Source organism: Taudactylus pleione, unplaced genomic scaffold, assembly GCF_031769625.1.
Source record: "Taudactylus pleione unplaced genomic scaffold, aTauple2 ptg000086l, whole genome shotgun sequence".
NCBI lineage: Eukaryota > Metazoa > Chordata > Amphibia > Anura > Myobatrachidae > Taudactylus > Taudactylus pleione.
This window is the reverse complement of record NW_028284488.1, coordinates 1,211,195-1,272,142: the sequence shown is the minus strand read 5'-3', so window position 1 is coordinate 1,272,142 and position 60,948 is coordinate 1,211,195. Positions and strand designations below refer to the sequence as shown.

The 60,948-nt window shown below is 43.7% G+C and overlaps 1 protein-coding gene across 2 annotated transcripts; it reads right to left on the bottom strand.

Moving 5' to 3' along the window:
* Positions 1-382: 382 nt before the first annotated feature.
* Positions 383-41,605, bottom strand: PRRT4 (proline rich transmembrane protein 4). 2 transcript variants are annotated; one of them, XM_088468861.1, is made up of 3 exons: positions 41,482-41,605; positions 32,327-33,285; positions 383-2,551 (listed from the first exon to the last, which is right to left on the bottom strand). In XM_088468861.1, exons 2-3 carry the CDS (start codon positions 33,207-33,209, stop codon positions 633-635), a joined length of 2,802 nt encoding a protein of 933 aa, XP_088324987.1. In that variant the 5' UTR covers positions 33,210-33,285; positions 41,482-41,605; the 3' UTR covers positions 383-632. The 2 variants fall into 2 exon arrangements, with proteins under 2 accessions (XP_088324987.1, XP_088324989.1); XM_088468863.1 differs by lacking the exon at positions 41,482-41,605 and adding an exon at positions 40,821-40,862.
* Positions 41,606-60,948: the final 19,343 nt, after the last annotated feature.

The following is a 60,948-nucleotide window of genomic DNA, read 5'->3' as shown; positions in this document are numbered from 1 at the left end:
ATTTTGTCAACTCATAACTCCAGCCCTTTGGAATCTATCTTGACATACAGGTACTAAATTTACCTTATTCTGTGACTGCAGTACCTTTGATATCGTAAGAAATTGTTGCACAGAGTGTTAAAATCAAAGCTTTTGAGAATTGTGTTCTGTGAAAATAATATGATGACAATGTCTCATAATTCTTTGGTATAAATACACCTGTATCCTTGGTTTGATGGATTTGGGAAGACATTTTAATCTTTCCTTTTTACTTATAATCCACTTTAAGAACCGGCGGTGTAATCCACTTTAAGAAACTAAACAAATATTTTTAAATCTTCACTTTGGAGAGTAAGAAATTATGAAACATTACAATAAGTTTAGTACGATATAAAAAAAAAAAAAAGTCTTCTATAAAGTAAAGATGTAAGGTTTTAATGATTAAATATATAAAATATGTAGGGTGCAATCTAAATACATTTTCTATTCCTTTACTAGCATCAATAAAACTCCCATAGTTAAATGAACAATAGCCACATCTGCCCAATATATGTGCATCATATGTGAGATATCTCTTTGACAGTTCCCAGCAAGCAGCAACAAGGTCCTTAAGTTATTCATGTCTTTGTAATTCCCCCTCTCTTAAATGTAATTTACAAGTCAATTGTGTCACTGCAAACACTCAGAGCATCTATTGGTCCAAAAACATCTATCAAGTCATCTCTCAAACTACTTCCTGGTTGTGCAGTAACATCCAATGACTCCTGAGATGGTGGAGTCAGTGTGTGATATGCTGCCTTTGATTTCCATCCAGGCTCCTGCTTTCCTTCATTGCATGATGTATTATGTTCAGGACTGGAACAAAGCACCAGGGATGATCCATCCAGTGAAATTTTACACATAGAACTAGCTGTACTCTGTTCTTCCCTCCATATCCCAGGAGAAGAGGAGGTTGGTGTGTCATGCCTGCTAGTACTCGGTATAGGTTGAATTGTTGGTAGACCTGTTTCAATCTCCATGCAGGAAGAAGTTCGGTAAAGCCCCCTGTCAGCTGCCTTTTCTATAAATACACAGTCTTCCAACTGTGTGGCACTTTTGACGGTGAGGGACAGGCTACTGGACAAGGTAGTGCCATGGAAAAGACTCTTGGGTATCAGAGCTTCACTGAAGAGTGCTTCATCAATGCTGCGGCGCAGGTTGATTGGAGATGGAGGCCGAAAATCAACAGTAGAGTCACTGTCCATTTGGACACTGATAAATGATGGTGTTTTGGAAACAGGGTGAAGGCTTAAACCTTGAACCTCGAGGCTTTTGCTGCTGTGGTAAATTAAGCTCAGGTCTTCTTCATGACTTAAGTGTTTTTCTACTAGGGTGTACAATGGAAAGAACTCTGAATCACTCCTAGCAATGGTGTCACAAATAAGCAACTTCTCATGCTGGGAGGAAGCCCACTGGGAATTGGTCTGTAAAATAGGTGCCTTCATTGTAACATGGCCAGGGGAAAGGCGGAATAGCTGTGTCCAGCAGTTTGTCCTCCCAATTTCATTGGCACAAAATATTGGGTAGGCACCTATAAGTGCAAGGGGTAGACAGATGCCCACTTCACAAAGACTTGAGCTTAACTGGAATGCCCACCAGGGCCAAGGCCCAAACACAATGGACCCACCATAGCCCATGGCATAGAGCACTGCATACAACTGAAGACCAGCATTCAGAAGACCAAAGCAGGCAGACAACAGAACAACATAAGTTGCTCGGCTCCAATCTTTTAAATTGGCGAAAGGGCATCCACTGGTATATTCTGCAGGAGGAGCAGAGCTCTTCAGGTCATAAATTTGAGTGTTTTGTGTTCTTGCTATGCAACAAAAGATGAAAAAACAAAAAGAAAGGAGAATAGTTAATACCACATAGGCTCCTCGGGACACCAGAAGAAGAAAGGGAAACTGGTGTAAAAGGTCAACAACTACAACTGCTCCTCCAGTGGTGATAAAGTGAAGAAAAGCTGCTGAAGCGAAGATGCAGATCCGTGGAAAGCTTGGTGTTGAATGCTGAAGGCGGCATGTTGAATACATCAATAGGAAGACAACACTGAAACTTGAGGTCATACAAGGGAAGGCCAGGTCGTGCAGTAGCAAAGCAGTGAAAACTGGGAGACGTTCTCGGTGGCCATATGCATCATAAAAAAGGGTAAAGGCTCGACTGCTGCCTAAAGATATTAATAGTAGATGTAATATTGAAAAATAGAAACCACCTGATGGGCATCTGAACACAAGACAAAAAACAGACAGTAGAGCCAGCAGAGCCACTGATCCATAGAGGCCCACAGAGCCATATACCAAGGCCTCCCAGGCCACACCCCAGTCAGCTACAGATGTATTCCAGTCAGCATGCAGGGTAATAAATAATGGAGGAGAAGAAAGAAGAGGCGCATATCCATTAAGAGTGGGGTCTACTTCATGAGTAGTTGGCCTCTCTGTCATGCTGAAGTCACATTTCTCAGAAGTAGACTGGTGGCAGCCCCATGAAGAGAAATCTGTTGGCAAGGTTGAGCCATGTGAAATAAAATCAGGATCTGAAAAAAAAAAAAGTGAGATAAGATACAGGATTATTATAAAAAGAATAGAGACCAAAAGTTAAAGTTGCCATACATTAACCTTTCAACATATTTACAGTAATGTTCTCAATACAGGTTGAGTCTCCCATATACAAATATTCCGAAATACGGAATATTCCGAAATACAGAATTTTTTGAACATGACTGAGGAAGTAAAACTTTTGTTTTTTGATGGTTCAATACACACAAACTTTGTTTAAAGCACAAAAGTATTAAAACTATTGTATAAAATTACTTTCAGGCTGTGTGTATAAGGTGTATATGAAACAAATTAATTTCATGTATGTATACAAACTTTGAGCCACAAAATTATTGAAAATATTGTATAAAATTACCTGCAGGCTGTGTGTATAAGGTGTATATAAGACATAAATGCATTCTGTGTTTAGATTTGGGTCCCATTCCCAAGATATCTCATTATGGAATGCCAATATTCCAAAATACGGAATATTCCAATATGCACAATGCCCCTGGTCCCAAGCATTTTGGATATGGGAGACTCGACCTGTACAACTATCCAGGGGTGTTTTACCTATAATAATGAAATTCCTGGTCTGAAGAATTATGCCCACAAAAGTGTTTTCGCAAGAGGTTCATGGATAAAGGGGCCCTTCTTCGTTTTGCTTTTTTTGTTATTAATTTAGTGAGGATTAGGTAGAGAACATTTACTTAGGGCTTTCTAAGAAAATAGACTATATACAGCTAAAGGTCTAACCACACCACGGCTATGTGTGATCTGTAAAGTTAAAGGCTTCTAGATAAGTAAAAGGTAGCCACATAAAAAAATTCAGCATGCAAAATTAATGCACATAAAAATGCTAGACTACAGAATATTCCTTCCTATATTAGACAAATCATTTAAAAATAATTCCCCAGAGCATCGATGACATACAATATGTTGGACAATCCCGATTCACCTATTCCGACCAAAAAATGGTCGGAATCGGCGTGACAGGGATTAACAACATGTTGTATTTTGCCGATTCCCATACTATAGATGTATGGACTGCATTAGTGAGTGCTTGGAATGGTTACAGGTGTGGTGGAGACCTGCCAGCAGTATCTGATTTTGAAGCATTTTATTGCAGCATCTGCTGTCACATACAGTGCCATTTTGCTGAGCAAATGTTTTTAGCGTTCAGTCTACTGCCCTTCCTAGCAGAAAGACTTGCAAGATACATCGTGAACATGTCCCTTCGGAGAAGCCAAGAAATTACAGAAGAAATGGTACACATTTTAATGTGGGTAAAGATTTACTCTGTAACTAATGGTGCCCATACACGGTACGATTTTTTTACCTGAAATGGACAGTTTCGACAGATTGTACAGACCAATCGTATGAAAATAGGTGTTTTTTGTGTGTTCTGTGACCCTGATGCGCGTCCCCACCGTCCTCTAGTTGGATCGCAGATTAGATGGTTTTGCAGAGAGATCTACGATCTTTTCAGTACAATGTGATACACTTCTATGCATCTTATACTATGATCGTAATGATCAATCGTACACCATTTGACCACATCGTATGAAGAATCGTACAACACATCTTACCAACTTTGAATCGCACTGTGTATGGGGGCCATTAGGCAGACTCCAAATTGAATGTATTGTGGAAGATTAAGATACATTTTTTGTGGAGCTGGGTAATCACGGCATCTATAAAAGGTTTCTAGTTTGCTGCTGTGAAACAGGTTTGGGATATTTGCCACAGATTCACCACATATTCTGTATTGTATCTTATAGATACAGTAGGGCATATAGGAATACAATTAATATTAACAGATGCATTGCCAATACTAAATCAGATATATGGAACTCAATTGCACCGGCTGTTGTCAGTGATGGGCACCCAATGGAGCAATACAATTATTACTCCGTTTGGGCGCAAGCCACTGGCATATCTGCTTGCAGCCTTCTGAAGTGGAGAGCAAAAATGTGCATGGATAGTCATTACATACCAACACAGATAGCATGGAGACATGCAAGAATCTGTACATGTGAGTGAGCAGATAATGAAGGATTAAGCTTGACAACAGAGTCATCACAAAGGAGAGATATGGTGCAGATGGGAAGAAGCTTAGGATATAGAATTACAACTGAATGAAAGTGGTCTTTGGGTTTAGTGGAAGGGTGGAGTGGTTAGGAGTTGAAGTTCCAGACATCAGCCTTTTTGATGGCAATGGGTAAGGAAAAATTACAGAGACACAGAATTAGTTAATTATTTTGACTTTTTTTTTTTTACTTAAGGCAACTCCCTTTTGTGCCTTTATAATCAGGACACCATTGATAGCCTGATTTCGCTCTCTTTTAGGAGCACATTTTAAAAATTCACACACCAATGCTTACATTTAGGTCCCATGTAATGTAAAACATGGTTAGGAACTTCTTGCCACTTATCCTGTTATTTTATATGATCTGCCTAATGGGAAGATAAATATTGTCAGTTCTAAATTTGAACATGACCGTCCTACTTTAAATTGTTACTGACAGATTAGTTGCCCTGTGGTGGACAATGTAAAGCCATCACACCGTCAGAACTCATATCTAGAAGGGGTAACAGTATTTAAGTGCAATACAATTTTTTACAGTTTTTACTGTTTTATAAAGTTTTAATCTTTCCTCCTAGCTCCCTAACGTTAATGTCTTCACATCTGCTATCTCTTATCACTGCTGCAGCTCTCAATAACAAATGAAAGATTGTGTTGTTTAGCTCTGGAGATAAAGCCCCATTTTCCTGAGCAAACATTCTGACTAATGAAGACTACAGGGAAAACCCAATTCAGGAAAGGTTCTAACAAATATTAATAAAATCCCAGAGGGTCTTCCTGACAATCCTTCTTCTCTGACACATTTTATTTGAAACTGCTGTGTTTGTGCTGAAGAATAGGGCTGAATTGTCTGGATTCCCCATGCGAAAAACCTGTATTTTCTACTAAAAGTCCTGTCGGCTCTTTTTTTTATACGGTAAAATAAAGATGTTTCTTCCCCAAGTAGACAAAATTTGCAACAAAAATCCATTTAATACATTATTTATCAAACAGAGAAATAAAATGACAAAGAAAAAAAAATGTTCCTTAGTTTTTAATGTGTTCAGATGAATTATTTCTGTGTGGTAGCATCTGTGACAAAAGGTACTGGTACCAGATGGTTAGTTTGTCATACCAGTGTATTTTTACACTGTACCCGAATCCACCGCCCTATTTCTTCTAACTGAAGAGACTAAAATGTAACAGATTGCATTGCTGTTATCCATCTCCAGGAATATGCATCAACATAAAAGAGAAATGCACTAATTCAATTGTTTTTCCAGCAAGCCTGAGAAAACCTTTGTTAACGAACAAACAAACAAACAGGACAACTCCCATTTCCTGGCTCAGTAGAAATCTTCTACATTATAGATAGTGGCTGGTCCTAAATACCAGATAGACAATGTAAAGTTAGGCTCCTTTCCTGTACAAATTATCATCACACTCTTTTGTGGTAACTCTCTAAAATACTTTCCCCAGTGTGTCACATTATGATTGTGGACAGATGGAATGTGGTGTTAAATTCCATTTTCTTTAATTGACCTGGAATCACAGATAAACTACATGTTGTTACTATGGAATCAATGTTTTACTATTTGCTTTTGTGATAAAAGCAATTAAGAGGTTTCTCAATTCTTAAATAGATTGTCCTCCTTCAAGCCATCCTTCTTCTGACCTGCCTTCACTATATAGCAAATACTGTAAACCCACATATGGTCACTGACAACCAGCAGAGAGTAAAATCACTGCCATGAAGCGCCCATATCTGCTGCATGTTTAACCACATTGAATATATTGAGCAAGGGAGCAAGGCCATTGATGACACTGGCAGACTGAAACGATTGGACGATTACGACATTGTAATTGTGCAGTCGTTTCACAGTCTGTGCTGTGCCTACACTGAACGATCAGTCGTTCAGTGTAGGCACCCTCCCTCATCCCCAAACACGGCGCAATCTGTCGTTATCGGCAGATTGACCGGCATGTTCGGGCGATGATTGATATAGGAAACGACCAGCGGGAGCGCGCATCGCTGGTCGTATCAGACATTATTTTGCCCGATTTGTGCCCGATTAATGAGCGATTGCACGATTATGATGTCATAATCGTGCAATCGCTCAGTAATATTGCGTAGTGGATACGCGGCATAAGAGTGGCCATGTCTACAGTTATAGGGAGAAGCACTTTTTAGGGCAAGACATAGCAAGTACTGCATCTTCTATTCAGAGGGGTGTGGTATAAAAGTCAACATTCACAATATCGACAGGTTCTGAATGCAGACAGCTAGAATGACTAAATGGACTTTAGGTCAACAACAATTAGTCAACATTCAAATGTTGACACCAGAATGTCGACATATCTCTTTGCTTATTTTATCCTAAACCTAACCCCCCCAAAAAAAATCAACAAAAAATTTAAACGATGAAATTATGAACATGTCGACCTTTTTAAATGCTGACATATTGGTTGTCAACCTAAAGTCCATGTCCACATTCTGACTGCTGACATTCAGAACCTGACGACATTCTGAATTTCAACCTTCTGACCGGATACCTTCAGAGAGAGCATGGTTGTTAAGGTGCCCATCCACATAGCGATATTTGCAAGCGTTTGCACGATAACAACGTAGTTATCACGCAATCGTTTGCAAATCGTGCACATTTATGTCGGAAACGAGCAGCGATGCGCGCGCGCTGGTCGTTTCTGACATCTATCATCGTGCAAACAAGCTGGTCAACCTGACGATAACGTCAGGTTGAGCATGTTTGCAGATGACTGATGAGCCATCACTGAACGACTATATGTTCAGTGCAGGCTCATCACAGACTGACAAACGACTGCACGATTACAATGTCGTAATCGTGCAGTCGTTTTCAGCTCGTCTAGTGAATGTGCAGCATTAGTCTGATTGTGAGAAACCTGTACAAATATTTATGAAAGGCTAATAGCAAAGTTAACACATTTTTCTCCAACCATTCTGTCCATTGCAAAGGTCTAGTTATATGGAAGGCACATGGCAGAATATTGTAAGTTTGAAAAATGTGTAACTGCAAGCTTGTGTTGTCTGTGGAATTATCTAGGAGGATAGTAAATGTCTTGCTAAAGCCATTTAAGCTTTTTTCGGCAGAGTTATGCCGGGAACACACTTGAGCGACCAGTAATCACGTTGATGTCCAGGGACTACATGGACAATGCATGGTTGCTAGTACACACTACAGCAATGTAATGAAGGATGGAACGATCACTCATTCCATCCTTCATCAATATACACGGTGCCGCATGCGATATAGTCAGGTTGGCCATGCAGCACGGTCGACCGTATGATATATCGCATGCGACCGCAGGAGCATATAAATCGGGCATACACACCGAGCGATATGCCCAATTTGGCCAAATTGGAACAACATTGCTCCAGTGTGTACCCAGCTTCAGAATACACTGATACACGGTCTGATCCAGCATTCAAACTCTGATTAGGTTGTGGTGTTTTATATACACACACTACATGTCCTTACCAGAAAAATTTTAAAAGTACAGACATTTGGCCAGATTCAGAGTTGTATGCAAACCCACCGAGTCTCCCCCAAGCCACAACATGATTGACATGCTGCAGTCGTTTTCAGGGATGCGGTAGGACGCAGATTGAGCGGCGGTTAGGAGACTCACTATGATTTGTAAACTTGCGAACAGGGCCATCTTACCTTTTATCTCTGTCTGTTACTACCTGTAGCGGGTGAGTTCAGACAACCAATGGGAGACTGAGGTGTTGCAAACAAGTAAGCTTTTTACTCCAGAGTTGAAAAGGCAGAGCAAGTGTAATGGCTTCTTACATAAGGCAAATAGTTCAGGATCAATAAATCAGCTTACATGAGACAGCAGTTCAAATGAGCATAGTATTCACAGCAGTCAGATTGTCCTGCATAGAGAGAGATGCTGAAGGTACAACCTCTCCCTCACATTTCCACTGACTAAAGCTGGGTACACACTGACAGATACTTTGGCTGATCAATTGATCGGCCAATGTATCTGCTGCCCGTCGGGCAGCGTGTACCAACGATATATTGGTGAACGTCAGCGTTCACCGACATATCGCATTGGCTGTGCTGCAAAGCCGATGGACAGATATGTCTGCAGACATATAGACTGCCCGTACACACACAGTGGCAGCTGAGAGGAGGGGGGCGGGACATGCCCCTTGCCTGCCGGGACACGACCCCTGGTCGCCGGGATGCCGCAGCAAGACACATGATGGCCGTTCAGTGTGTATGAACGACCATCATCTGCAGATCATTCGATCTGCAGATATCTGTCAGGTGTGTACCCACCTTAACTCATCTAACTAGGTTTTTATACCTTAGGTGGTCTTAATTAAGGTAAAGGTTCCTTCCTGGCTACACTGTCACACTACCCAGTGTTGTTCTATTAATGTTTCCATTTGTAAAGCACAATGGAATGCTGCGCTATATAAGAAACGGTTAATATATAATTATATAGAGACAGGCAGGAGATGGTGAATCACAAGGAGCGGTAGGCAGTTCAACTCTCAATGAGACTCTGCTCAATTAAGGACAAGCAGGACAATTAAGGAGTTGCTAAAGGGGACAAAGAGCACTGGAAGCAAGGATAGTGTGGTAGATGAACAAGAGGATGAAGGACCAAGCCCGTAGAACTTACATGCTAAGGGGATTGGTGAACGAGAGGAGGGTGAAATGGGGAGTAGAAAAGGTCATGGGAAGAGAGAAGAGTGGATATTTAGGGAGGGATGGTAGGCTAGTGGTGAAAATAGGTGTTCTGAAGATGGGCAGAAAGTCTCACTTGGTGTGGAATTGAGTTCCAGAGTAAGGGGGGCAGATTGGGAGAAATCTTGGAGATGGACATGAGATGAGGTGGCCAGGGTGGAGTAGAGGCGACAGAGAGAGGAAAAGCAGAGTGGATGGGCAGGAGTGTGGACAGAGATGTAGGAGGACGCAGAGATATTAAGAGCTCTGTATATGAGGGTTAGGAGTTTAAACTGAATGTGGATAGGGAAACAGAGCCTGTGGAGAAGGTTGCAGAGAGGGCAGGCAGACATAGAGCAGTTAAACAGGAAAATGAGATGTGCATCAGGGTTCATGATGGATTGTAGTGGGGATGGATGTGGATTGAAAGATCTATAGTAAAGAGGTAGACGAGGTCTAGATAGACACCAGATGTTAGACAGGGACAAAAAGTCGACAGGTACAAATGGTCGACATGCATATCGTCGACATGAAAACGGTTGACTTTTTTTTATGACCCTAATATTCACCTTAACCCTCCCCTTGGTGCCTAACCCCAACTGTCGAGGTAGGTGTCGGGCCCTAACTGTCCCTTCTAGTGCCTAACCTTCCCTCCTGATGCCTAAACGTTTGGGTAAGTGCCTAACCCTCCGGTAAGTGCCTTTTGACCCTGTTGACTATTTGTACAGATCGACCTTCTTACAGGTCCACCTTTAGTGTTTTGACCTTTTGTCCCTGTCGACCTCTTGCCTGTCTAACATCTGGTGTCTATCTAGACATTGTCTACCTTTTTACTGTAGATCTTTAGACCGGATCCCGTGGGGATCAGAGTGTTAGTGGCATCATGGGTGAGAGAGGTACTAATCTTAGAGATGTTGTGGAGGTGGATGGATAGACAGAGCAGGGTGAAGTACACAGATGAGTCAAAAATGACACCCAGGCAGTGAACTTTGACAACCAGGAGGGAGAGGTTATCAATTGTTAAAGAGAGGGAGAGGAGGGGGCCCTGGTAGAAATAAAGACGATAAGTTCAGTGTTGGATAGGTTAAACTTGAGCAAATGCTGCAACATTTTGAGATAGTCGACAGGCAAGTAGATAACCGAGTGAGGACTGAGGAGCTCATTCAGACCCGCTTGCAAGTTGCGGCCGCTCACTGGCAATAAGGGGCCGGATATTTAAATGAAGTGCTCGCACTGCGTCGCGTAAGGACACCCACTATGTTGTAGCGAGCTATGGCAAAGTGTCTAATGACGCCCCCTTGCCACTCTCAACACACGTCATCTCCGGGAAATGTATGATTAATCGGGACCATCGTGAGCCAGCGGAGCTGCTCGCAGCCCTTGAGGTTGTCTTAACCCGCCGCAAGCACAGCGATCAGTGCTGGCTGAAATACATGCAGGTGACGTGTACAATGACACTACTTTGCTAATTATGAACGCTCTTTAAACAGCGTTTTGGCGGCCTGACACACCTGCGTGCGGACATCCACTCCCCCGTTCAAATGCACCTTCCAATTACCACCCACACACGGCACTGTCACTCAAAGTAGCGACCTGAAAGCGGCTTACGAGCAACCAAAACCAGATCATGACTGGCTTGCGCACGGGCACTGAGAATTATACGCATGCGCAGATGGGCGAAAATCGCTCCGAGCGAGCGCAACTTAGCGACCGGGTCTGAATCAGGTCCTGAGTGAGAGATCAGTGGAAGAGAAGTCAATTTGAGCATTGTTAACGTAAAGGTGGTATTGGAGACTAAAGGAACTGATGAGTTTACCAAAAGGAGTAGGTGTAAAGAGAAAAGAGGAGGATACCAAGAACAAAGTCTTGGGGAGAGCCAACAGGTAGTAGAAGTGAGTAGCAGGTGGTGTTAGAGGTAGAGACAGAAAAGGAATGGCCAGCAAGGTGAACCATGAGAGGACAGAGCAGTGGCGTAACTAGGGTATTTGGAGCCCAGGGCCAGTTGAAAAATGGAGTCCCCCTCCCGCTATGTGCGCATGCCAAAGGCGTGGTCACATACCACAAGGGGCGTGGTCACTGGCAGCGATGTGTGTGTAACTGTGTAGTGCAGACGCACAGTCACTGCAGTCTGCACTACACTGGCTGACTAGGGTGGGCCTATACTGTGGCCGGCGGCTGTCCCATGGCACCCAGGGCACGAGCCCTGGCTGCCATGCCCTAGTTACGCCACTGGGACAGAGTCATGGAGACCAATAAAGTGAAGACATTGAAGGGGGAGCGGGCAATTCACAGTGTCAAAGGCAGCAGATAGATCAAGGAGGATGAGAAAAGAGAAGTGAACATTAACTTTGGCAGTAAGAAGGTACTTGGAGACCTTAGTGAGGGCGGTTTATGTAGAGTGGAGGGGGAACGGAAACCAATCTGAATTAGAAAGAAAGTCACTCTGGATGGTGCACACGAAATGTCAACAGGGCTACTGGATTTCCCGGGGCTATTGCAAACTAAAAAAAATATAAAATAGTTGCTAACAGAAAAGTGTTGAGTTTTAGGAGAATGTAATGTAACCGTTCGGAGACAATAAATACTTATCTTCTTGCATACAATCCAAAACACGCGAGATCCGGTTTTTAGATCCAAGTTGCAAACTTTCGAGAAGACCCGAGTCAGGACTCTGTTCTACTCGAAACCCAAAAGTAATTCCGAACCAGGACTCATTTTGACTCGGAACCCAAAAGTTTGGGTGCTTTCAGTGGAACCAAACCATTCATCCCTAGTTTATTATTTAATTTAGTATAGTAAAGAATAATGAATATGCTAGATATAGCTTTTATTAAAGCTCTGGCGATAAGCAATTTATTAATATCTAATATATATCTAATATATAGCGCCATCATATATGTTGTGCTTAAGAAATCTTATGAGTGTGAAACTTGTCCCGACTTTACTGTGCTTTGTCTTGTTTTCTAGCCTTGGCAACACCCCAGTTACCCCCCCCCTCCCAACTTATTGTACCGGCTGAATGCCTAAAAGAAGTGTTGTCTCCTTTTAATTCAGCAGCCATATGGTTCCAGTAGGGGTGAATTCCACCATCTGACTTTTACCCCCATGGAACACTCTTCCATACACTCCATTCTCCACATCAGCACTTGGGAAAGGCCCTTCTAGGTAACCGCGCACCTAAAACACCCAGCCAGTCTGTTTCAACTCAGCAGAGGTTCCGAATTTATAATTAGAAGAGACCACTACTGGTTGGCCTCCATATTTATATCTCAGGCATGTAGTAACCAATATTGGTATATTATATATGGCCACAGCACTTGCAATACGATGCTGGCTATCTAATCATGGAGCATTCAATATGCTCCCACTGCCCTCCCAAAAGGTACCCCATACCAACACTACCTGATCCTGGAGCGGTATTGCATGGTTAGCGCTGTATAGAAGGGCTGAATAGAAAGCTCGCAGGGTGAATCAGCTACTAATTGTAATTTCAATGTTATTGCAGGATAACAACATTCAATAAAAACTCTTACATTTTTTAAGTAATATTACTTAGCGCAGTTAGGAATAAGACTTTATGGGGTCAATTAATCTAAGAGTGAGACACAGGAGACACCAGCGCTGTTGTGAAGGCGTTTGAACGCTGGCAATGGTGCTCTACAAGGTTAGTTTGCAGCCCCATAGGTGTATGTACTAAAATGTACAAATTGAGCAATGTGTACTGTATGTATGGGATTACAATGCACATCGCAATGGAGCAGAGCGATTTTGCATTGCTCCTATATAAAATGATCTCTATATATACTGTAAATCTGGGTTGGCCGATACTCTAAAATTACCATTAGCAGAACATTATTTCCTGGGTGAAATGGGCCATGTTGGAATATATGCATTAACCACTAAACAGACTTTTTTTCTTCTAAAAACGCTCAGAAATTGTTGTTTTTTTATGAGTGAATTAGGTGAAGAACATGTATTTCAAATTATCCAAAATGATTTCATTAAAACAGTTTATTATTAGGTTTATAAAACAGTTGGCTTATCAAACATCGGGTCGCCACCATCGGAACATAGAGACATTCCTTTTCCAGAGGCTTCAGCCACCAGGTACACACTAAGTGGATGGGGAGGGAAGGGGGGGGGTGTAAATTAACTTTTTCTCAGCGGTTATTAATCTCTGCAGCCGCTGAGCAGCTGCTGACCAATCGGCAGCAGCATGGTAGACACTGGGGGAGGGTGCGGCAAGCAGGGGGACCTGGAAAGTCCCTCTGAGAGCAGCAGCTGTGGTTAGATTCTCTTCCTGCAGCCACCCAGACTTTATCTGACTGGTCACATTGTTGGCGACCAGATCAGATAACGGACAGCCTAGTGTGGTCTCAAAGGGTGCGGCCATGCCAGGCAAGTGGCTAAATTATATTTATTTATACATGAAATGTGGTTTCTGATTGAACAAAAGACTATGGGCCTGATTCAGAGTTGTACAGAATGCTGATGTTTTCACAACTGGAATGTTTTTTGTTTTTTTTCCACTGCACGGGTCTGAGTCGCACTGCGCATGTGTCGAGGTACATTACTGTAGTCACATGTTGTAAGTCTATTTTCGCAGTGTGATTGACAGGCAAGGAGTGTTTGGGAGTGGTAAAAACGCAGTAGTGTATAGACCATTTTGGGAGCGTGTCACATCCTGCATCTGAGATCATGTACGCAGGTAACAGGATCAGCCATTCTGAGTGACCACAGATTCACTCAAGTAGACAATGTTTGTATGATCTGTGTCCTATGCTGCAAATAATTGGACAGCTGCGATGACTCAGGTGGGCGTCTTGGTACAAGTCCCTGCTACTGCTGCATTAGCATATATTCGCACATCCACAGCTACGAAAATCGCATCTGTGGAAGCATTAGCGTACAACTCCGAATCAGGCCCTATGTGCAACGTATTGGGTGTGGATTGAAAAGATCTACAGTAAAAAGGTAGACAATGGGCTCGATTCAATTCAACGCAAATTGAATAGCGCCGGGAGGGAGCTCCCAGAGCTATTCAATTCAGTGCGCCGTTAACCCTGACTAAGGATTTCTTCTCGCATCCCTCCTGGGGTGCGAGCAGAAATCCGACAAAACTCCTGGCGCGATGCTGTCTTCTACCCTTAGCGCCACGGAAACAAGTTTAAGGCTAAACACCATGTTTAAGGCTCCCTCCCGGCGCTATTCAATTCATGTTGAATTGAATTGGGCCCAATGTCTAGATCAGTGATTCCCAACCTCGGTCCTCAAGTCACACTAACAGTCCTGGTTTTGGTGATATCCATGCTAAAGCACAGATGGTTTAATCAAAATAACAGATGTACAAATTAAGTTGCTTGTGCTCAAGTATGGCTATCCTTAAAACCTGGACTGTTAGTGTGCCTTGAGGACCGTGGTTGGGAACCCCTGGTCTAGATAGTCACCAGATGTTAGACAGTCAATAGGTCGACAGAGAAATGGTCGACACACTAAATGTGGACATGTAAGAAGGTCGACAGGTACAAATGGTCAACCTGATTTTTTTGTACCCTAATCTTCACCCTAAGCCTCCCCTTGGTGCCTAATCCTAACCATTGGGGTAGTTGCCTGATCCGAACAGTCTCTTCATGCCTAACCCTCCGGTAAGTGCCTAACGTTCCCCTCCTGGTGCCTAACCCTAACTGTTGGGGTAAGCGCCTAACCTTAAAAAAAATAAAATAAAGTCCTGTATCAACCATTTGTACATGTCAACCTTTTGTCCCTTTTGACCTTTGACTGTCTAACATTCTGGTGTATATCTAGACATTGTCTACCTTTTTACTGTGGATCTTTAGAACGGATCCCCAATGCATTCATAATATGCTTATTACCCATTGTTATAGTGCAGCAGTTTACATAAATACATTATTAGTACTTATCTCCTTCTGTTTCCTTTCAAAAAAATTATATATTTATTTATTGTGATTTTCAAACGTTTTGAACAATGAGAAAGCATTAAAAACAGCAGGGAACAAAAATAATGGGGTCAAATATTGGATGTATCAAATAAACCTCATAGTGGTGTCTTATAGTTATTGGTCTCTATAAGTATTATGAGAGGTTGTTCTCCTCCAAAACTTGTGAGCTCAGTGTATTTGATAGAGAAATTATTGCCTCTATGGGATATGGAAAAGATTCACACGTAAGCTTAAACAAGCACACATATCCTGCTACTCTGCACAGTTGGCTGGATACAGAAAATAATAAAATAACCTTGATTTAATCAGACAGCCTGTTTTCTTTCCAGACCACCCTGTCAGCTAACAGCATCAAATGACAAGTGACAATAAATATTCATCTCCTCTCTACCATAGAGAGCTGAGTGATCAGCCAGACACAAAATAAAAGCTTTGTGATTAACTGATCTTCCTCCCACCTACTAACCTACTTCCCAATACTGAGCTCCATTTTACTTGATTTTAACCACATGCTCCCCTCATTATAGTGAATATATGACAGAGCGAAGTCTAATGGCTGACTCCTAAATCAGACCCCCTAGTTTGACAATTTAACCACACATGCAGTATGTTGGCTAGAACTAAAATAGAACTATTCTCTGGTAGCTGACCAGGGCAAATTTAAGACAGGAGGAGGCACTGTGTAGATTTTTGTAGACTTCCTCCCCCCTACCCTCCAGACTCCTATCATCCTAACCTGTTCAACTTCTGTCTGCCGCCAGTCCATGGGCACCGCCATGTTGGAGTGACAACATTCAGATGTCTGGCCAATCCTGAGCAGGCAGCTGTCAACAACATGACTGACCGGGCAAATTAGCAGCCAGGGCGCCCTATTGAGTTCATCTAGTGCTGACAAATAGTTGCCAGTACAATTTCTCTCCTGGAGGGTTTAGTACCTTGGCTCAGTGTGCGGTATAGTAGGCCGACATTCATAATGTCAACATGATAGAATGACTACAAACCATCCCTAGTGCCATCTTGCCAGGTCCTGACAGCAACGGTGGCTTCCAGGTTCTGGCGGTCAAGTGAAGAGCAGATCTGGTGGAGTCATCTGATGAACAAGCATTTGGTGAGAACAGTCCCCCCTATCCATACTTCTCTCCTAGTACCCAACCCTAATGTCAACATTTTGAGAATGTCTGCATTGCATATGTTGACATTTTGAGGATGTTGACATGTTGCCTGTCAAAATTTTAACAATGTCGATATATCTGTTGACATTAGGATTGTTAACCTGAAGACTGCATCTTCTTGGCTCCTAGTTCCTCTATGCTTCATAGGAATCCTGTTATGCTATCCCGTTATCTTGCTGGGTTACTCAGCTAAAACCTGGACTGTGCAATCTTGAAATCCTGCTGTGTTATCCTGATAAAACCTGCACTGTGCAGCCCTGAGATCCTACTATGTAATTCAGCTAATCTGTTTTGTGCAGTCCTGAAATCATGCTGGGAAATTTTGCTAAAGTGCCCTGTGCAATCCTGTAAACGGTAGTGTGCTATCCTGCTGTTTTGTCTTGTGCAATCCTGATATTTTACGATGCTATCCAGTTATACCTGCATTGTGCAAACCAGATATCTTATTCTGTACTACATAGATTATTGGTACCCTGCCTGGTGTGAACCTGCACCTGTGTTCTACTAAATTGTTTTCTACTCTGAGGATCTTGCATTTGTGCACCTTGTATATCTACAAACTGTTGTTACCGGAATGGGATTGTATTGCCGACGGCTGTATGGCCGAAGGGAGGAAATCCCGACAGTGGAGGCAAGTACAGCTAACCCTCCCCTCTCCGCCCCCTAAACCTAAACCCCCCCCCCCTGCGGCTAAGAGGACGGGCACTCGTACTTACCTCATTCAGGCCCGCGCCGTTCTGCATTCCGGCATCGAGATTATAACAGGCGTCGGTATCTAGATGCCTGTCATAAATCCCTAGCCGGCATTCCGGCGTCGGGATTGTGACCGGCGGCCGTAGTTACCTATATCTGTGCAGGTAACTGCTTCTGCCATCTCCGATCAGTTGTGATAGTTAACTACTGATTATTAAGCCCCCCTGGGTCCACGTACGGGGCCGAGGATTAAGCAAAAAACACGTTGCTGCTCCACTGGACAGAGGTGCCGGTGTCTGTGCTCAACCAAATGGTTTGGTACAAGTTGTTTTGATGATGACGGCAGGTGTAGTCATCATCAATCCTATAGGATTAGTAGATTACGGCCATCTAGCTTCACTAATGTTCCCGTCACCACAACTATTCCAAGAGGCCCTGACCCGCATCCCAGTACGCCTAGTGCCATAATAACCATATAGGGGAGATAATGACTAATCATAAGGTTTAAAGCCATACATGTCATCATAACACTCATACAGAATATAAGGTCCTAAACTTAAGTTACTATGAATTTTTATTTTAGCGCCACAAATTAAAACAAGTGTTACAGAAGGGCCAGTCATGCCAAAATTTTTTATCACAGGTCCATGTCTTCCTGGGAGGTGAAGATGAAAAATGTAATTTCTCTACATCTAATTAATCAACTTACATTTAGACAGTATACCCTAGACCAGTGGTTCTCAAACTCTGTCCTCAGTCCATGTTTTCCAGGTCACCCAGCAGGGGCATAGGTGTATTCATTGCTCACTGACACATTTTATAAGATCGGAAAAAGGAGGGGCTGGGCTGCACATCCTAATATTAAACATGATAATAGGTGCTACCATGCTGAGACCTGTAGTTCTTATAGTGTGCACCTGTTCCTCCCCCCACATTTTATAAGATCCACAAGTGGAGCTAATTATTTCACTCGTGATTCTCAAGACCTGGAAAACATGCACTGTTTCGGGTACTGACTCGGGTTATTTTTGGGTCCAGCCATTCACATTGGATGGTTTTCCGGCGTTAGAATGGATGCTTGGAGATGTCATCTTCAAGCGCTACTGAAGCCAGCCAATCCACTCTTTTGAGGCATCATTTGTGTTATAGCAAACAGTTTTTAGCATTGACCACAAGTCTGCTTTCCCGACTGCTTGCTACATACTACCAACTTCTACCTGTTGCATTGTCTCATTAGTAGCTTTCTCTATACTGACGAATTGTATTACTGGTATAAGGGCATAGACGTCTGAACAGGAGGTAAGAGGGGGGGTGGGGGAAGAGGGGAATGGGCAAGAGCCGACTCATCTCCCCAAACATTTCAGATGCTCCAGTCTGACAATGAGAGGCACCAGTGGAGCGATGGCCACGGACTCCCAGGGGCTGTGATTTATACCAATAGGCTGCATTGCCTCTCCACTGCATGGCGGAGGAGGTGTAATGTGCTGTCTTTTAAGTTGCAAGCAATCAATATATTAGGATGGTTTATGCTTGTGGCTTGGCATCTAATGCATCCCTCCAGTGGTAATTTGGAGTTGTTCTGGCTGCTTAGTCATTCCTAGTAACTATATTCTTTGAAACTGCACCTCACAACTTTGAGTTTAATATCTATGGACACCCATGAACCAATATGCACATAGCATTGTATGGGAGAAGTGGTTGCTATAGGTTAAAAAATTGTAAAAATTAGTTCTGATAATTTATGTTGTGAATGAGTTTCATGACACAACAAAGAATTCCACCCTCTTTTCTCCATATTATTAGTTGGGGAGGGAATCCCCCTCCTTACCTTTAACCGGCTTTGCCAAGCCTCTAAGAAAGGTCTTCACACATATTAAAGGGACTGATAAAGAATTTCTGCAGAATGCTGGGAATATGGTCAGCCTTCAGACAAACAGTTTTCTCATATATTATATGTACATTTCCTTTAACTTGTATTAATAAAACATTATTTAGCAATAAAACCTGATGTATCTTATTTATTATCTTTTTCTACCGAGGAGTCCTACTTATGAAGATTGTGATACCTGTCTCAGATATTATTTATTATATATTTATAAATTATTTGGTGTGTGTTCACTTATCTGTAAGGATTTGGCACAGCGATTCAGCTTCACTATATTGTCATCATCTTTTTCCAGTTTACTTATAGCATATATTATACCTCTGGCTATGAGCAATGTTATAGGCTTGATACAGTCTTGTCTGTACTATTATTCGACTTTTCCTCTACTGTGGCAACACTACAGTGACCTCATACTAGTTACTTACTATACTAGCAGAACGCCTTGAAGAAATGCTGTCTCCTTTTCATTCAGCAGCCAAATGTTTCAAAAACAAAACGGTGTTATTGGTTTCTAAATCCTAATAGGTCACCACCGCTCTCCACATAATAGCTGGGGAAAGCCCTGCCATTGGTAATCTCCCAGTTTGTTTCATTTCAGCAGGGGTTTGCATTTTACATTTAGAGGGGGGGGGGGGAATTGTGTTGGTATGCTCCCATAATACTTTCTAAGAGCTGTAATATCCATCACATGTAATAGTTTGGTTGGGGAGCATGCTGTATCTGAAAAGGGAATGTCATACGTTTAAAAACATTATGAATCTCTCTTCTGATTTGCAATGACTTGCTAGGTGTTCTTGACGAAGTCAAGCAAATGTCAATATTCAATGAAGTCCAAAAAGCAACTAGCTCACTTAAATCTGGAATATGAGAAATTGGGGATAGAATGGATCATCTCAAGTCGAAGTTAGATGACATGATTAACTACTACTTCGATGAATTTTAGCATCTACAGTAATATTTCCTCACTCATCTGGAGCACCACGAAGATCAGGAGATTCATGCAGAAAAAACAATTTGCGCATCAAAAGGTATTGCATATCTTCACCCTACACCCCAGAACACAATCTTCTTCTTAACAGGGGCCACATGGCCTTCAGGCCCAGATCCCAGGATCCCTTGTAGTCTCCAGACATAAAATCTAGGATGCCCTCAGGCAGAGTAATCCATTGTGAGGGTTGAAGATGCTGGGGGCAGAGTTTTTTAAGAAATTACCCCATAAAATTTGCTTAAATCACAGAGACCTTAAACCACTAATAAAGTAAAAAAATAGTATTGGACCTGGGCGCTGAGTATTAGAAAGATGTATATTTCCCTGGAGAATGTTCTCCTCACGGAGAAAGCAAATGGTGTAAATCAAATCTAGAAAAAACAAGAAAACAAACCACAATGGTGCCTTATCAATGATAACATTGGATATTTTATTACAGGTTGTAACATGAGCTCATAAGAGCAAAGGTAAAAGGAGCATAAAACTAAGGCATATGGCATTAAAAAACCACAATAGAACTAAATGACCCATACCAATTCTACCAATCAAGTCAGCATGGGTGAGCATGAAGAGTACCTCCAGATGTGCTCTAAATGTCTAACTTAAGATTCTGTTGGGGTCCAAACAAAGCAGATGCATACAGGTAGACCGCCCCGAATTGCCATCTAAGTCCACGTTACCATAGTTTTGAAAAACCTTTTATAGACAACAACATCAAACAGAATAGACCACCCCCAACAAACCACTGAGGAACCATTCAGGCACTGTTTCCAACCAAGAATTACCACTTCCAATACAATTGAACCTTTGGAAGAAGATGCCAAAACCTCAAGGGCTCTTTTATAGAGAGAAGGAGAACCAATTGGAGAAATTAATGCAAAAAACAAGAAGAGGGAAAAGAGAGGGTAATCCAAAGAAAAAAAGATGAAAGAAAAAATAAAAATAAAATGATGTCCGTCCAGATGAACCTGTAGATCCACAACCATGCAAGATTTTAACCTTACTACTAGAACTCTCACTCCCTTAGAGGAGAGTGTTCTACAAAGGTCTAAAATTTGAACCTATTTGCATCCTTTTAAAACTTTTATAGTTATGCAAAAAACATCAGAAAAATCACCTTGAAAGTTTTTTAGATCTAGTTTCACAACCTGTTAAGAAGAAATCCGCTTTTTATCGAAAGTTTTACTAATCTGGTTTTAGAGGATTTGGATCAGATTAACCAGATAAAATATATAAGAAAGGAGGACAAGAACATAATTATCAAACAAGTTAGTATTGTCATTTTGGATAGGACACAATAGGAACATATAGGCAACTACAAAGTGATACTTATAATAAATTTAGGAATGATCCCACTTCCAGAATTAGAAATCATTTCTCCAAACTATTAGAAGATAATTTTTTAAAGAATGCCATTTTGAAAGAAATATAATTCCTGGAAATCCCTAATACCATGACATCTACAATCAACATCCAACCAAAGGTCTATAAAAACAAATCCAATTTCCCTGGTTTGCCTATTATCACTGGCACCAACAGCTTTATCAGTTACCTTTCTGTGTATACAGATCACCATTTACAACCTATAATGACTATAACCAGATCCTATTTGAGAGATACCACCTATACATTAAACTTAGGAACATTTCCTGGGAAGATGATCGGTTTCTTATCTCAGCCAACATTACAACACTCTATACTATCATCGACCACAAAAAAAAGAACTTGAAGCAACATCATGATTTTTGGATGTTAAAAGGGTAAATTTTCTCAAAGATGGCATCAATTCATTCTCAATAACAAATTTGTTTTCAACAGTGACTATTACATACAATGCACTGGGACTGCCATCGGCACCAGGTTTGCCGCCAGCTATACCAATTTGTTTCTCACTAATTGGGAGAAGTACAAGAATTGACATAGTCAAGCATCAGGGAGAAGGGGGGGGGAGGGGGGGGGGAAACTAGCCTGGTATCATGACACAGTTATATAGGTTATTATTATTTTTTTTTTTAAAGGGAACTCTTGACGGTTTTAATCTCTTCTGTTCATCTCTCAACAATTCCTTCAATATTAAAACACCTTTAATATCTGCAATACTGAAATAAACTTTTTGGATTTAACTATGTTTATTGACAATGGCCATTTAGAAACTAAAAAACTGAGGGACACTAATAGCTACTTCAATAAAGAAAGTGAGCAACTCCACAGATGGCTCGGAGGTCTACCAAGTCTGTTTTTAAGGATAAAAGAGACCTGCAGTGATAAATCTGCACAGAATAAATGGAAGTGATGAAGAACAACTTCTTAGCAAGAGCATCGCAGCACAGACAGTGTTATGATTAGCATTACTGCCCCACAGCACTGAGGTTGTGGGTTCGATTCCCACCACGGCCCTAACTGTGCGGAGTTTGTATATTCTCCCTGTGCTTGTGTGGGTTTCCTCTGGGCACTCCGGTTTCCACCCACACCTCAAAAATATACTGGTAGGTTCATTTGGCTCCCATCAAAACTAACCCTAGTGTGTATGTGTGTGAGCATGTGATATGGAATATAGAATGTAATCTGGGGCAGGGACTGATGTGAACTGCCAAATATTCTCTGTACACCGCTGCGGAATATGTATGCGCTATATAAATAACTGGTAATAAATAAATATGACCCAAACAAGATAAAAAAAAAAAAAAAGAAAATCTGAACATACACACTCTCCTTACTTCACAATTGAATAAAAATACTAAGACTAAAAAAATGGGCACCGATTGCCAAATATTGTACCCATCATACTAAAATAGAAAAAATACTTAAATGCCATTGGCATATATTAAAAAAAAAAAAAAAATCCATTCTTTCCTCTTCACTCCCAGCTGAACCCAGTTTAAATTTACAAGAAAGCAGACAACCTGAAAAACAAAATTAGTCAGAAGTGCACTGGACAACAATACCAATATCCCTATTATGACGAAAGGCTTTCATCGTTGCAGCACATGCCATATGTGTAGTGTTCACTCTAGCTCCGGCGGCAGGCAGGGCGCCAGAGCTAGAGAGGGCACCGACGTGTGCGTGCCCGAAAAGGGGGCGTGGCCATTGAAAATGGGGCGTGTCTATAAGACACGTCCCCTTTTCGTCACTCTTGGGGGCATGCCCGGCACTTACGGACACGCCGGGCAGCCCCCAAGTGCTGCCAACAGGGAGAATAGATATCGGGTGCATGCGCCCGGCGTCTATTCTCCGGCGGTGACCGGATCACCGCATATTTCCGCACCCGCGGGTGAAGATGGCACCCGCAGGCTTTTTGCCCTTCAGAAGGAGGGCAGGGCGCCGCGCCCCGCTAAAACAGCCTAGCGTAAACGCTATATGTGTATAACTGTCAGGAACAAAACAGCAAAAATGTTACTAAATTCCATGGTAAAGACAGAGAATCTATCATCTCTGATTTGATCACCTGTCACACTATCAATGTTGTCTGTCTTAAGCTGGGTACACACTGACAGATATATTGGCCAATCAATTGATCGGCCAATATATCTGGTGCCCGTCGGCCACGATATGTCGTTCACAGACATATCGTGTTGGCTGTGCTGCACAACCAACGGAAAGATATATCTGCAGACATTGGCAAGTGTGTATGGGTGATCAGCCGATTACCCGTACACATGCAACCGCTGGGTGCGGACATGCCCCCGGCCAGCGGGACCCACGGCTGCCTGCAAAATGATGGTCGTTCAGTGAATACAAACGAACATCATCTACAGATATATCTACAGATCACTCAATCTGCAGATATATATGCTATGTGTGTACCCACCTTTATAGAATGTGATTGTGGCCTGATCTATATAGGGCACGCAAAACAAATGAGTGAGCACCTAAGAAATATTATAAAAGCAGCCTGCTGGCACACTCTGTCTGAACACTTCATCTAGACTCCCAATTGCTCCGTTTCTCACATAATATTTTCAACTCATAAAAAAAATGTAAGAGAACTTGGAAGGACAGAGACATAGAGCACCTTGTTACATCGTGGCTGTCACTTTGTTGGCACAAACCGGAAGTCAACTTCCGGTCACATTATGTCCCTGCTGTGCCATATAAAAGGACTCCCTTCACATGGATGCACACACTATCTTCAAAAAGAGCCCTGTTGCTGTTCTAAGCGTGTCAAGGGCATTCTATCTGTATGCATCTACCTTCATTTGGACCCCTGCAGAATCGTGAGTTAGACATCTAGAGTACATCCAGGAGGTGCTCTTCATGGACACCCACGCTATTTGTACAATTGGTACAGGTCCATTTTGTTTGTATTATGCATTTTAGTGCCATATGCTTTAGCTTTATGCTCTTTTACATTTGCTCTTATGAGCTCAGGTTATAACTTATTTAATAAAATATGTGATGTTATGCAAGGCACCATTGTGGTTTCTGACTTTTCTCTTGTTTTTTATAGATTGGATTCACACCATTGCTGTCTCCGCGAGGAGACCATTCTCCAGGGAAGTATACATCTTTCTAATACTCAGCACCCAGATCCAACACCATTTTTACTTTCTAATCTGTGTACCCTTGGGTTTGGGATACCCAGAATATTGTTTCTACGGCTTTCCATATTGCACTGTTTATCCATGCCAGATATTTCCTGTCTTAAACCACTTACAAACTGGTCTTTGCGCTCTATAATATCATTATATAATCTACTTTCATTCCCTTCTTCAAGAACTTAAATCAATAGCTCCACTCCTAACTTGTATTTAGCCATGGGATCAATGCAAAGATGGGGTTAATCCACATGGCATCTATAATCCACAAACATCATTAGATTACAATTTACTGCAGTGTAATAACTATAAAAAAAATATGACTTAAGCCTCCTCCCTCCCCATCTCATTACCATACTTGGTAGAAGCACCTTTGGCTGCAATACAGCTATAGGTCTACTTAGGTTAGTTGCTACCAGCGTTTGCATCTGGATATTGCAATTTTAATCTATTCTGCACTGCAGTATTTCTCAGGCTCCATCAGGCTGCATAGGGACCATTGGTAGAGAACCATTTTAAAATCATTCCATTGATTCCTTGTGAGATTAAAGGCTAGTTTTTATGGTGAATGACTCCAGGATATTGATTTTTTTTTTTTTCAGTATAGAATACACTCCAATGTGGATTTTGTTGTAAGGTATGCTTTGGGCCAGTGTCTTGCTGGAATATAATCCTTTGTACAATGGAATCATTGCTAGCATTAGTCTACACACACTGCTGTTTCTTACACCTGGGAACTCACCTTTCCATTCCCAACCACTATATCAAATTTATATCTGTACTGCATGAAATACTGCACAGCACCCCTTCCATAATCAGGGAAAGTTTTCATCTGCCATTATTTGTCACAGCCTAGTCTAAGCTTCCTCTGCAGTGACTCTCTAGGTCATCTTAAACTGACCAAGCACAGAATGATCGTGCTGCTCAACACAAGGGGCAAATAATAGCATTATTATTCAATTTGACCACACAGGTTACAAAATCAGCCATGTGGCCGCATTATGGGCGCCTTCCAACTGCACTTTTCACTATGTACAATAATGATCCTCTCAGTCTTCATATTGTGTCATCAGTCCAATTACCGTAAATCATATTGCACTGTGTATGGGCACCCAAACATTTAAAATACTTCAGTTATGTTATCTTTATTTCATTCCCACCTTCATAAACAAATCACCAGCCATCTGCAATTTCTAATTCAAAAATCCTTACTCTGTAAAATGCAGCATGTGGTTCCATTGCTGAACCTCTGGAAAATATACAATTTATTAATGTGTTCTATTTCTTGGCCCTCGTAGTGGAATATGTAAAAGAAAAAAAATTCTTCTGCACAAACAGGGGAAGGAGGAGGAGGAGAAAAGAATGGAGCTGAACAGTAATGAGAGGTTGCAAGAAGCAGGGAATGGGACACAGATGAGCATGAAAGGAGAGGAGATTTCTGAGATTTTCTACAAAGAAAGATCACTAGAGAGAGAAGGGAAATTAAACACACATCTTTGCCTGGCTCAATATGTTAGGGATAGAATTATACATAGTACATGTTAGAGTAAACATCCAATCATCATAGCCAGACCTTCACCAACATGACCCACTTCATTTGGTTCACAATTGTCTGCAACTATTTCACAAACTTTGGCCAGTTGGTAAGAAGCTTGATGTTTATCATCACTTCATTCAGCCTAGGTATTACAGAGGTAAACAAGTAATTAAGTAATTAGGGCAAGCCATTGTGCATCATATGATATGGCTAGGAGAGGGAGAAGCCTGAATATATTAAAGAAGCCAAGAGAGGACTCCTTTTTACTACTGGGAAAAAGTCTTAACATGACAGGAATTATTGAACCCCAAACACATGGCTAAAAGGGGGCCCTGGTATATATAACTTAAGAGAAAGGTGGAATAAAAAATATAAATTTAGTTTTAATCATTATATGACTAAAGGTACAGTCTCATATTCCAGTGCCATGCACATGCCAAGGTGTTTGCAATTGGCCAAAACAACCACAGCTCTGGTTGTTTACAACAAACAGCAAGACCAAAATTGGCCTCGATGCCAGGAGCCCACTCATTCTGCTGAACTGGTGACCTCAAATGCTGATCTGATGTGATCACATGTTTACGCCATCAAATCCAATTACAGCATGATCATGCAAGATAGGTGCTGAGCTAGGTTGGTTAAAAATTACAAAATTACATTTTAAAAAGGTCAGAGCTTGGAGATAAAATTATTCTAAACGAGAAGGAACTGAAAAGAGCACTGCTTCAAACACAATGATTAAGTGCTGTGGAACAACAATGGGTCTATAACAAATCCCATAATTTAACCGGTTTACTTCCATCTATAATTAGTACACACAATCCTATTCTGTCCCAAAATCTGGTTGACCACCCACTTTCCTTTGTTTATTTACTATCCCCCAAGGTAAAGGTGTCTGAATTTGCTCTGATGTAAATTGACTTCCATTCCTTCCACCTTCCCCCCCCAGGAAACTAGCCGGACCATTCTTTATTTAGACCTACAGGGCACATAGCTTCACCCAGGCATAGACTACATCCCCCAGACCATATGTTCCCAGAACTGTAAAACATTGCATTCCTTTCATCCCCGTTTACAGAATACCTATCTGTAGATACCTCCGTCCATATTACCTGAGCTAATACTCTTCTGTACAGTTTAATGTCAATTGTAAAAGCACAATGGAATTTGCTGGCGCTTTCCAAGTAAATGTTAACAAATAAACAAATAAGAACATGAGATCCCTTCTGCTAGTGTCATTGTCAGGCTACAAAAGGAAGGTCAGATCAATGGGTCACATAGATCTGTCCTGTGTATGTCACTTTGTGGCAGTGACAGATTAACAGAGAATAAGTCCTTTGATTTCCTTAGCTCCCTTGAATCAAAACTCTATTAAAGATCTAGAAATGTAATTAAACTAAGCAAATGATATTTGATCTGCTGACAAACTAATATAATTGTAAGTATTTTCAAGTCATTTATTTAAATAATCAATTCACAAGTATTTTAATTTGACTTCAAGCATCTGGTGTTGTGTTTCTAATTTTGGACGCAGCAGAAATATATATTTTGGAAAAAGTGTCTGGGTTACATTCTGGTCTTTCTTTAATATAGATATAATAAGTGATGAATTTCAAGGTCTCCTATGCAACTAGTGTCCACCGCTTACTTAAATGTGTTTGCACATGTTCTGGACTGTACCACGTCATTTATTACTATTGACTGAAGGTGGACAGTGCAGCCGGGATGTAGTCAAGAAGCCGGCGGTCAAAATCCCGACCGCCGGCTTCCCAACTGTAAAATCCCGGCAGGGGATTAATGAAAGGTGTTGAAATCCTGACGCCTATCATTATCCACCTGCCGAAATCCCGACGCCCGGCATATCAAACGAATGTAAGCCGGGCGTTGCGAGCGGACAGCCATGGGGGGGAGGGTAAGGTTGAGCGGCTCCCAGGGGGACTTACGGTTAGGCACCCCCTTTGGAGGGTTAGGGTTAGGCACCCCCCTGGGAGGGTTAGGTTTAGGCACCCCAGGGGGGAGGTTAGGGTTAGGCACCCCTAAAAGGAGGGTTAGGGGGGAGAGAGGGGAGGGTCAGGTGGTATACTTACCTCCGTCGGGATCTGAGCTGTTCGGGCTGCAGGCATCGGGATTTGAACTGCCGGGCTCACTTCCAGCGGTCATTCATACCAATCCCGTGCAGCCTGTAGTGAGAAACGCAGTGCATTGCATTCCGCTCCAGGACCAAAATTAAATGGTCACCTGAACACTTAATTCCAAAACCATGGGCATTAATATTTAGTTGCTCCCCCCCTGCTAGAACAGCCTTCATGCTTTTGTGAAATCTTTCCACTAGATTTTGGAACATGATCGTGTCGATCTGCACCCATTCGGCCACAAGATCATTACTGAGGTTGCCCACTGATGAAGGATAATAAGGCCTGGCTCGTAGTTGGCATTTCAATTCATTTCAGTTCATTGATTCAGAACAGGCCAGTAAAGCTCTTCCACACCATATATGTCAAACCATTTTTTGATGGATCGCAATTTATGTGCGGGGGCATGGCTATTCTGAATAAGGAAATGGCCTTCCCAGACAGTTGCCACAAATTCGGAAGCACACAATTATCTAGAATGCAGTAGCTTTATCTCCCTTCACTGAAATTAAGGAACCTAGACCACACCACGAACAAGTTCTCCAGAGCATTAATCCTACTCTACCAAACTTACAGTCGGCTGTAAGCATGGTCAGGAAGCATTCTACTTCTGCCATACCCAAATTCATCAGTTAGACTGACAGATGGTGAAGTGCGATTCATCACTCCATAAATGATGACATGCTTTACACCACTCTAGCTGATGTTTGGCATTATACGTGTTATCCTGAAGATTTTGGCCCTTATTCAGACCCAGTCGTTAGATGCAAGCGGTCGCTCTGAATGTGGGCGGCCGCTTGCATCTTGAAATGCAGCCTACTGGTCGCTAGCTAAGCTGTGAGTTACCACCCACAGCTTAGAGACCGACCAGGGTGATGGTCGCGATGGTCAAGACCATCGGGACTTGCGACGAGACCCTAAGGTTGGGTCTCGGCAAGCGCAAGCCCCAGGGAGCTCCCTGCTCTGATCATTGCTGATGTCAGTGGGGCCGCCCCCAAACGGCAAGCGTTCCGTCGGGAACACCTCCGTTTGGCCGGCCACCCCCGCTGCCCGCCTCCCAAACGGGGCGAGCTGTCATTCAACATCGACAGCTCGCCCCCTTTGGTGCGAGACCCGTAGCGATGGAGCGCCCATCGCTAGTCGGATCTCGCGCATGCGCACGTCGGAGGCGGCTCCGACGTGCGCATGCCCAGTGGGTCAACATAGACCCGGTTGCGAGCGCTCAGCGCTTGCGACCGGGTCTGAATGAGACCCTTTGTGTGGCCACTTGGGCCATGGAAACTCAATCCATGAAACGCCCAACAAACAGTTCTTATGTGGATGTTGATTCTAGGGGCACTTTGAGTGTTGTATCAGAGGACAGATGATTTTTATATGCCATGCACTTCAAGCACTGGGCAGTCAGGTTCTCAGCTTTGTGGCAGCAATGCTGTTCCTCCTAGACAGTTCTACTTCATAATAACAGCAAGGCCATAACTAGCTAAGGGCAACCGGTGCCACTGCATAGATGCAGCCTTAGGACTCCCGGTCAGCACTGCACTTACCAGAGCTGCCAGTCACGCCACCACTGTGCGACATCATGCACGTGATATCATGGCATCGCAAGCATAGTGGGCGGGGCCAGCACAGGGTGCAATTGTGCCCCGTTATGGCTCTGAATAACAGCATTTACAGATGACAGGGACAGCTCTAGCAGGGCATATATTTGATTAACTGACTTGTTGTAAAGATGGCATCCTATGACCATGCCACATTGAGAATCAGTACAACCCCTTCTCTACTGGTAATGTTTGACTACGGACATTGCATGGCTATAGGAGTTATTTTATGCAAACGTTATCAACAGGTGTGGCTGAAATGGCCAAACATACTGATTGATTGTCCCATTGGCACATGCTAAAAAAAAAAGAATATATAGATATTCAAAAACATGCTTTATTCAAATAATAAAGAGTATATAAAGGATTTTAATCTGCTATGCTCATCCTGAGATTGTAATAACATAACAGGTAATGCAATGGTACATCCACAATACTTGTTAAACAGACTTCACCATGTGGATCTTACTGCCTGCAGGATCATCAGAGGTAACCCTTTAATATTTAGGGTGAAACTAAAAAAAAAAAAAAAAATGTTCTATTGTCAACAAGGAGAGGTTTTCATCTTCTAAAATTATAAATATGCAACACATAATATAATGAGAAAAATATCAAGCACCAAGTTAAACATCTTTATTTTGATTATTTTTAAACATAATTCCCTTCAAAGAGGTATCAGTACAGACTTCTGCAGTGTTTGGCAGTTACAGCGGTAAATACAGTAGGTGTCTGCAGAATTCTCAATGAGATGACAGCTGTAGATTTAAAGGATGCTGGGTAATATGTCACTACCTGGGCAGAATACAGATGAGCGGAGAGAAGGACTTGTCTGCTTCTAAGTATGAGTTATATTATACCAATTCTACAGCATCATAGCAACAGCTGTGTCAATGCTAATGCAGAGCTAACACTGGGGCTTACATCACTGGGATAGTACAATTGGAGAGCCAGCTTTCTCTGCAAACATACAACACTGCACTGCGATACTAGCTGTGTGAAACACAAATACAGACTGGCTTTACATAGTAAATTCTACAGTTAATAAATACACTTGAATATATGTAGATTAACATTTATATAGCATCAGCACATTCTGTTGTGCTTTACAACTGAAACATACTGCATAATAAGCATAGTTATAATAAAATAGTAGCCTATGAAGTCCTGCTCACATACACAATTGCCACACCAAAAAGTATACATAAATAACGCAGAAACAGGACCATTATCTGTCACATATTGTACTGCAAGGTCTGCAGTATATTAATGTATTATGTAACGTAGACTAAAAACCCTCAAGACACTACTAGACAGATGTGATCCAGACCTAGTGCCGGCATCTTCCTATACAGTCTGTGCAGCTAGACCCCTTATATACACCTGCAGAGATTATGTATACAATTCAGTAACTGTGTAAGCCAAACCTCCCCCACTCAAACATTGTATACCTCCTCATGTAAACCTAGCAGCAATAGGCACCACTATTCACACATTGTGCAGAAAATCCATCTGTGTATATAACCCAAGTAGGCTGTGTACATAAAGAGAAGATTTCTCGCAAGGCTAGAAGCGCAGGGAGATGTTAGGTTTATTGGTCACCTAGGCATCAGTTGAGGAAAAGTTAAAAAGTAAGGATATATTCCACTGAATTAGTCCATTGTTTATGCACAGTAAACCTCTGCAATTTACAGTCTGTGTTGCACCAGCTCTACTCACACAGAGTGGCTTCCACATGTATACATGAGCGGATTCTCGCATTAGAATACGGAAGTGTTCTGCCGCTGCCAAATGAAGAGGCAGTCACAGATGCTTCCGACTCAGATCCATACTATCTACAATTTTTAAAAATCCCTGTGTACTTAATATGTACATGCTTGACATTCCAATAAACATATTTAAAAAAAAAAATAACTAAAAAAAAAAATATATATATATATATATATATATATATATATATATACACACACACACACACACACACACACACACATATATATATACACACACATATACATATACACACACACATACATATATACATACACAAACAATTTCTGTAAATTACTACGCAGCATCAATGTACGCAAGCTGCTTTTATTGTATACTTGTGTGGCTTTTCCAAATTAGTAATATCCTTAATGTCAGAATAAGAATAGGCAGCTAAATAATTTTCAAGTATTCCCTACTGCCTTCATCATGGTTTTGTGGAGCAGATAATTTACAGAGGGGTGTGCCGAGTCATGGGTTTACATTATAGTAAAAAACAGTAATAATAATAATAATAATAATAATAATAATAATAAATAAATGAAAATATTCATCATTAATATAATCCCAGCAAATATTTAGAGTACAGTGATTTGTATTATTACAACTAAATGTATAGCTACAGCCAGATCTAAACTTCTAGTGCAAAGACAGCATTATACTTTGGTCACAGTCCCCTAATCAAACCTGAGCCATATTTGTGTAAATCCCCCATTACACTTACCAGTGCTATTTTCCGCCATTGCTGATGGTAAACTGGATATTTCCTCATTTGCCTGATACTGGTTTTTCTCTGATGAATTTTCCAAAAGTTTTTCTGGAACCACTGGGGTATCTGCAGTGACCAACATTTCACTGGTGTTATTCTCTTTTCCACTGCCCAAAAAGGACAATATCTCAGTGTGATTATCTTCAGGTGTCTGGTAGTCAGTGACTGTTTGCTCCAAGGTATATGGCAGTGAAGGGACAGCAGAAATAACATCTTGAAGAGACAACCTGTTTAAAGCCGTTGTGTGTACGGGCTGTATACCATCCCCTTTAAGAAAAGGGTAGGATGTTTTGTTCAAGTTGGATTCTTCCTCATGAGTAGGTTCTAATGAAGACTTAAAGGCAGTGGTAAACAGAGATCTAGAGAATGGTGTAGAGATTGCAGGCCATTGAGATGTTGATAAATGAGAGTCCGTCATAAGAGGCACAGTTGGAGGTTCTGCAATCGCAACCTTGGTCAGATGTTGGTCAGTTAGTTCATAATTGGCAGTGACTGTCGGTCCATGGTCATGCTCTACCCAGTTCTTGTCAAGAAACAACATATCAATCTGCAGCTGGTCTGGTCCTATAGTGGACACTGTATTGGATGTATCAGGTAACACAGGCATGTCTGTTTGGCTTTCATCCAACAGTGGTGCTTCATTGTTATGAAGCCATGCAGATGGCAGTGTAGGAGAATACTCTGTCTCTAGCACAAGACCTGTTGTGGAGACAGAATGTGGTGCAATAAACTTGTTATCTGCCCATTGCAGATTCTCAGTTGGTGCTGCCTCCTGGAGGCTCATGTGTAGACAAGCCAAGACCATGAGGTTTAATGATGTCCAGTATGTTGAACCCATGATGTGTCCTCTTGTATCAACATCTAATCGATAAACAGAATGTCACCGAGGGCTGATTCTTCTCTGCCAGTACAAGCTAGGAGACAAGAAAATGCATTTTAATATTGTAAATAAAAATATGGAGGAGGGCCATTTATTAGCGTGCTTGTTCTGAAATGAAAGTTTGTTGCATTTACGACTTCTAAATATAAACAATTAATAAGGGCAATTTAGAAAAGATGTTAAGTATATAAAATTAGAGCATTTGGCATGTTAAAGTAAGAATGTTCTGGGTTGTTCATTTTTATTTCAAAGAAAAAAAAGAAACACAGCAGTACTATATTTAGGGGTCCAACTCCAGACGCCCCTGGAAAAACGTAACTAAGGCTGGGGTAATTTGCAGACAGGTTGAGAACAATCTGTAATCATTCACACCATTACAGTGACCTTCCCACCATGCTGCATAGGGCAGTGTAAGGAAGGGCCGCCACAGTGACCTCCCCACCATGCTGCATAGGGCAGTGTAAGGAAGGGCCGCCACAGTGACCTCCCCACCATGCTGCATAAGGCAGTGCAAGGCAGGGCCGCCACAGTGACCTTCCCCACCATGCTGCATAGGGCAGTGTAAGGAAGGGCCGCCACAGTGACCTTCCCCACCATGCTGCATAGGGCAGTGTAAGGAAGGGCCGCCACAGTGACCTTCCCCACCATGCTGCATAGGGCAGTGTAAGGAAGGGCCGCCACAGTGACCTTCCCCACCATGCTGCATAGGGCAGTGTAAGGAAGGGCCGCCACAGTGACCTTCCACACCATGCTGCATAGGGCAGTGTAAGGAAGGGCCGCCACAGTGACCTTCCACACCATGCTGCATAGGGCAGTGTAAGGAAGGGCCGCCACAGTGACCTTCCCCACCATGCTGCATAGGGCAGTGTAAGGAAGGGCCGCCACAGTGACCTTCCCCACCATGCTGCATAGGGCAGTGTAAGGAAGGGCCGCCACAGTGACCTTCCCCACCATGCTGCATAGGGCAGTGTAAGGAAGGGCCGCCACAGTGACCTTCCACACCATGCTGCATAGGGCAGTGTAAGGAAGGGCCGCCACAGTGACCTTCCACACCATGCTGCATAGGGCAGTGTAAGGAAGGGCCGCCACAGTGACTTCCCCACCATGCTGCATAAGGCAGTTTAAGGAAGGGCCGCCACAGTGACTTCCCCACCATGCTGCATAAGGCAGTGGAAGGAAGGGCCATCACAGTGACCTTCCCCACCATGCTGCATAGGGCAGTGTAAGGAAGGGCCGCCACAGTGACTTCCCCACCATGCTGCATAAGGCAGTGTAAGGAAGGGCCGCCACAGTGACCTCGCCACTATACTGCATAGGGCAGTGTAAGGAAGAGCAGTCAGTGACCTTCCCACCATACTGCATAGGGCAGTGTAAGGAAGAGCAGTCAGTGACCTTCCCACCATACTGCATAGGGAAGTGTAAGGAAGGGCTGATGCAGATAGTAGAAGGATCAGGTCAGCAATTCTTACTAAAAAATAGCTTACTCCAGAGGTTCCCAAACTCCACCATTACAGTCCATGTTTTAAAGGATATCCATGCTTGAGCCCAGACAGTTAAATCAAATTGACTGAGATACTAATGAAGTCACCTGTTCTCAAGCATGGATATCCTTAAAACCTGGACTGTAATGGCGGAGTTTGGGAACCTCTGGTTTACTCTATTGAAAATATAAAAGAGTAGATCTAGAAACTAAAAATGCATTTGTCCTAACATAATTGTATTGGAGTTCAGGAAGTGTTGCCTTATCTAGCAGTGCATACTTTGGGCTGCAGGTGCTTTTAATGTGTACTCCAGAGATCAGAAGAGAATTCCACTGTTATCTCCCAGCCAGCAGTCTGACCAGGGCACCAGATTCCTGCTAGAGAGAAGCCTGTGTCTGAGCAAATGTACACACACACAAACATTTCACAGTTTATATGAAATATTACATTTGAACTTCTCGACGAGCCTCACGACACTAATAACAACATTCAATACTATTTATAGGCATTTTCCCCAATTAAATACTGCTCTTTTAGGTGAAATATATTAAACCTTTTGAAGAGTAGAGAAGTGGACAAGTAGAAAATTGGCTATAGCAACCAATCAGCTTCTAGCTAGCAATTATCAAGTAAATTCTATAAAATGTTATGTGTGAGCTGATTAGTTGCTATAGGCAAAATCTCCACTTGTTCACTCCCCCTTATAAACCTCTGGTCACTAATAGTACAATGCACAGTTGTTATAGGTTTTGTTTTGTTTTTTTGAGTAGTTTCATGTTTTTAAAGTGAGACTACCAACTTAGTTTTCTAAGTGTGTAAGGTTTGCTGCTATTTTACATATATACAGTTTGAGTCTACCATACCCAAATATTCCGAAATACGGAATAATTTTGGCATAACTGAGATAATGAAACCTTTGATTTTTGATGGTTCAATGTACACAAAAACTTTGTCTAAGGCACAAATTGTTAGAAACATATAAAATTACCTTCAGGCTGTGTGTATAAGGTGTATATGAAACATAAATTAATTTCATTTCTGTACACAAACTTTGCTTGAGCCACAAAATTATTGAAAATATTGTATAAAATTACCTGCAGGCTGTGTGTATAAGGTGTATATAAGACATAAATGCATTCTGTGTGTATATTGGGGACCCATTCCCAAGATATTTCATTATTATATGCAAATATTCCAAAATATGGAATATTCCGTTATCGAAAATGCCCCTGGTCCCAAGCATTTTTTATATATGGGAGACTCAACCTGTACAAGAACAAAGCATTTTCCTATACGGTCTCTAATTGTCAAAAGAAATAGACTATAAAAATATATGAACAAGCAAATCAAGGTACACAACAAGCATTCCCAGTAATCCTCGGTAAGGTGTAACAATGTTAATGTATTATGCTCCTAGTCTGGGTCTAACCTATTATACCTTTTGTGTCATTACCTACCTTTTCTTTTTTTTGTTTTTAGCAGGATCTGAAATCATTTGATTTTTTTGATGTTGTCTCTATCAAATCATCATATGTCCCCTTTCATGTCCTTATAGTTTTATTGCCTCTTTTATATTATTTTTCCCAATTCTCTCCGTTTTGTCTGTAAATTTTTCCAGCCAATTCCTCTGAGCTTTTGATATAATCCTTTTTAAGGGTCCTTGCCAGGAGACGCTTGCTGGTTTCACAACCCCCTGGCATCAGTTTGCAGAAATGCTCAAAGACCACTGAATGTCAGGTTTTAAAGGAAATGTGTATTGAAGAGATCTGGTTCCATTTCAAATCAGATATTCACCACTGCCCCCTTGCTTTTTTTGTGTACTTGATTGGATGTAAAACATTCACAGAAATCAATGCAAACCAATCATTGCCAAGTACAAGACCATTGTTTGCAACATTCTTAAATCATAGATAATGGAATGAATACCCTTGTTAGGTGACACAGAGAGTGCTTTAATGTTTTCTATGACTCCTGCTATATGACATACTCTGTGGGTGAAAGCATGCTTCATGTATGGTATCATACCGCCTACCTGTTACATGCAATGTAACACAAAACAAATAGCTGTGTGGGTTGTATTTCTCGATCAGTGCAATGAATCATTCTCATTTGAATTTATTTTATGAAAAGCAGAAGGACAAAAAATAATAATTGTATAAAGTAGGCAGAAGGGGGAGGGGGGGATGTTCATTTACAGCAAGGTTTGTAATTGGTTTTTCTAAATGAGTCAGATCTCATTCTGCACTGCACCTGGTTAGTAAATAGACCTCAGCAGGCTTTCTGCTGCTGCTGCTACTTACTGCAATAATATAGCCTCTGGTCAACAAGGACTGAAGTCTTCAGAGACTTTGTCTTAGTGTCAACATTTGTAATGCACTGCTATTTCCTTATAATAGAAACTCTCATCTCTCAGTTTTCATTCAACATATTTACCAAACAACCATTTGTCTGAAAGCATTTCCACCACTGCAGTAAGTGTGTGACTACAGAAATCTAGCTGTTGTTATTTTAGCTTTGTTTTGTTTTTTTAGGAGCAATTTTAACATATTATTGTGGTTCTGAGGCACATTTTTCTTTAAATTAAATATTTAATTCCTGGACAATGTGTTGACTATAGACGATCACAGGTGTAGCATGTTGTGTCTAATACAACACAACTTACCCCTTCATTTCATGAAAACAAAGTGGCCCAATGTGTAGAACTAAACTCGAAAAACAAATTAATGTAAAAATGTAGCTTGTACCATATTGTTAACATATGTATATAGAGCCTACATATTACGCAGCACTTTACAGAGAATATTTATGTATTCATATCTGCCTCTGCCCCAGGGAAGCTTGACGGACCTTAATACTAGCAGCATATTTTGTTAAGTATCACAGTGATACCTACGAATATGTATAAATGAGAGACTGACGATGAGATGTGCCTACTTATTAAAATATTTGACCCTACACCTCATCATCAGTCACTCATTTACGCATATACATTACACTGAACATAGACAACCACCTTCACACCCCGCACAACCAGAGAGCGCACCTTACCCACCCTTCAAACAACTCTTCTCTCAGGTAGGAATCGGTACTCTCACTTCAGGTGCAGCACTCTCTCTCCTCCCCCCCCCTCCCCAACCACCCTACACATCCCCCACATCTCAGATACACGCACACTACCCTACCCCTTTCGCACTCTCCCATTCATCATCAGGCGATGATTGATGTCGGAAGCGACCAGAGGGAGCGCGCATCGCTGGTCGTTTCTGACATTATAGTGCACAGTTTGTGCACCAATTAACTTGCCAGTCTTTGGAGTGTGAGAGGAAACTCACACAAACACATGGCGTTACATACAAACTGCACGCAGATAGGGTGGAATTGTGTTTATCATGTATTTTAACTGTGCCAATTTAGACTGTGGGGACTGACCTTTTTTCCGGATTCCTGGACAGTTGGGAGATACGTCTCGCTGATGGTTAACCTTTTAGCACTGCAGGTATCTGCAGCAGGGATTTGCGAATTAAAGGTAAGTTTTTACTGGGGAAAGGCGGTCTGGGAGTTCATTGCACACAGCAACATGATGTGCATTGCCATTTTGTGCACAAGTAACACACATGCTGTTAATTTGGAACAAACAAAACCAAAAATAATTCCTTGACCATTACAACTTTTATATGAAATATCTTCAGTCTTGGCAAATACCTGAAATGTTTACATATACTGTACATTACATGTTAATAGTAGATCTATTTAAGCCAACCCCTTTAGATTACTAATATGTTTTGCTTTATTTAGCAATTTTGTTACATACAGATATTAGTAAAAAATTAGAACAACAGATGAATGCATACAGTAGCTAAGATATAGGATTTTTTTTTTAGCTTATTGAGCAAACAAGCTTAAGGCCTCCCATTCAAATGTGAGTTTATTTAGGTCTTGAATGTGCCTTCTTCAAGCCTTTTAAATGCACTTTGACATTGTCATTCCAAAAAAAAAAAAAAAAAAGAATATAAGACAAAAGCTCTGTACACAAACATCCGCCTTTAATGATCCTGCAGCATTCAGAAGCATTAAGGCTCAGGAAAATACAATGAAGATCTAAGGGAAGAGTCATTAAGTACATAGCCGACTATACTGCAGAGAAGCTTGGAGATCTGTCAATGAACGTGCTTCCAACGCTTTTTTTAAAGCAAGGACTAAGTACAAGGTCTTGTCTACACTTTTAACTGGAACATGCTATATGCAAGCCTGATGGTTGTCTGGATACTATGCAGAAGCCACAAGAGAATACGCAGAAGAAAAGCACTATACATTTGTTTTTGCTTTTTAACATAGCTAACCTATTATACATGTCATAGTAACATAGACAAATCATTCACTAGACAACTAAAGCTGCCACTTGGGCCCATTGGCTACTCAAGGCCTTGGATTACTCTATCCTTTCATATGTGTGGTATTAACAGAGGGTTGAAAGGAGGCCCAAACAGTACCGTGCCTAGAACCCCATGGGGTCTCAGTCAGTCTCTGCAAGTAAAACACTTTTTTGTGAAGTACAATTTTAAAAAAAGAACTCAATGACTATTTGCTAGAGCAGTGAAAAATGCCAACCCAGCTAGAGATCTACAATGATCCAGTGTCTGCAACACCCGCCACTTGTGCAGTATTCACCAATATCAATTACAAAGACGATAAAATCGTTCGATAATCGTTTGAAAATTTGGACTTTTAGACATCTATCATCGTTCAAACATGCTGGTCAACCTGACGATATCGTCAGGTTTAGCATGTTTGCAGATGATTGATTGTGCCTGCACTGAACGACATATCGTTCAGTGTGGGCACCCTGCAGTGTAGTGAACGACTCAACGATAACAATATCGTTCAGTCTTTTCACTGTCAGGTAGTCATACCCGCATTTACCTATACACATTACACAGCGCTTTACAGAGAATAATTTCAGTCATTCACACCAGACCATGGTCCCAGTGGAGCTTACAAACTATTTCCCATCAAATGTACATAAATGCATTACCAGGGCACCTGGAGAAAACCCATGCAGTCATGGAGAGAGCATACAAACTACACACTGATAATGCCTTGGTTAGGAATTGAACAGATGACCTCAGTATTCAGAAACTAAAGCTGGGTACACTTTGGAGCAATGTCAAGCTGATTTGCCGTTTTGTAACAACAAATCGCCTACATCGCTCAGTGTGCGCAGGCAATTGCTCGCTCCTGCAGTCGCTAGCGACTGTCGCTAGTTTTGATTTACTGCACATCAAACTTAGCTATATCGCTAGCGATCCATGCTATGTTAATGGACGGAACAGTGTTCATTAGCTCATTCAAGTGTGTGCGGTCAATCCTCGTTCAAGGGCATTAATTTCGATGTCAGAACAAATGCCCGTCACTCCAGTGTGTACCAGTCTTGGTTTTACATGGGGTATGCACAATCCCACAAGTCAATGGATCAAATTTACCACCCAATTGAAAAGAAAAATCATGTTGGTGATGATGGCTGCAACTACTACAGAAATAACTAATTGTATATTATTTATTATTACATTTTATTTATAGGGCGCCACAAGTGGTCCGCAGCACCGTACATACAGTAAAGGGTACACAGAACATTAAATTACAGTAACCAAATTATAAAACAGAGCACAAGTAACAATTAGCAACACAATTCTCCATACACAATACAGCTGGGAAGGTGAAGGCTGTCATAGAAGTGCTAGAGAAGAAGGCTGGGAGATAGTGGGGAGGAGGACCCTGCTCCTAGGCGCTTACAATCTATACTGAATTCGCTGAAAATTCTCCCATTAATAGCCTTGTACTCAATTACATATGATGTGGTCTTTGGCAAAAGCGAAAAACAAATTAGGAATTTAAGGCAACATTGATGCATAAACATTATCTTCATTAGAAAGAAGCAATGTTGCCAAAACTTATGTTGAATGGGGTTTGCTCTAGTCCAGCAACTATAACAATCACAGTCATACTGTATGGACCTAATAGGTTCCTCTCTCTAACAGTAAGCAATAACATGCTTGGCATTATAACATTTACCAGCTCAGTCATTACCCACTTCATGGTGATGTCAGTCTCATTCCAATGCAATGGAGATGTGATCCCAACCTAGAATTTCTCTGCATTTTAACACCATCCTAGTAATCACCACTAAAACTGCATTTGTGTGCGAGATTGGTGCCAATTATGGTTAAATTATGTGAATTATATATTATATTGGCGTTTATTATGCAGCAACATATCTATAAAATCAATACATTTGGACAAGATGGCAAACTATACCTTAACAAAATTATACATTCATTAAAATGAAGGAATAGTGCCCACCAGTAATGCATCAGTGTTTAACTATTTGTACACATTAAACAGTTTGCATCTGAGAGACAGAGCAGTACAAATCGGCCATACACACAATTGTGGCACAGCAATGTGCATCTAGGAGCTGCAATACTGATGAAGAGAAAACACAGTTCATTTAGGGCATGTTGTAACTGAACAGTTGCAGAGTATAATGTTATTCACCATTCGTAAATGCAGAGATGCATGTGTGTAAGATGTGTGTGCGTCTATGCAGCATATAATAAGTGAGTCGTAGTAACAGCGATCACCCATTCCTAGTGATGTGTAGCAGGCACAGCAGTGTGAGTGCATTTATATGCAGAGAGCACCAATGTTACAGTCATTTCTACACAGGTCATGAAGGATCCTGCATCACTTACTCCTTCACATCCATGGTGAGAGCGTCCTGCGTCTTCCTGATCCCTCTTCCCACACTGTGTGCAACCTTACAGCTTCACACGCTAATAATTTCCATTACTAAACCAGATCCATCTCCGTGCTTCTCCCTCCCCCATACCTCCTCCCATCATCCCTCCTCCTCCTCCTCCCCTCCCCTCCCCTCCACAGTACAATATCTTACTGCCCAAGCTCTCCCTCTCTGTTTGATTCATATATTGAGATGAAATTATATATATATATATATATATATATATATATATATATATATATATAATTGTAAGATTATCTATTGTCCATTGAAACACAAATGATATACGAGGCTGAAGTTACCCTCTTATTCGGCCAGCTTCATATTCACTTCTTATTCGAGCTTCAGCTTCTTATTCATTTTCCAGCTTCTTATTCAGAACATGTTACATTAATAGCTTTTTATCAATTAGAATCACTAAGCTTACATTGAATAAACAAAATATGGTATCTATTACACAAATTTCAATTGTATTTTGCTTGGCTCACAAAGCTTTTGGGCATGAAATAGGGTGGTAAAGTGGGCACAGGGACCAGATTTTCTATATTTGAGTAGTGCAAGGGTTAAATAGCTTTGGGAAACAAATGTGACACTTGGAATCCACATAGGGGGGTCACTTACATATGATCCACTTGCAATTGGCCTTGCCCAACAAAGCTTTGGGCATGAAATAGGGTGGTAAAGTGGGCACAGGGACCAGATTTTCTATATTTTAGTAAGTAGCTGTAGTTGTGCAAGGGTTAAATAGCCTTGGACAACAAATTTGACACTTGGAATCCACAGAGGGGGGTCACTTACATATGACCGACTTGCAATTGGCCCTGCAAAGTTTTGGGCATGAAATAGGGCATTAAAATGGGCGCAGTCACCAATTTATACATTTGAATTAGTTGTAGTTGTGCAAAGGTTAAATAGCCTTGGGCAACAAATTTGACACTTGGAATCCACACAGGGGGGTCATTTACATATGACCCACTTGCAATTGGCCTTGCTCAACAAAGTTTTGGGCATGAAATAGGGCATTAAAGTGGGCACAGGCACCAATTTATACATTTGAATAAGTAGCTACAGTTGTGCAAGGGTTAAATAGCCTTGGGCAACAAATGTGACACTTAGAACTCACACAGTGGAGTCATTTAAATATGACCCATTTGTAATTGGCCTTGCCCAACAAGGTTTTGGGCATTAAATAGGGCATTAAAGTGGGCACAATCACCAATTTATACATTTAAATAAGTAGCTGTAGTTGTGCAAGGGTTAAATAGCATTGGGCTACACATTTGACACTTGGAATCCACAGAGGGGGGTCACTTACATATGAACCATTTGCAATTGGCCTTGCCCAACAAGGTTTTGGGCATTAAATAGGGTGGTAAAGTGGGCATAGGCAACAGATTTTCTATATTTGAATAAGTAGCTGTAGTAGTGCAAGGGTTAAATAGCATTGGGCAACAAATTTGACACTTCTAATACACACAGGGGGGTCACCTACATATGAACCACTTGCAATTGGTTTTCCCCAACAAGGTTTTGGGCATAAAATAAAATAGGTGGTAAAGTGGGCATAGGGACCATATTTTATACATTTGAATAAGTAGCTGTAGTTGTGCTAAAAGCATCGTGGCCAGCACTTAAGTCAGAAAATGCCGGTTAGCGTGCCTAAACACCCAGCATAAGGCGCGCTCACCCGCATCTCCCAACTGTGCTAGACGTGAGGGGACAATTGAATAGCTCTGGGAACTCCTTGGCGCTATTCACATTCCGTTCAATTGAATTGGCGTTAGCCATTGTAACCTTTTGGCTACATAACGCACAGTTTCTTCCCCGGTGCTGTCCGCTTGCACATATGCATGAACCGTAGTGCAGGGGTCCAAACTGGGGAATAAAGTGATTGCATATGCAATCACTTAACTAATTGCCAGCAGGCACTTATTGGGCCTGGGTCTCTTGGAGGGGCCTGGGCCAGCTGATATGGGCTATTAGTCCCCGTTTGCAGTGCTCTACACAATTTCCTGGCACCGCTCATAGTATTTACCATCTTTGGCCATGCCCCATTCAATACGCGGGCCCCTCGGCTGTCCCAACGGCTATGCCGCCGACTCAGAAATAATACATTTAGGTAAATAAAGATTCCGGTGATAAAGAATCTTTAATATTGGGGCAAACTGCAATCTATATCTTCTATCTATACTTATAATAAAGTTGTAATGGTTGTGTTTGCACATAGAATTTCTTTTTGAGAAATGTACTCCTTGGGACTGTGTATGAACTATGGATACAAAATAAAAAATATTTGGAATTTTTGTTTGTCTGTCCGTTCTGGCATCACGCAAAAACTATGAGATGAATTTGGATTGTGTTTTCAATATTGTATATCTTCGTCACCTAGAAAGAAACTGAGGTATGTATTATTTCAATGTGACATAAGGGAGAGGAGCAATAAAGAAAAAAAAACAGACACTTGACACTCAGCATGTGCATTTGCAGGGTCCTCAAGCCAAAAATGACTAGATGTATATAGATATAATATTTTGGGGGCAAATATACTTTTAGGGATATTTTATGAACTATGGAGATAAAAAAAAATCCAAAATGACTACATGTATATATATTGTGACACAGTCAGGTTAGGGGGTCCCTCTCCTGGGTAGAGGACTCCTTCCTTACACACACAGCAGCTGGGAAACAGTACGCCAGACTGGATTCGAGTACAAGCTGGTCGGCGCCAGTCTTTATTGTACAATGTCAGAAATAACATAAAGAAACATAAACATAAATCCTAGCCCTGTCGGGGCACTAACTTCACAGGTAGTTCCCTCACTACCAGAACCTGGCAGGGCCTAATGCCCTCGCCAGCAACAAAGGCACAGCACAACACTCACAGTTAGGTTTCCAAGTGTCTCTGAGCAAACTCCCTGCCTGCTCTCCCAGGTGAGACAATCAGCCCTAAACACAAAGGGCTTATATTGGCCACTCTCAGGTGGAAACCCTAACAAGCCTGTTACCAGGCTGCGAGAACCAAAACCTGGAGTGGCCGTGGGTGGAGCCCTCCCTCTCCTCTCACCCACAACCCCCAGGTCCCAAACCGGGTTTTCAAAAAGCCGAGACTCAAGCCTGCTACACTGCAGACTTTCTCCTGGGGATTTAAACACATAAGACAGGAATCTGGGACAAATGTACCTGCCACAAACCACTTTACCAGTGATCCTATCACATATCCCCCCACCTTTGTTTCGACCTATGGGGCGGAACAACTGAAGCCCCCAAACAATGAACGCGTGACAACGCGTCTGCATTAAACAACAGGCCCCCTGGCCTGTGTTCCACTGAAAATGTAAAAGTTTGTAACGCCAAGAACCATCTCGTAATTCTCGCATTACTGTCCTTATTTTCGGACATCCACTTCAAAGGGCATGATCAGTGATCAATTTGAACTTTCTTCCAACCAAGTAGTACCTGAGAGCCTCTAACGCCCACCTTATGGCCAACGCCTCCTTCTCCACTGTGGCACCGGGTAGGCATCGAATTTTGAAACACTGTTCAACTTTCGGAAGTCATTGCAGAAACGCACACTCCCGTCGGGCTTTGGAATCAACACAATGGGACTTGACCATTCACTATGTGATACTTCAATAACCCCTAACTCTAGCATATTTTTAATTTCTTTCGACACCGATGCTCTTGGTGCTTCTGGTAACCTATAGGGCTTTAGATTAACTTTAACCCCTGGGTCAGTGATGATGTCATGTTTAACGACCGAGGTTTTCCCAGGTACGTCAGAGAACAGCACCCTATTTCTGATCAGAAACTCCTTGACCTCTCGTTGTTGAATTGCCGACAGGGTTTTTGCCACTGTCACTTCGGGAACTAAGGGCCCTGGACTTACTGGAGGGGCTCGGACGGCCGACAGTACCGTTCTATCTTTCCAGGGCTTTAACAGATTTATATGGTATATTTGTTCCGGCTTTCTTTTCCCCGGCTGGTAAACTTTGTAATTGACCTGTCCCACTCTTTCTAAGATTTCAAAGTGGCCTTGCCATTTAGCCAAAAGTTTATTTTCCACAGTGGGAACCAACACTAACACTCTGTCCCCAGGAGCAAAGCTGCGTAACCGAGCATTGCGGTTGTATACCCTCTGCTGTGCCTGTTGAGCCTGTTCGAGGTGCTCTCTTACTATCGGCACCTCTATAATAGGCAATGGAACTAGTGGACCCTTAAAATGTGGCCTGGGAGCATGATACTGACACTCAGGGCAGGATGCGCAAAAGTCAGACACCTCTTTATGAAGCCCGGGCCAGAAAAACCTCTGCATTATTCGCTCAGTGGTTTTCTCTACCCCTAGATGGCCTGCCATTATATGACCATGGGCCAGATCCAACACTGTTCTTCTGTAGGCTTTGGGAACTATTAGTTGTTCCACAATATCTTCCCCCTTCTTAGTCACCTGATATAACAAATCCTGACACATTGCCATGTGGGGATAGGACAAAGGACTATCAGGGTCTACGGGTTTACCATCAACTACTTTTACATTCTCCCTGGCTTTTACCAAAGTAGGGTCATTCAACTGCTCCACGGCAAAGACCTCTCTTCTGACCTCTAAATCAGGCAGACGATCACCTGGCCCAACAACACTTCCCACCTCAATGGGAGGCACATCAGTTGGCGGGCCACCGTCACGCTCCGCATTCTCTAGTTCGCCAATCATAGTAGAAAAAGGGAGTACCTCTGACTCAGAAGAAACTCCCTCCTCCACTACATCGACAACCTTCTCAAATGGATCGGGGTTGTTCACTTCTGGAATAAAACGGCTTTCCCACAACTTCCAGAAGTGAGCAAAGTCTCTCCCCAATATTGCATCGTACATCAGACCATGCACCAAACCCACAGAAACTATAACAGAACCACATGGTGTCTCGATGTTCACCTCGGCAGTAACATAATATCGAGTATCCCCATGTATGCAGGTCACACCAACAGTTTTCCCTGTACGCCTCAAGGGGTTCACCAGCTCAGCTTTCATAAGTGTCACCAAGCTACCAGAGTCTAACAGTGCCTCTACTCGGTTGCCATCTACAGTGAGTACACACATGTGCTTATCAGTCTCAGCCTGCTGGTCAGCCGTACAGGCTGTCTGTGCAAAGGAAGATGCCCTGCGGTAGACATGAGCAGTATCACATTGCATAGGTTCAGTTGTAAGTGAACAATTAGCGGCAATATGGCCGAAGTCACCACATTAATGTCTATTCGTTTACGGGGCAAGAACCTTCCTGGCCTGGCAGGCCTGTCCCCAGGTTCTATACCCTCAGTCTTAGGTACATTCCACTGCCCAGCACCCTTCTCCCCTGGAACAGTCTTACCAGTGTCTGTGGGAGTTCGCCGGTGCGCCATCGGGGCTCGGTGGGGCATACTCATCAGCTCCTCAGCCGCCACGTACCTCTCCACCAGCTTGACCAACTGGTCTGCGGACTTAGGGTCTGCATGGCTCACCCACTTGCGCAGAGTCACAGGCAATGATCGCAGGTACCGGTCCATCACGACCCTTTCCATGATCTGTGGTCCCGTCAGCGTCTCGGGCTGTAGCCATTTTGAGGACAGATGGACGAGGTCATGCATCTGTGAACGTGGAGGCTTGTCCATATGGAACTCCCAGCGGTGGACCTGTTGGGCACGAACAAAGGTGGTGACTCCCAAGCGAGTTAGGATCTCCTGTTTTAGTTTTTTATAGTCCTTGGCATCAGCCAGGCATAAGTCGAAATATGCTTTTTGTGGCTCCCCAGACAAAAAAGGTGCCACCAGACTTGCCCACTGCTCCTTGGGCCAACTTTCCCTTTCGGCCGTTCTTTCAAATGCGGCGAGATAGGCCTCCACATCATCGCCCGAAGTCATTTTTTAGAGGAAGTGACTGGCTCGTATGGAGTGAGTGGGGGTGGGAGGACCAGTATTAACATCGCTGGGTCTGGCGACCAGGTGCTGTATCACCTCTTTTATAGCCTGGCTGTTTTCCTCAATGGAGACCTGTTGAAGTCTGTTAGTCTCCTGCTGAGCTGCTGTAGCTTCCTGCTGAGCCCTGGTAGATTCCTGCTGAGCTGCTGTAGCTTGGAGCAAGGCCTTAATAATGTCCTCCATTTTGTCCTGGGGTGTAGGTTGGAAGCTGAACCTTGCCTCTCTGAGCATTGGCTGACGCCTCCTCTATGGGACTCCAAGGACACAGTGTTATTTCCACACTCACAAATTGGGTGTCTGTCCCTTTAATTTTTAAATGGAAAGTTTTCCTCTTGCTGCAACTTCAGTGTGTGTGGTTGCCCGCATTCTCCACCATATTGTGACACAGTCAGGTTAGGGGGTCCCTCTCCTGGGTAGAGGACTCCTTCCTTACACACACAGCAGCTTGGAAACAGTACGCCAGACTGGATTCGAGTACAAGCTGGTCGGCGCCAGTCTTTATTGTACAATGTCAGAAATAACATAAAGAAAACATAAACATAAATCCTAGCCCTGTCGGGGCACTAACTTCACAGGTAGTTCCCTCACTACCAGAACCTGGCAGGGCCTAATGCCCTCGCCAGCAACAAAGGCACAGCACAACACTCACAGTTAGGTTTCCAAGTGTCTCTGAGCAAACTCCCTGCCTGCTCTCCCAGGTGAGACAATCAGCCCTCAACACACTAGGCTTATATTGGCCACTCTCAGGTACAAACCCTAACAAGCCTGTTACCAGGCTGCGAGAACCAAAACCTGGAGTGACCGTGGGTGGAGCCCTCCCTCTCCTCTCACCCACAACCCCCAGGTCCCAAACCGGGTTTTCAAAAAGCCGAGACTCAAGCCTGCTACACTGCAGACTTTCTCCTGGGGATTTAAACACATAAGACAGGAATCTGGGACAAATGTACCTGCCACAGACCACTTTACCAGTCATCCTATCACAATATATATAGACACAATATACACAATACACATATATTGCACACACCGAATGCAGTTATATATGTTTACATATAGAAATACATATATATATATATATACATACGTATCCTGTCGATCGGCACTCCATTTATAATGTCCACAACCGGGGTGCACTAACCCAATCAGCCCAAGCAACAGCAAAGACCGCATAGACAATTTCATCAGACGCAGGCAGCACTCCACGGATTTAAAGAACGAGTCTTGAGAAAAGTTTAATCACTTGCGAGTGATTTAACTTTTCTCAAGACTCGTTCTTTAAATCCGTGGAGTGCTGCCTGCGTCTGATGAAATTATATATATATATATATATATATCTATCAAGATCTATTTCGCAGGCAAATTCAACAATTTATTAAGCACTAATCAGACAGCTTATGTTGACTCACAAAGTTGCAGTATACATGTCAATCCAGTAGATGGTGCACCAAGACAAATACTACATATTAAATGTACATGAAAATATTAGATGCCACTACTGTCTTTGTGAAATTAATTCCACTGAGCAATAAAAAGAAATCCACGAAAGCGAAGCTGCAGGCAAATACTAGACTATACTAATATAAGAACTTTATATCTGTCTGTTTGTTCCAAGTTGGCGCAAAACCTACAGAACCAATTGAAAATAAAAAAACAGCAACATTTTGTAGTGAAAACTATTAGAAATAACCTACACTTTGTTTCATCGTTAATGCTGAGAAATAACAAAAACAAAATTTCTACTTCAGTGTCCATAGAAGGTCCACAGGAAACCTTGGAGTATAGGTGATGACAAAGACACCATGCAGTTAAATTTTTTTCTCCCAGTCCCCGGGCCGGAGGTTCCTCAGTTTCATTTGGTGCCGGCCGGAGTCGGGTCACTGTATTGCAGGTGCTGTTACTAACAGCCCTGAAAATTTCAAGTGTTTTCTAAGTGCGATCAGCGTGAACAGTCCAGTGGAAGTTCGCACGGCCGCATCATCACTCCGCTAGTGCTGAGACGCCGGTACTGATCCGTACCTCTTGGAGGGCCTCAGGGTTCTTGGCTAGCAGGGACCTCGGAGGATTCCTAGACTGCGGCTGGACGCTATGGGGTGCAGGTAAGCGACACGCACCGCAGTGGTGCATGCCGAGACGCAGTCTTTTTCCTCCAGGGTTGAGGGACACCCTGGGGATGACAACAAGTGTGGCCAGGCACTGAGGGCCTAATTCAGACCCGCTCGCGAGCGAAGGACGCTCGCAAGTGGGTCGATGGTGCCCGAATGCGCATGCGCACGATGGAGGGAGCTCTGTCGTGCGCATGCGCGAGACTCGGCGAGCAACGAATCCGTCGCTCGGAGTCTCGCACCAAAGGGGGCGTGCTGTCGATGGTGAGTGACAGCACGCCCTCTTTGGGGGCGTGCCGGGGGCATGGCTGCCAGACGGAGGTGTTCCCATGGGAACGCCTACCGTCTGGGGCCGGCCATAGCCGGCTGATAGAGCCAAAATCACTCCAGGGCTTGCGGCAGCGAGACCCTACCGCAGGGTCTCGTCGCAAGCCCGATGGTCGTGATGGTCTTGACCATCGCGACCATCATCATGGATGCTCGCTATAGCTGTGGGTGGTAACCCACAGCTATGCGAGCGTCCAAGAGGCCGCTCCATTTTTAGGGAGGAGGGCCCTGATTCAGAGCGAGCGCTCTGGTCAGAGCGTTCGGCTCTGAATCAGGCCCTGAGTCTTGCGTCCACACTAAGCCACCTGGGACTTGGGACTGGAGTTCTGTGGAACACTCCAGATTTCCAGGGGTTAAATGCAGGCCAGGGGAGGCAGCCTTCCCTGTCTAACAGCAGGCTCCTCCCCACTGCTAAACACTCCTTTCCACTGTGGTCTGGCTTGATCTGTGACAGCTTCCTGTTTCCGGCTACGCCTCCCCAAGAGTTCGTCGACGGTCATTCTCCTGGCTGTGTGTCGCTGATCTCCACAGGCAGTGCGGAGTACGGGTCCCCCTACATACTTCTCCTCTGGTTGGTGGTCAGTGTATGTAGTACTTTTGTCCTACTAGACGCTTAGTCTCTGTAGTTGACTTAAGGAGGGGCCATTAAGTACAGGTATTATTGTTTTCTGTATTTGTTTGCGACTGTATGCTAGCACTGTCTGTCTGTTTTCTTTGCTAAAAACTATCATTATTTTGTTGCTATCCTTGTACCTATTCTGCTATTCTGGGCCATAAACATGGGTGTGGTGCGGGTGTGGCACAAGTCGCAGCTGACACTCAGTCTCTGTTAAGCGATCCTCTTTACTATATCTGGCAGTGAGAGTGATATGACTACGTTAACCCCTATTAAATTGCTCTGTAAAAAATGCACAGCGGTGTTAGGGGAAGGGGACATAGCCTCTGAGGAGTTATGTTTCTGGTGTAACACTGCCGCGTGTCCTTCTGAGGCCTCTGCCATTCAGCAGGAGCCACCATGGGAGAGCTTTGCAGTTCAGTTTTCAACAACAGCACCTTTTGCCAGCGTAAATCCTGCTGCAACTCCTATACCTTCACAGGTGTTGCCCTCTCAGTGGGTTAATACAGTTCCTGCTATATTGCAGGGTGCGACTGAGAAATGTCAGCAGGACGCACCTATCAGCAGACCAGCTAAAAGGGTCTTGCTATCGTCGCAATCTACTGTATGAGATGATGATGATGTGTCATCTGATGATGGACTGCTTCTGGATGAGTCTAACTCTGAGCTACCTCCTCTGGAGGCGGGGGTCAAGTCTAAAATATATTTTCCAGGGCTAATACAATCTGCAAAAGCAGCCCTGATCATTGAGGGGGTTGAGCCTCCTGCGCCTAAATCTAGGCATGCATATTTCATGGAAGAAAAGGTGACAGGCTACATTCCCATTGTCTGACCAATTGGTGAATCACTTGGAGGTAGCTTGGAAAATGCCTGGAAAGCGGTATCAACCGCAGAAGCGTCTAGTCTCGGCTTACCCTTTTGCTGAGAATTATTTTTCCAAATGGGAGACTCCACTGGTGGTGGATTCCCATGTCACGCGCTTGGTAAGAAGTGCAAAGTTTCCTATGCCGTCCATGTCATCCCTGAAGGATGTTACAGATAGGAAGGTAGAGGTATGACTTATATCTGTTTATTCCCTTTCGGGAGCTGCGTGCAGACCAGCTATGGCCATTTGATGGGTGGCCCGGGCCATGGAATATTGGGCTAATAGCCTTGAAACATCCTTAGCCTCTAATGCTATCAGGGAACAGCTGAATCTGGTGGGAAATCTCTGAGATTCAGCTACCTATATAAATGAGGCAGCTTGGTTATTGGCCTACTAAATGCCAAGGTTTCTTCGGCGGCCATTGCGGCTCGCCACTCTGTGGCTCCATTCTTGGAGAGCTGATGTGGAATCCAAGAAGGGGTTGGAATGTTTGTCTTATGACGGTAAAGTTTTGTTTGGCCCTGATTTGGACAAGATTGTGAATACCTTAGCAGCAGCTAAGTCGGCTTGTCTGCCTTCTGCTCAGCTTCTTCAGGGGCTCGGACTCCGTCCTTTCGGACCTATTGGATCCCAGATAAGGCTAGAACTCAGACCTTTCTCAGGCCATCCACCGCCAAGAAATCTTCCAGGCCTAAGAAGCAGCCCTGGAGTACCAGACGTCCGGCTGCCAAACCTTATGACAATCCCTCCGCTTGGAGGGACAGGCCTCCTCCTGGGGGACACCAGGGTGGGAGGCCAACTTCTTCAGTTCGCCCAGTACTGGTGTCAAACTACCACGGATTCCTGGGTGAAGGAAGTGGTCTCTCTGGGGTACGCCCTCTCTTTCCACAGAAGGCCTCCCCATCAATTCTTTTGCACAGGACTTCTGAAAAACTCGGATAAGGCTGTGGCTATTCAAGAGGTGGTACCTTCCTATTCTCAATCTCAGGTCCCTGAGCAAATTCCTCAGGGTACCCAGGTTCAGAATGTAGACCCTATGCTCAGTTATACTGGCTATGGAACCTGGGGATTTTATGGTATCCCTGAATATTCAGGATGCATACCTGCATATTCCAATTGTTTCATCTCATCAATGTTTTCTCAGGTTTGCTGTGTCACAACAACATTTCCAGTTACAGGCTCTACCGTCTGGCCTTGCAACTGCACTTCAGGTGTTTACAAAGGTCATGGTGGTAATGGCAGCCCATCTGCAGCTGCAGGGAATCCGTCTGTTCCCATACCTGGATGACCTCTTGCTAGTAACAGGGTCCTCAGAAGTACTTTACCACCACTTGCAGCTAACGATATTTGTGCTTCAGGTACACGGGTGGGTGATAAATTGGAATAAGTCCTCACTGATTCCGTCTCAAAGGATGCTCCATCTTGGAGACCGGTTGGATTCACAACAGCAAAGGATTTTCTGACAGCAGAAAAGATCTTCACTTTGCAGATGCGTGTAGGCAGATGTCTTCACAATCGCCGAGTGTCAGTCCACTCAGCAATGCAGTTACTGGGATCCATGGTGTCGACATTCGACATGATGGAGTATACCTAATTTCATTCCTGGCCTCTGCAGCTATTGATCCTCTCAGAGTGGGATGGATTTCCCCATCAAATACGGACGCAAATGATGGTGCTCTCTCCAGAGGTATGCCTGTCGCTGACCTGGTGGCTACAGACATCTCACCTCACAAAGGGGCATCCGTTTTGGATCTTGGACTGGGTCCTTCTGATGACGGACATCAGTCTTTGGGGCTGGGGCGCAGTGACGGGTCCACACTCCTTTCCGGGAAGGTGGACTGCAGAGGAATCTGCACTTCCAATCAATATATTGGAACTTCGGGCAGTCTTCACGGCTCTGCAGCAAGCCAGGCTGTTGCTTCACGGAAAGTACAGTCAGACAATGCCACAGTGGCTTATCTAAACCCTCAAGGAGGAACTCGAAGTAAGTCAGCACTGATAGAGGTGTCCCACATTCTGACCTGGGTGGAAGGCAATCTCCCAGCCATTTCGGCAGTGTTCATTCCAGGAGTGCTCAACTGGGAATTGGACTTCCTCAGCCATGACGATGTGCATTCAGGGAATGGTCTCTTCACCAGGAAGTGTTTCAACTCCTAGTGGACAGGTTGGGCCTTCCCGAAATAGACCTCATGGCCTCCCGACACACCCGCAAGCTGCCTGTGTACGGGTCCAGAACAAGAGGTGCATAGGCTCTCCTGGTAAATGCTCTGTCGGTACGGTGGTCCTTCCAGTTTGCATACCTGTTTCCTCCAATATCCCTTCTTCCGCCAGTAATTCAGAATTTCAAACAGGAGGGAGGCACGATCCTGCTGGTGGCTCCAGCATGGCCCAGACCTCACTGGTACTCAGATCTACAGAGTCTTTCCATCTACTCTCCATTGCTGTTGCCTCAATGTACGGACCTGTTGTCTCAAGGTCCTTGCCTTCACCTGGACCTGGGTCATCTGTCTTTGATGGCGTGGCTCTTGAGACATCCCTCCTAAGGTCCAGGGGTTTTTCCAGCTCTGTGGTTAACAACATGCTCAGAGCTCGGAAACCAGCCTCTGCCAGGATTTACCACAGGGTGTGGCATACCTACTTTGACTGGTGTCATCCTCGCTGGTACGATCCTCAGGTGTTTAGGATACACAGAGTGTTGGCTTTCCTGCAGGGAGGTTTAGACCTTGGTCTCCGCCTTGCTACAATGAAGGTCCATATCTCGGCCCTTTCAGTGTGGTTCCAGTGAAGGATTGCTCCTCTTCCTGATATCCACACTTTTCTGCAGGGGGTCATTTGTATCCAGCCTCCCTTTGTCCCTCCTGCAGCGCCTTAGAATTTGGCTGTTGTCCTTAAGGCTCTCCAGTGCCCTCCATTTGAACCACTGGGCTCAGTGGATCTCAAATGCCTTACTGCTAAGACTGTTTTTCTTCTGGCCATTGCTTCCGCCAGAAAAGTTTCTGATTTAGGGGGTCTCTCTTGTTGTTCCCCATTTCTAGTTTTTCATAGGGACAGGGCAGTGCTTCGTACTCGCCCTGGGTTCCTTCCTAAGGTGGTCTCTAGTTTCCACATTAATTAAGAAATTATTGTGCCGGCCTTTAATTCCCCAGATCTCTCGGCAGGGGAGGCCTCATTGGATGTGGTACGTGCCCTCAGGATTTATGTGGATCGTACAAGACCTCTTCGGAATTCAGACTCCTTGTTTGTTATTTATGGTTTCCACAAGAGAGGATGGCCAGCCAATAACCAAACTTTGGCTAGATGGCTTTGCATGACTATCTCTAAGGCTTACATTGATGAGGGCCTTCCAGTCCCGCCTTTTGTCACTGCTCATTCTACTCAGTCTGTAGGCCCTTCATGGACAGCTAGTCATGGTGCCTCGGCTGTACAGCTTTATAAGGTGGCCACATGGTCTTCTATCCAGACCTTTTTGAGGTATTATACCTTTGATACCTTTGCCACTCAGGATGCTTCCTTTGGGCGGCAAATTCTCCTTTCTGCACAGGAGCGTCCCCGCGCTTGAGGGTACTGCTTTGGGAAACCCCAAGGTTTTCTGTGGACCTTCTATGGACCCTGAAGTAGAAAAGTAGAGATATGGTAAGAACTAACCTTTGTTATCTCTTTTTTTCTACGAGGTCCATAGGGTCCACAGGGCTCCCGCCCTGACACATGTGCTTCAAATGGGCTTCGGTCTGGTCACCGGTTTTCCATCTCCTTCAGTGTGAGAATGTGATTATAGTGTGTTCCAAACTTTCTTCTTCTCTCTTATATCCTCCTCCGGCCTTTGGCTTGCTACATAACTGGGGAGCTAACGGCCCGGGGGCGGGGTATAGAGGGAGGCCCCGTTGCATCCTGGAAGAAAAAATTTAAGTGGATGGTGCCCGGATGTCTTCGTCATCACCTATACCCCAATGTTAACAATGGTAAGTTCTTACTATATCTCTACTTTTATTGACATCAATGCAAGAGATAGGTGTGGCACCAGGCGTGAGTCCGGTAAGGGGAGTGGGGAGAGGTGCTTTAGGCCCGCATTCACTTTAATAGGATAGGCTACATAGCAGTCTGTGCACAAGGCACGCAATTGTGAGTGGTGAATAAAGGCTCTGCTGCCACCACTCTATATAGCGCTGCTAGTTATGTGGGCCACTCCTGTGACAGGTCCCCTATGCAGAGCAATACAACTAGAACACCTCAAATAAAAAATTAGAAGTAGAAGTGATTTCATTGTGGACGAAACTCTGGGCAATAGCTAGTTAATAATAAATATGTTCCTAAAATGTATATTGCAAGATTTTGACTTTTACAAGGAAGAAGGAAGACATTTTCAAAGGCTAAGGAAATGAGTTGGGCAGAATAAGGATGTGCCTTGCTAAGGGGTAGGGATGGACGGACATCTAAAGCCAAAAGTTATCAACTATTGATGTTCCCAATCCGATGCAGGTACTTTTTCCATCGAATTGCAGGTATTCAATGGTTGCCAGCCATCAGATGTAGTTTTTCAATGCCCGTTCCATGGGAGACTTTTTCTTCCAGCTGCAGACACCCAGGAGTGGTGTTTATAGCTTAGGTAATGTGCGCACAAGTATAACCACCTGCTTTTGCACATATAACCATCTTTGGCAGTGGTTCTCAAACTCGGTCCTCAGGACCCCACACAGTTCACGTTTTCCATGTCACCCAGCAGGAGCACAGGTGTATTCATTACTTACTGACACATTTTAAAATATCCACAGGTGGAGCTAATTATTTCACTTGAGATTCTGTGAGGAGACCTGGAAAACATGCACTGTTTGGGGTCCTGAGGAAGGAGTTTGAGAACCTGTAATTTATGGTAATACCATCGAATGGTTTCAAATTGTGATGGCCAGTATCCATCGCATTGCTTAATTTGATGTCAGAAACCAGACAACCATTAGCTGTCCATCACTACCAAGGAGCCTGTTAATCACCCCCACCACCCCCTTACCCCCCCCCACACACACACACTCTCTCACTTTTCCCCTGGCTACTGGCGCACTGCGATGCTGGCTCGGATGGAAGTGGGCAGCAGCAGCATGTAACTGTGATGGGTGCTCCGGCGGTGTTCCTGCACGTCGGAGCGGCCGTCTGGAATCCGTGTGACGAGTGATGGGGGTGTGGCCAACACGTTTCACCCGCTAGGTGCAGTGTGGGCTTCGTCAGGGCTGTGATGTTCACGGCCGCTCCAACGGTGACCCCACGTGCACGAACACCGCCGGAGCACCCATCACAGTTAAATGCTGCTGCTGCCCACTTCCATCCGAGACAGCATCGCAGTGCACCGGAGGGCGAGCTACTGACTGGGAGGCCCCTCCACACTACAGCTGCACAGAAGGCAACCCTGCAAAGAGCCCACTACTACACTCCAGCACAAGGTATGAGGTGCACGCACCCTTCTATAGCATACTGGACCTCATTCAGAGTCGGGCGTTGCAGCCGCACGGTCGTATGGGAAAAGGGGCAGGATATGCAAATGATTCACTGCATATAGTGATCTATGCATACAGTTACAGTTGGGACAGCATTTGCTCTACTAACAGGACATTATTAATTATACAATGACTGCTACATTGTGAACCATATTGTATCCCTTCTAATGTACATTGATTTTACAATTTTTCAATTTCTCTCATTTTTTATGCACCACGGTAAATTTCAGTACATTGCACATACTTTTATAAGTCATATTAATTGTATACATCATTGTTTATTTTGTTAAAATTTTATCTTCTCACGTGTCTGCTATTTATATTATATGTCACACCTCTTTTTTTAATATTTGCTGCGCTGTCTTAATAGACACACTGCTCAATATCAGGATAAATGTAAAGCTCAGTACACACTAGATGATATTTTAATCAAAATTGCCGATAACGACACATCGTTAAGACAATTTTGTTTTATTGGCCAGTGTGTAAGCATTATATCGTTAATGATGCACGCTCCTACAAGTTGTTAACGACGTCCCCAGATGTTTGTACTTGAAGTACAATCTGGGGATATCGTTAGCGATGCCATGCTGCCGATTGCAGCATGGAGCCGCTCCCCCCGTTGTTCGCCATTGCCAGTGTGTATGCACTTACCGATGCCGGCACACCCGCCGGGTCTGCCGCTTCCGATATCACTGGGTACACACAATGTTTAGTGTGTACCCAGCTTTACATTTCCTCATAGGTGTAAACGGTAATAAATGTTATGCAGCTGGAAAGTACAGCGAGAAAGGTGCAATGGGAATAGACTTTGGGCCTAGAACCAGATTGCGGCACAAACTGTGGGACCAGATTGGAACCGGACTATAGCACAAACTGGAGCTGGATTGGAGGTGGAGCGTGGCGCAGAGTGGGGCTGGATTAGGACTGGACTATAACACACACTGGAACCGGAGTGAGACCAGACTGTAGCAAAAACTGGATCGGGATTGAGGGCCTGATTCAGACCCGCTCGCGAGCGCTGAGCGCTCGCAAGCGGGTTGATGTTGGCCCAGTGCGCATGCGCACGACGGAGCCAGCTCCGTCGTGCGCGAGACCCGGATAGCGACGGGCAAGCCGTCACTCCAGGTCTCGTACCAAAGGGGGCGTGCTGTCGATGGTGAGTGACAGCACGCCCCCTTTGGAGGGCGTGCTGGGGGCGTGGTTGCCCAGACGGAGGAGTTCCCATGGGAACGCCTACCGTCTGGGGCCGGCCCCACTGACATCAAAAGTGATGTCAGTGGGAGTGCTCTCGGCTCTGATAGAGCCGAAAGCACTCCAGGGCTTGCGGCAACGAGACCCTACCACAAGGGTCTTGTCGCAAGCCCGATGGTCACGATGGTCTTGACCATCACGACCATCTTCCTGGCCGCTTGCTATAGCTGTGGGTGGTCACCCACAGCTATACGAGCGGCCAGGAGGCCACTCTAAAAATTAAGGAGGACGGCTCTGATTCAGAGCAAGCACTCTGTCAGAGTGTCCGGCTCTGAATCAGAGCCACAGTCCAAACTGTAGCACAAACTGGAGTCGGATTGGGATCACCGCTGGAATAGTCAAGTGAACCGTAGACAGTTAACCAAGGAGCTGGAGCCTTGTTCATCTAACAGTGATGAAGCTCAGACACAGAATGCTGTCAGTGGAGGGTATTTATACCTTGGGTCACACAGTGAATGGCCGGTGTGGTCAGGTGGACATTAGCTCGGCTGCCATTGGGGGATTAGCGGTCACCTGAACAGGACCAACATGGCAGCACCCAGTGTCCGTAACTGACAGGAATGCCCCAGAGACCACCACCATGCTGGGAGCCTATCAATAGGGCACTCTCCTTAGAGCCTCCAGGCCGGTACCCCTGCCAAGACAAAGCAGAACAGCACCGGCATGGAGGGTGTGGATGACTGTCATATACTTCAGACATCTTCTGCTGCATTTGTATTTTAGTAAGGATGGAATTGCAGTGACTGCCATATGATAAATAGAGCATCACGGTGAGTGCCATATAATACAAAGAACATTGCAATGAGTGCCACATAATACAAAGAACTCCGAACAACCACCACAAAATATAGAGGACATCACAGCTACATCCTATGGCCTGTGAAATAGGCCTAACTCCTTCATCTTTCACTCCCGCCTCCATCCATACTGTGTGCAGTATGGAGGGAGGCGCCAGGGCTTCCATCGTCTTCGCCTGGCAGGCGCCAACCCACCAGGGCTTCTGTCGTCTGGCTCCGGTGTCTTCACCTGGGGGGTGGCAGCAAATTAGCTCTTTGCGCAGCTGCCACCTCTCCAGGGCTTCTGGTGTCCTCTTCACTTAGTGGGCGGCAGCCTTTGAGCTCACTAGGACTTCCGCCATCTTTTTTCTTTGGGAGCTCTTTTCTGCTCCCTCTCCACCGGCAAACTGCCATGCCGCTGCCTTGCGCTGGCTTATATTAGCCAGCCGAGGGGACGGGGCGATGATTTCTTGAGGTGCCATTTTTGAAATGGGCTCTGCTGCCGAACTCTGCGATCACATCGCGAGCTGTGATTGGCTCGCAGTGGCCATCTTTGAAGTTCAAAAATGACGCTGAGGACAAAGGCATGCCGCCAACACTGCACTGTCGCTGGGTCCCGCAGCCAACGCCCACACCGCCGCTGGGTCATGACGCCACCTGCATCGCCGCCAATAATGCCAGCACCTAAGCCTGTTCCCTGCCGCTGCTCAACCCAGCTACCTCCGACAGGTCCCAGCCGTCGCTAACAACCTCTACCTTTCCCGAGTCCCACCACCACTAACGCCCGCAAAAGACAGCCATCTTTGTGCACCAAAGTGAAGCCACAATACACCCCCTGCTGGAGGCCGCCTACTGAGGATGCGCAACAAGTTGATGCTCCTTATCTATGTAATGGGGAATTTGTGAGATAAAAGTTTAAAAACTGTAACTTTCTCAATTACCTGAACCCCAAGAGGCCCTACACTGGAAAAAGAGCTACCTAATAAAACAAACCCCAAGTTTAAATTCGTCCTATACCCTGACTTATGCCTTTCCAAAAATCCCCAATAGACGACAGCAGAAAAGTGTTCCAAACTGAAAGTGGCCGAAAAAAAGACAGTTTAAACTTTGTTCCCAAATCCTAATTTTTTTCATTTTTTTCCCCTAAAAGAGCGACAGTTCTACCTGTCCATGACAAATTTTAGCTCGATACGTTCTATAGCTTTTTAGGTGTAGCCCCTTAAACACCATGGCACTCATTCGGACCCACTCGCTGCCGGGTTTGAATCAGGGCCATGGTGTTTAAGGGGCTACACCTAAAAGACAAGGGCCCTCATTCAGAGCCGCACGTTAACAACAGTACGCTCGTTGCGTTCCGATGTTGACTAACCGCGCATGCGTCGGGGTTACACCGCGCATGCGCGTACGGCAAATTGCGAGCTTTTTTTCTCTCGTTCCTAAAATAGCGTACAGGAAGTGACATGTCAAATGTGATTGACAGAACAGGGCGTTTTTGGGTGTTGACGGGGGTGGAGATGACAAAACGCAGGCGTGGCGAAGCGTTTTTGGGGCGTACATACATTAGCAGATGCGAACGTCAAATGTGTTCGGACCGTCTCATACGTCACTGAAACATCCGCTTTCCCTTCAAAATGCTCGCACAGCTTAGGGTCAGGATTACTCGACCACATTGGCGATGGCCTTCTCCTCCGTCCCGGGACTCCACGATGGTGCTGCGATTAATCGTGGCTGGTCAGTAAAGTAATTAGTGTTGGATTGAAATCCGGCTTGGTATGTGTTTGGAAAGCAGTTTATTGGGATAGCACAAAAGCGTACGCAGGTGGAAATCAGAGCTGCTAATGTCATGATTACATAATCAATTAGCGTACATTTTTGGGTTTTTTTTTTGGCTACAATTTGGTGGTTATGGCCTATTGTAAAAATAATGTCATCATCTTTTAATTAGCTCCCCTTTTTTTTGGTTTACTGTTGAATTTGCATCGCTATGTGTTTTTTTAAACGTTCCTTAAAGAGGCCTTTTTTTTTACATAAGAGGGTCAGTTTTTGCGTTT

Bases quoted from the DNA above. Each gene is read 5' to 3' on its own strand.
- PRRT4 (XM_088468861.1), bottom strand. From the start codon at position 33,209: ATGGGTTCAACATACTGGACATCATTAAACCTCATGGTCTTGGCTTGT. The intron at 2,552-32,326 runs GTAAGTGTAATG...TTTTTTTTTCAG, and splicing joins AATGGCGGAAAATAGCACTG to ATCCTGATTTTATTTCACAT.